We start from the raw sequence: 72,089 nt of genomic DNA on the forward strand, positions 1-72,089 counted from the left end.
CGATTTGGGCCCGATTTCACCTGATTCAGATGGAGCAGGCCGTGAAATCAGGCCAAATCACATGTGCTGACATCCCTTCCGACGGTTCCGTGTGCATAGGGCTGGAGTCGGGAGGTCGGACGGGCTGCACATAATGGGCCTTATTCTAGTTCACTCTTAGAGGCATATTCCTTCTTAGCTGGACAACACCATGTGAACTGCAGGGGGGGCAGATGTAACAGGTGCAGAGAGAATTAGCTTTGGGTGAGTTATTTTGTTTCTGTGCAGGGTAAATACTGACTGCTTTATGTTTACATTGCAATATAGTTCTCACTTTGAAGAAAAACCCCACCCAAATCTAATTCTATCTGCACATGTTACATCTGCCCCACCTGCAGTGCACATGGTTTTGTCCAGCTAAGAAGGAATTTATCTTAGAGTGAACTAGAATAAGGCCCAATGTTTGGTAAATCTTATGTGCAGCCTGGAGGCGGGCCGGGGCGGTGAACGCAGCGAGGGGGGACCAGAGAGCCTGGTATGTGAAGCTGGGCAGCGGGCGCACGTAGAAGGCGGCGGGAGCAGGGCAGCGTAGGGGTAGCGGGCGGGCAGCCGGCGCACATATTAAAAATAAAACATACAAATGAATGGGCAGCCAGTGATTGGCTAATGTATGGGGGCCTTAAGCGCTCACCTTCTATATGACTCTATCAACAGTAGTATATAATCGTGTATGTGGCACTTGTGATGTCTAAACAAACTATATATAAATGATGAATGGCAACCAATATGTATTACATAGAATTACTTTATTAAAATGACACTAATGCATCCTGAAGAATATTCACAGGAAGATCTAAGCAGTATTACTCTGAGGGGATTCGGTATGGAATCCCGGCGTTCAAAATCCCGACAAGGGGGGGACGTGGATCGACCTCCATTGTGGGCTCGCTGCGCTCGCCACGCAGCGGGCCCGGTGCCTCGCTACGCTCGGCACACTCATTTATTCTCCCTCTATGGGTGTTGTGGACACCCACGGATGGAGAAAGTTTCGGGATTTCGTCGGTCGGGATTCCAGCGTCAGGATTTTGAACGCCGGGATTCCGACCACCGGAAATTAACCGCATCCCCTCTGAGGGACCCTTAAGGGGTATTAGGGTGTCTTTTAGAGACATTAATAATGCCCCATACCAGCAAGAACGTGCGCCAGGTGAGCATGAATAATGGATGCCAGATCCATTCCGTCAAAACAATTTTGGAATGGATCCGACAATCATTGAATATACCCTATGGGCCTTATTCAGATCTGAGCTCAGTACACATTTGTTTGGAAAATGGGCAAAACCATGTGCACTGCAGGTGGGGCAGATGTAACCTGTGCAAAGAAAGTTAAATTTGGGTGGGGTGTGCTGAAATTGAAATCTAAATTGCAGTGTAAAAATAATGCAGCCAGTATTTACCCTGCACAGAAACAAAATAACTCACACAAATGTAACTCTCTTTGCACAGGTTACATCTGCCCCACCTGCAGTGCACATGGTTTTGCCCATTTTCCAAACAAATTTGTACTGAGCTCAGATCTGAATAAGGCCCTATGTGTAAAAGGGGGCGTCAGACTGAACCTGGCAAATGACTCAGCACTCAAAATGCTGGGTAATTGCTGGGTCGTATGTCTGAAAGGGGTATTATAAGGAACACTTTCTACTTAATATTTACAAACCTTGTTAGTAGTAATGGGATTCAGGCTCCTCACCAGTTTGAAAAACTACCTTCGATCATCAGTCAGAGTATTTACTGCAATCAGCAATTCAACCAGAAATGAAGAGACACCACGCTGGATATGGTCAACTCAACAGAAGTTTCGGATCTGAAGAGCGGGGTTGGTCCGCCTTTATTTATACCCAAAAAGCAGACTATAAAAAGATATGATTGGTTACAGATAGCAATAAAAAGACAATGATCAGAACAGTCCATTCATACAACTGTTCTACAAGAACTCAATAAGTCAATTATTCTCCTAAATAAAAAGGAATCTTCTTATTGTATTTCTTATCAAAGGACAGTCTTTAGGACAAGGCCAACATCGGCTGGTCCAGAGGTCTAGTCTGGTTCCTTCTCTCCTTCAGGCATAATAGGGTGTTCTGCCAAGGAATGCCCATTTCTTGGTGTTCCGCCGTGGAATGTTTTAGATGACTTCCTGGTGTCTTTGTCCTCATCTTCAGACTTCTGAATATGCTTCTTGTATTCAAACTGTATTTTAGCTTATAACCATCAGGGCCGTTTCTAGACAATTTAGCTCCCAGGGCGAAGAAATAAAAATGCGCCCCCCCCAATACATAGCATGGTATTATAGTAATTTCGCGCGCCGAAGGCGCGCGCCGAAATAGGGGGTGTGGCTTGATATTAAAAGGGGTGTGGCTTAATGTAAGGCGTGGTCTAGCAGGAAAACAATTACCTTATATCACACTTTTGCAACCTGCAAGACCAGACATTGGTTGCTGCAGGAATTGTTATTGTCCTCCCGCACTTAAGTTGGCTGGCTGAAGGCCACACAATGACCTAGTACGCCTCACAATGACAGGCTACTTAAATCATTATACACTATTTATCTGTGATGCCAATTACACATTACGCCGTACACTGTGATGACGATTACATATTACGCCGCACACCGTGATGACAATTACACATTACACCGCACACCAAGATGCCCATTAGACCACACACTGTGATGGCAATTACACAATACTCCCCACATCGTAATGCCCATTACACATTATGCCCCATGTGCCGCTGCCGCACAACCGATGCTGTTTACTAATATGCCCCCACAGTGCCAGATATGCCCCCACAGCGCCACAAATATATACCCCACAGTGCCACATATATGCCCCCACAGTGCCACACATATGCCCCCACAGTGACACAAATATATGCCCCCACAGTGACACAAATATATGCCCCCACAGTCCCACAAATATATGCCCCCACAGTGCCACACATATGCCCCCAGTGCCACAAATATATGCCCCCACAGTGCCACAGATATATGCCCCCAGTGCCACAGATATATGCCCCCAGTGCCACAGATATATGCCCCCAGTGCCACAGATATATGCCCCCCAGTGCCACAGATATATGCCCCCAGTGCCACAGATATATGCCCCCCAGTGCCACAGATATATGCCCCCCAGTGTCACAAACATATGCCCCCAGTGCCACAAATATATGCCCCCAGTGCCACAGATATATGCCCCCAGTGCCACAGATATATGCCCCCAGTGCCACAGATATATGCCCCCCAGTGCCACAGATATATGCCCCCCAGTGTCACAAACATATGCCCCCAGTGCCACAGATATATGCCCCCAGTGCCACAGATATATGCCCACAGTGCCACAGATATATGCCCCCCAGTGCCACAGATATATGCCCCCCAGTGTCACAAACATATGCCCCCAGTGCCACAGATATATGCCCCCAGTGCCACAGATATATGCCCCCAGTGCCACAGATATATGCCCCCCAGTGCCACAGATATATGCCCCCCAGTGTCACAAACATATGCCCCCAGTAACAAACTTACTTGGAGAGGGGAGGGGAGCGCATCGTGCTTCTCTCCTATCCCGCGCCCGAGCTCCTATTGGCTGACAGCGGCAGCCCAGTGACGTGGGCGAGGGGACGGAGAAACGCACGATGCGTTCCCCTCCCCTCTCCAGCGTGGAGTCGGGCGGCCGGGGAGACAGCGGCAGCGGCTGCGGCTGCGGCTGCGGGCGGGGGGGTTAGACTGCCGGGCGCCCTGGCTGTTTCAGAGGCGGACAAGCCGTGCGGCGCCCCGGGCTGCTGCACGGCTTGTCCGCCTCTAGAAACGGCCCTGATAACCATTTTAAGGATACAGTAACATTAATATATGGGTTCAAATTTAGAATTACTATGGGATTCTTCCCTATACCCTATCAGTAGCTTGAGCTTCTTGTATGTGTGGAACACTTTTCTCTGTAAATCCAACATCTAAGCAGAAGATTTCTTAAAGCAAAAGTAACATATACATGGTAATGGGTATCTAATCAATACTAATGTTTGCTAACTACCTGCTCAACGGGCAGGTCTGAATGAGGCTCACTCTGGCCCTTATTCTGTTTCACTCGCAAAGTCAAATTCCTTCTCAAATGGACAAAACCATGTGCACTGCAGGTGGGGCAGATGTAACTTGTGCAGAGAGAACTAGATGTGGGTGGGGTTTTTCTTCAAAGTGAGATCTATATTGCAGTGTAAAAACAAAGCAGTCAGTATTTACCCTGCACAGAAACAAAATAACTCACCCAAATCTTACTCTCTCTGCACATGTTACATCTGCCCCCCCCCCCTGCAGTGCACATGGTTTTGTCCATAAGAGAAGGAATTTGTATTTGCCAGTGAACCAGAATAAGGGCCTCTGTCCAGCAGACTTACTTATGTTCTTTCTTTTTTACCTAATTATTTATACTCATCAAACAAATATTAGACAGAATTATTATTAATTGATCGCAAGCTAAATGCATCTATTTAGTTCCTAATAAATAAAATTCTTCATGTATTTAATGCATATTTTATAATTTAACCATAAATTATATTTGGATAATTTAAATACTTAAAGACACAAATAGATGTTATAATGTAGTGTATTCCATGAGAAGTAAATTCTTTCTTGTCTGTTTATACCATGATTGCAGTGGGCGCTTCCAGCTGTGGCAAAGAACAACACAGTAACTATTGCTACAGAACAAAATGAAGACGGTGATAAGAAGACAGCGCTGTGTGCTGTGTGATCTAGCATTGCGCAGAACACTCATCTCCCCATGTGTAAGTGGCACCATATTTGCAGATGGCAGCACAGCCTTTCATCTACCGACACCGACAGAACACTCTGGGCCCCGCATCTAACGCCTGTAATATGGAGGAGGTGGGCAATGGGACAGACAGGGGAAGTAGAGAGGCCTGGTCGTTGACCTTGGGCACTGCATCTGCGGTTTGCCAGACAGTAAATCTAATCTGCTGAAAGGCGGCAGCTCCCATAGTACTGTCGATGTGTTACTCCTATAGATAGCGGGAGTAGTCATGACAACGCAGGCATGTCTGGTCCTTGTTTGGAGGCTGGACTTCTCTACGGCAATGGTCAGTGCAGTGCGACATCAGCGCCATGGCATCACAATGCAGGTACCATAGCGACCAGACCAACTGAGGGGGGCAACGGATTTAGTAGCAGCCAGCCAATTATGTTGTTTTTAAATTAATTAGCATATGGATGAAAATACCGACAAGGACAAAATCCCAACAAGGACAAAATCCCGACATTTAAAATACCGACATGGTCAAAATCTCAACATTTAAAATCCTGACAAGGTCAAAATCCCGACATATAGAATGTACAGGTGAAACAGTCTACATGACTTTCGGTCGACAGGTACGAGGTCGACATGGGTTTTTTCACTGTTTTTTTACCCGACATGTGCCGACAGGTGGCCTAGGGCCTAGGTCTATCCACTAGGGCGTGGTGGGAGAATAAAATAGTGTGCCCGAAGCATTGCGAGGCACTGTGCCCAAAGCATTGCGAGGCACTGTGCCCAAAGCATTGCGAGGCACTGTGCCCGAAGCATTGCAAACGAAGCGAGCTATGCGAGGGGCTGCGGTTCACCTCCAACTGTGTCCATGTCGGTCGACATTCGGGTCAAAAAACAGTGAAAAAACCCATGTCGACCTCGCAACCTGTAGACGGAAAGTCATGTAGACTGTTTCACCTGTACATTCTATATGTCGGGATTTTGACCCTGTCGGGATTTCAAATGTCGGGATTTTGTCCTTGTCGGTATTTTGACCGTCAGGATTTCATACCGAATCTAGATAGATAGACAGATAGATAGATAGATAGATAGATAGTAATTAGATAGAGATAGATAGAGAGAGAGAGAGAGAGAGAGAGAGAGAGATAGATAGATAGATAGATAGATAGATAGATAGATAGATAGATAGATAGATAGATAGATAGATAGATGGTAGATAGATAGATAGTAATTAGATATAGATAGATAGTAATTAGATAGAGACAGACAGACAGATAGATAGATAGATAGATAGATAGATAGATAGATAGATAGATAGATAGATAGATAGATAGATAGATCAGAGCAATCCCTCCACCTGCAGCATTGCTGTTTGGGTGCAGCCGCACAGATGTGATTGTCGCTATCATATGTTTTTCAGCAGAATTACTCCAGGCACCAGGGTGACGTTCACCTCTATTGTAGCAGTAAAGATTGTCTGTTTCCACTGTCCCTTGTCAAAGAGAGTGACAGAATAAAAAATGCAGATAGCTATTTATTGAAGATGGGATAACAACCAATCAAAAACTATCTCTTATCTTCTAGAACAGGGATTGGGAACCTTTGGCCCTCCAGCTGTTGTTGAACTACACATCCCAGCATGCCCTGCAACAGTTGAAGCATGGCCACCAGGGCTTAAAGTGGTCCTGGAGAGGTGGTGGAACTCATTTCCCATTCGCATACCCCCCCCCCCTCCCACGCACGCGCGCCCCCAACTGAGATCGGCCCAGTGCCAGGGTTTTCCACACCCCCCTACAAACAACAAATTTGTGCTTTACCTGCCATGCTTTATAAAGGGACAGTAGTCTCACAATAGTGTGCCAATTCCAATTATGCCACATGTAGTGTCCCAGATTCATATTACACCACATAGTAATCACATTATGACACACAGCAGTGTCCCTTATTCAAGTTACGCTACACAGTAGTACTCTTTATACATGTACTGTATGTCTCACATACATGTATAAGGAGAACATATTGTCTTCAGCATACACAAATCCTGCTTCTTTTAGTGGCTTTTCTTCACGTCAGTGACAGGATGACATCACATACGCCTTGACAGAAAAGGAAGTCATTGGGACAGGTTTTCTGTTGGAATTACTATGCAGGACTGTGGTGGAGGGGGAACTAAGTTCCCCCTACCATTAGAGGTGGTGGAACTCAGTTCCACCCAGTTCCCCCCCACTTTAACCCCTGATGGCCACATAGCAAAACTGTAACAATGCATGTTGGGATGTGTGGTTCCACAACAGCTGGAGGGCCGAAGGTTCCCCATCCCTGTTCTAGAAGGTGTTAAATAAATAAGATGTAGAATCTGATTGGTTGCTATGGGCAAAATCCCATCTTCAGCAGAATTCCCTTGTTAGTAAATTTACCCAAAAGTATAGGTTGAGTGAGGACCTTGGACTTGACAATAACTGGGCTGAAGGTGTGAGGAAAAGAGGGGATGGGGGGGCAGGGTGCAACGTTCGAATTGCGCGTACTCAAACTGCAATTGTTTCGCAATCCAGGAGTTTCTGGGTGGACACATGGCATTTTCCGGGAGCGGTTGGAAAACACAGGCGTTCTAAGGCATTTTTAGGGAGGGTCTCTGATGTCAGCGCAGTCCACTGTGTTTTCCCTATTCAGGGATCCAAGCTGAATTAGCCCCATGGATTGGATAAAATGGTTTCACTTGTGCATTTATAGTTAGTGAAGTCCTGAGTGGTGAGGGAGGAGGTGGCAAGTGGTGGAGGAAGGCAGAAAAGAGAGTTGAAGGTAGCGGAGATGATTTGGGGGTTGTTGAACAATGTGTAGATGAATGAACTGAAGCAGGTTACTCAATAAGATAATGCATTGAGTAGAGATAAGGAAGAGGCTGGAGCAGCAGATAGCATTGTGGTGGGGGAGCTGGAAGTGAGAGAAGTTGGTAGATATCACACGGCCCAAATGATGAATTCCATCTGCAAGGACCATAGAAAAGGTTTGCTGTGGACACCGGTTTGTTTGTTCTGGGTATGGGTCATTGGTGTTGGGACCAAAATCACTCACCCACCAAAAGGAAAAGAGCGAAGAAGAAAAAGTCATCGGCAATATGCGGAGGAAATAAAACTTTATTTCTGAAGGCAGGACAAATCATTCGCTGCTTAGCGAGCCAAACTGAATTAGGCTCACTGTTCCCTTTTAGATTACTGGGACGCCAGTTATCTAATGACATTTTTAACATTGTACTTTACATTGACATTGTGTATGTTTATATAAATTGTTTAAGTCTTCTTCTTATAAATACTTCACAATATAACACAAGTCTAGCGTCATATATTGAATAAGTGGACAATAATATAATATTCAGTACTGTGACCACCAATCACTTTACAAGCTGGCTAGCTTATTTCACTGGTTATATATACTTAGTATTTAACGCCAGGAGGTTTGTGTGACCCAGTCACACTCCTGCCCATGATGTGTGATCGGCATGAGAAACCAGGGTCCTGACAGGATGTAGGTCTAGAAGGGGTGGTCCAGTGGTGGAACCGCGTACTGGAGAGGGCATGGCAGATTTGTGGAGGTATGGCCACACCCCCTCAATAAAAAGTTGTATTTAAAATGCAATACCTGGGTAATTAGTATTCCCCTTCTCAGCGCCCTTAGGGAGGAGTCTGGTGGACTAGTAGGCTTTGATGAACAGGGAAGATTTTGCTATGGTCTTATTGGAAGTGGGAGTGAGGTACATAGGTGTGGGGTCTCATAGCAAATGTCTTAGAGGTGGGCATGTGAAGAAGTTACGTGTGGAGAAGGGGATTCATACAGATAACCAGCGTTGGCATCAGAGTATGGCTGGAGAAACATTACAATAAATTTGAAATCCTAATTTGGCTCCTTTCGGAGCTGGATCTGTACCTAAAAGAACAAGTGGGGTGTAGTTCATTAGGCCATCGATGACCTGGTTCCATTATTCTGGAGGCATGGTGTACACTATCTAGGCAGTAGAGAGCTTCTGGAGTCCCTGCCCAGTGAAATTGCTGTTGAAGTCCACTTGAAAGCAGAACATACTCGTTACTAGACCGGTACCGGCACCTGAGTGTTTATAGACTTTTACACCATAAAGTTTTTTTTTATTTTTAAACTGTAGAACTTTATTAACTGAAAACATTGTCTTTCTTACATTTCCAGCCGCCAGCAGCAGGGGGTGGGCATTCTGAAGGATTGTTCATCACAGCTACCTGGGGGGAGGGTATGTGGCTGCAATATACCCATAGTGGGAGTGCTGTTAGTATGGCCGATCTTAGTATGCGTACCCGCGGGTAAGTGTGGGGACCTGCAGCTACCCGGAGCCTCCTAAACTTGGACCGCAGGTGGCCAATCTTTTAAGGTCACCCTTGACTATGACCAATACAATGGTGGAGACTGGGAGCAGAACACTGGGAGACAAATACATCCCAGTAGGTAATACAGCTTATGACGAAGGTACCCCAGTTTGGGTGGAGAGAATTTTTGACTGTGAGCTCCAATGGTTAAGAGCTGCTGATTGATCCTTTATTATCTGAAAAGTGCTGCGCAACATGACGCAAGACAATAAATGCCAACACATTTCAGCTCCTCTGACTAAGCTACACGAAAGGTTTAAGAACTTCAAAGAGGCCATTAAGTGAGTGAGCGCCTCCATCTCCATCCAACTTTTTGGTGTTTACCAGCAAATGTCTAACCCACACCAACCAATCAGATATGGCGACGTGTAAAATGCCCATGATAATTTCTGATTGCTATAGATTACTGTCAATTTGCATTTTGTTAGTAGAGAAATGAGAAAATAAACATTTTTCTTTTTTTTTTTCAAAAACATTTTTATTTGGTTTTGTCAGAGCACAGGTAAATAACAAACTGTTAACAGTAGAGATCTCGCTTTGCATATGTACATCATATACTCGAAATATACTGTCTCTTCACATACGAGCACAATGGACATAAATAAAACGTGACATTTTGACAAGATATGTTGTTCGGTGTCTTCTGTATTCTTTTCACAAAACATATCATGACATACAAATATATATAGAACAACATACCCTAGATTAATTTCCCCAACTTAACCTCCCTTCCCTCCCACCCTGCCCCTTCCCTTCCTCCCCCCCCCCCCCCCCCACTTCAGGTCCTGAGTGCAATTTATTCTCTGCTAAGAGATCTAATTAAATACCATGTTGTGCCTTCATATAAAGAATAAATACGTTGTTGGGTTTCCCCATCCAGTGACTCTATGTATACCCCCCATTTACGTATAAATCCTTTGACTCCCTGCTCTATATGTGGGATTGTGGATCGCCTATCTAGGTGAAGGATGTCTAGTAAACTTTGCTTTACTGAATGTAAAAATGGTGGAGAGGGCACCGTCCAATTCCTTAGTATCGTTTTCCGGGCTACCGTTACCACCAGAGTGAGAAAGGGCCTAAGTTCGGCCTTCCTGCCCTGCAGGTTCCAGTTTGTAAAGTCTGTGCATAGCATTGCCAGAGGGTCTTTGGTCAATTGTAAATGACATATTCCATTTATGAATCCCATCACCTTGTCCCAAAATTTCCTAATGCGTCCACAATCCCACATACTATGAAAGAAGTCCGCCCCCATGCCCTTGCATTTCAGACACCTTCCCGATTCTTCTGGCACGAAATGTTTCCTCTGCGCCTGAGAAATATAGGCCCTATGCAGGGTCTTAATGTGAACTTCTTGCAATTGGGCAGATTTAAGTATTTTAAGGGTCTTTTCCATCGGTTTCATAAAGGTCTTAGCTTCTACAATACTCGGTATATCTTTCTGCCATGCTGTGACTGCCTCGGTCCAAATTTTTTCCGGCATTGCCGGCAAAAGGTCACTATATATATATTTTAGTCTGAACGGTCCTGTTGTGCTGAGTACAAATATCGAGTGTAGAATATCAGGAAGTTCGGGATTCAACATGGGGGGTGGTAGTGATTGCGCAAAGTGGCGCACTTGGAAATACATAAACATGTCACTGTTGGGTATCGTGTATTTATCTTTAAGGTCTTGAAAAGACATTACTTTTCCCCCAGGATCAAATACGTCTTTGATAGATATTATTCCTTTTTCTGCCCATCTGCGATAACCTGCCGAAGCAATTCCAGCAGGGAAGACTGGGTTGCCCATCAGTGGGGCGAATTTTGTGACAGTGTGTTTTCTTTTTAATTTCTTGTTAATATCAACCCAAACTCTAAAGGTATCAGCAAACATTATGTTATTCAGGGCCCCTGAAGGAAGTAAGTTCTTTGGCATATGTATCAGTGCTGCTAGAGCATGTGGGGCTACCAGCTCCCCCTCCAGAGCCTTGTGTGTATATAACTGACTGTTCAACAGCCAGTCCAGGATGTAGCGTAGAAATACTGACTGGGTGAATGCCGCAATATTTGGGATCCCCAACCCCCCCTCAGACTTTCTGATAAATGTCTTATGTCTTGCCATACGTGGCTTCTTTCCCTGCCACAGGAACTGAAAGAAACTTTTATTTAATCTGACCATGTCTTTCCCTGTTAGTTTTATAGGCAGCATCTGGATACAATAAGAAATTTTGGGGAATATTATGGACTGTAGGGCAGCCGCTCTACCCATCATAGATAAGGGTACATTGTTCCAATTGCCTAGTATTTTTATAATTTTGTCAACAATAGGGGTGAAGTTTAACTGATATAATTTGGACAAGTCTCCCGGTATCTGGATTCCTAGGTATTTAATAGATTCTGTAGTAACCCTAAATTGACTGAGGGCCGAGGGCATCCCCTGAGGTGGTCCCCGTTTCCCTATCCATAAGATCTCAGACTTACTCACATTTACTGTATATCCCGCAAATGATCCGAAGGATTTGATTACCTTTATTATCGCTGGCATGGATGTTTCTAGGTCAGAAGCAAACAAGAGCATATCATCAGCAAAAAGACAAATCTTTGCCTCTGTATCCCCTACTCTTATTCCTTTGTATCCTTGACATTTCCTTAATGCGATAGCCAATGGCTCTAGTGCCAGCGCAAACAAGAGGGGTGACAGGGGGCATCCCTGTCTGGTTCCCCTTTGTATTTCAAAAGGGGCAGAAAGGTATCCGTTGCAAGCTATCTGGGTGCGCGGGTGCCAGTACAAGTTTTTAAGAAGATCTACAAATGATGATGGAAACTTAAAACGGTGAAGTGTTTCAAATAAATGATCCCAGGTGACCAAATCAAACGCCTTTTCAGCATCCATAGATATAATCGCCTGGTCACCTGGGTTCTCCCCTCCCTTTACCCCCTGAATCACTGCTAATACCTTGCGGACATTTATTGCGGAGTGTCTGCCGCATATAAATCCCGTTTGGTCTGGGTCGATCACCGTTGGCAAGATGTATTTTAGCCTCTCCGCCATGATTTTGGTCAATAGTTTGTAGTCTACATTGAGTAGTGATATCGGTCTGTATGATCCTGGGTCTTCCATGTCTCTACCCGGTTTGGGCAGGACTTTAACCACTGCCGAATTAAAATATAATGGCACCCGCTCACCAGAAACGATAGCATTGAACACTTTAGTTAACGTTTCCCCCACCTTTGGGCCTAGTATCTTATAAAATTCCCCCAAAAACCCGTCTGGACCCGGCGCTTTTAAGGGTTTTAGCATGCCAATGGCTTGCTTGACCTCTTCTTCAGTGATGGGGGCGCTAATACGTTCTCTATGTAAGTCCGAGATCTCGGGTATGTCTACTGACCCCCAGAATCCCTCTTTTTTGGCCTGATCTATATTCTCTTGGCTGTACAGTTTTGTATAAAATTTGTTGAATATTTCCAAAATTTCATTGCCTTTGTGCGTCAATTTATTTTCGGGGGACCTGAGGGAAGTGACTACCGCTGATGGTCTGGATCCCCTAAGGAGGTTGGCCAGGTACCGCCCCGTTTTGTTGCCATTATTATAAAACTGGAAGTTGGAATTGGATATATTTTTAGTGGCTTCTGCCGCTAGTATCGAATCAAAGTGGGATCTAGCTTGTATATATTTCTGTTTGTCAACGTTTGAATGGGTTCTTTTAAATTGGGCAAAGGAGGTTGTCAGTTCTTCTTGGGCTTTTAGGACCAGGGCGGCCCTATCTCTGCGATGTTTACCTACAAACGACATAATTTCCCCCCTGAGTACTGCCTTCGCAGCCTGCCACAGCACCAATGGGTCCAAATCCTGACCATTATTATTATGGTAAAACTCCCCCCATTTTGCCTCTAACATATTGCGAAACCTGGTGGAGGAAGACAAATATGCCGGGAAGCGCCATTGGCGGTGAGTCCCAGTATCTACCGACGTGGCTATGTCACACCATATCAGCGAGTGGTCCGATATACAGACTGGCTCAATGCCGGCATCGAAAATGTGAGACAGAATGGAGGAAGCAGTAAGTACGTAATCGATACGGGACATGGTACCGTGTGCAGCTGATAAACAAGTGTAGTCTTTATCTGTCGGGTATAGTAATCTCCAACAGTCCACCAGATGTAATTGTTCTGTGATGTATTTAATATCTATTTTGGGTGGGGAGGGTATCCTTCTAGGGCATGCCGAGCGATCCAGTACCTGATTAGCCACCATGTTAAAGTCTCCTCCTATTATCAAAGGGGTCTCCGAATAGGGGTACAGCTTGGACAGAAGTTTACGGAAAAATTGTCTAGAGGAGGAATTGGGGGCATATATGTTACACACAGTATATTCCTTATTGTGTACCTGTATTTTAATAATGAGCACCCTACCTTCCGTGTCAGTGTAAATTGGGGTGATTTTAGCATTCAGGGAAGCCTTCACCAGGACCGCTACCCCTCTGGCCTTTGACCCAAAAGAGGCTGAAGCTGCCACAACATATCCCATTGACCCAAGTTTTGCATGTTCCGTGTCAGTGAGGTGAGTCTCCTGTAACAGGGCGATATCCGCCTTCTGTTTTTTAAGGTAGATAAGAATCTTTTTACGTTTTATAGGAGAGTTCACTCCACCCACGTTCCATGAGCACAACCTTAAGACTGACATCCTATAACATTTCTAACTTTTATCAGTATCATTGCCCCAGGACCTGCGAATCTACCCTCCTGAACCTCCCCCCTCCCCCTCCCCTTCCCACAAACAAAATTAACAGTAAACATTAAACAAACCAAGACCTCGATGAGATCCGGGTCATAACATGAACAACCAAACAGGAGAAAGTCCTTCTCCTCGGCAACATTTTGCCTAATACTTGACCTCCGGAGGTAAAGGCCCCTCTCAGGGCTCATCTCTCTCGCGCTGATCCTCCCGGAGTAGCAAGGCGGGCTGGCACCCCATTATTTAATCTGAAGTCTTTCAACTCTTAGATCTAGAGTGTATATTGACAGGTCTCATGCAATAAACCTTTTCCAAGTATTCCACCAGTTCAATTTTCCCTCTGGGAGCAAGAAAGGCTCTGCTTGGATCCTGCGACCCCCCCGTGATCCCAAAGTCTAATACTTTGACTTCCCCTCCAACTGGTGCGTCTTGCGGTTAGATGTAGCAGTCCTATCCCATATGGAGGTATATTATAAGTGGGGGGTATACCTATCAGTCAATTATGAGTCCTTTTATCTGGATCTTGTGTAGTTATGAGTTGTGGATTCCCACGGTTAAGTCCCCTTATTAGTATTCCCTTGAAGGGCTGCGGTTTGCTCCTGCATCTAAGTATGCCTGGGCATCCCCCGGTGTAGAGAAATCTTTAGTTGACCCATCCTCAAACAGGCGTAGTCTGGCCGGGTATATCAGTGCAAATTTCTTATTTTCTTTGATCAATTGGGAGCATATTACTGAGAATTCTCTCCTGGCCCTAGTGACCTCCGCTGAGTAATCTTGGAACAAATGCAGCTTATGGGTGTCCCACATTAGGCCTTTAATCTTGCGTGATGCCGCCCAGAGTAGCTCCTTGTGGAGGTAATTGAGTGTTCTAAATATGACCACTCTGGGCCTGGTATTTGTTCCCTCCTTTTCTGGGCCCAGACGGTGGGCTCTTTCCACTACCATGTCATTGCAATCGGCGGTTACATCTAATAGTTCGGGCAAGGTATTTCTTATAAAATGCTGCAGCGCCTGTCCTCTCACTGATTCAGGCAACCCCACCAGCCTTAAGTTATTCCTTCTAGACCTATTTTCCAGGTCGTCTATTTTGTTAGACATCATGTGGCAGGTTTTCTGGAGGGCTGCATTATGGGTTTTCAGCTCCTGCACCTCTTGGAACATAGCCCCGATCTGTGTTTCATTCTGGGAGACACGCTGAGTGACTTGTGTTAAATGTCCCTTAAGCTCCTCAATGGAGGCTTTAAATGTGTCTGCCTGCTGCTGAAACAGGGGTGTGATAGTGTCTTTGATCGCTCTTACCATGTCCTGGTATGTAGCTGGATCAGCAGCCCGGCTTGCTGTGTCTCCCCTCTCCTCCTGAGGCAATCCAGCGGTGGAGGGGCTATGGGTGCAGAGCTCAGGTATCTGCAGGTGCTGTGCTGGCGTCTGTGGGCTGGCTGGGTCCGTTCTCCCTGCTCTGGGAGGCTTTGCGCTTGCGGCCGCCATCTTGGATTTTTGCTGACTCGTGCAGCGTGTCTGCTGGCGTCCTGGCATTGGAGAGAGGAATCTCTCCATGCAGCGGGCGGTGGTCCGGCGGCTGTGGGGGAGCTTCCCCTAGGGTGAGACCGCTCGGCGGTGGTGCTGGGGTGCCGCCCGATTCACCACTCCACGGAGCTGTGTCTCCTTGCGGCTTCTCACATGCCCGCCGGAACCGGAAGTCCTAAACATTTTTCTTAAAAGAATTTGGTATGATGTTTATTTATTTTGATAAATATTTCATTTCTACAAAAAAAAAAAAAAGGAAGAAAATAAAAAAGCCACAAACAAAATGCGTGAATGTGCTGAAAGCGTTCCTCGCGTTCACCTTTAATAATGTCAGTGGGGTTCAGGAAGGACTCCTACTTATTTTGGTACTTGTGTATTTGCAGGGCGCCCAATTTACATACGTCGGAAAATCGCATTGCGTGCAATATTGCAGTGCAATGCAATGCGATGTGATTTTCCTTAGTTAATTTTTAGTGCACCCCTGCCCGCGGATCGCATCGCATGACATTTGCGGTGCGAAGCGATTTTTCATTGTATAAGCACCCATGCGATGAGATGTGATGGTACTTCATTTTAAAAGCACCCATGGACACCCCCACCATCCACGTCACCCCGAAGCGTGGTGAGCGCAGCGAGCCCCGCGAGGAGACGCGGTTACGCGTCCTCCCGACCTTTTCATACCCCCACTATCCACGTCAGCGTGGAGTTGATTTTATAAAGTGTGGCGAGTGCAGCGAGCCACCGAGCCCGAAGCGTGGCGAGCGCAGAGAGCCCCACGAGGGGAAGCGGAATACATGTAAACTAGTCCGCGTCCCCTCGCTGCGCTCGCCACACTTTATAAAATCAACTCCACGCCAACGTGGATAGTGGGGGTATGAAAAGGTCGGAAGGACGCGTAACCGCGTGCGCTCGCCACGCTTCGGGGTGATGTGGATAGTGGGGGTGTGCTAAATGTATACTGGGGTGTTGTGCTAAATCGCATGCGATTTTGCGTGCGATGCGATCTACGGCCAGGCTGCGATTTCACTATGCAGAATAGCCCACTAAGCAAATAGCTAAGTGGGCGCCCTGCAAATACACAAGTAGCCTTATTTTTGCTTTGGTCATAAAGACTGTATTACATAGGTTATCTGGAATTGGTTAATCAGGGCATCTTACGAGCAGAAGCTGTGTGTCATTTCTCCCCCTGGTAGGCCCGAGCCATGTAAAAAGCTGGGGCCTACCAGGGGGAGAAATGACATGACCCCATTCATTAAGAGCAGATGGACATTTTAAACAAGATGACATAAATGATATAAGATGCAATATCCTTGGTGTGGATCATTAGGTTGACCAGAATTTGGTTGAGTCGACTGTGTCAAAAGATCGACATGAAAATTTGTAGACACTGAAAAAGATCAATAGGTACAAAACGTCAACACAGTAAAAAGTTCGGCATGGAAATGGTTGTAAGTTTTTTTTTTTTAGTTTAATTTTTTATGTTTATCTTTTTGAAAGCCAAATGGACCTATTGTCTGTCCACCAAACTCGTAAAATCTCTATACATATGGACTGCGGCCAAACTATGATCAAACAGAACAAATATGCCAGACGGACCCAGGATTTTGGCCAGTCCCCCCGGGTGAGCATGCGGTGTGAAACGGTCATTTTCAAGCACTGTTTTACACGGGTCGGAACTGGGTTGCTGGGCAGTTTGAACAAAAACCTCAGGTCGAGCAACCCGGATCCCGTTCACTGCTATGGAGGAGGCAGAAGTCAGTGCTGCCTCCTCCTCCTCCATCGCACGACTGGCTGCTGCTCCGCCCCTCGCCTGACATCAGTGCCCAGTAATGTGCCTGGTGCTGACATGGTATGATTTATCGCAAATGCCGGGTTGCTCCCGGGCCAGAACCGGGTCTAAATCCCCAGAGCGACCCGGGTAAGGAAGCAATCCGAAGCTCTCTGCGGATTGGGAGGACAGAATCAGCATTGCAGATGCTCTAGTATGGTATCCTGCAGATCACCTAGACTAGACACAATACAGTTCTCTTCTGAGCCATTATTTATGTTCTTATAGGTGCGCAGAAAACTCGCCTTCTGTGAACGTTCGCTTTAGTTCTAAATGTATAAATAGCCAATGTAAATAAATGTAGCAAAGGATCATCAGGGGAAGAACATACATACCAGTCCGTGTTCCAAGAACATTTATCATACAAAAATTCATAAAAAAGAAAAATAAAGATTTTTTTTTTAAAAAGTTTACAGCTTCAAACATGTAGAACAGCAACCATTGACTTTAGCGGATGTCGAGTCGATTATTTCATCTAAAACAGGCTTCCAGTATTCTGTTTGAGAGCACCTAGTTAAAATATTTTAACCCCCCCTCCCCCCCTCCCATTTGGTCACACATAATCAGGTCGTCTTTTGGATCTGGGTCTTTTCCGAGACTCCACCCGCATCCCTTCTGGCCCATTGTATTCCTGAAAGATTTCACTGACTAAGAACTGGTCTCTTTTCTCTGGGACCTACAGACATGTAAGGAAAGCACAAGTTTAGGCACATCAGAAATATAGGGACCACCAATATACTGTAGGCTTAGTAAACGGAAACTATTTACCTGCAAGGGGTATTCCTGCAAAGAGAGTAGATGTTCTAACTTTGCTTCCAATTCTGGCAGGGTCACACTGCATAAGTAATCCATAGCATCTAGAATGTAAACAGAAAGTGATGTGCACCAGGGAAAAGTGATCTGCCTACTAACAGTACAAGCAAAGAAACCTGTACATGTGAGGGACATGCAAAGAAACCTGTACATGTGAGGGAGACTTATCATCTACACATAGAAACTGCATTCAGTCATTGCATGGGTTAAAGTCTATTAACAAGGACCATGTGTTCTGGGGTGATGCAGTCAGCATCCCGGAATGGAGACAGCCAGCATCCTGATTGGTGACAAGCATGTGGCCAGGGATGGGGGAGTTCCTTAGGTCGACACCTGAAATAGGTTGACATGGGTAAAGTTGACAGGGTCGGAAGGTTGACACAATAATTAGGTCAACAATGGAAAGATCGACATCGAGTTTTTCAGTTTTTGTTTTTCTTAGCCAACATGGCCGGATTTCATGCCCTACCACTACGGCATGGCGGGAGAATAAAACCGTGCCCTAAGCATGGCGAGTGCATCTTTTGATGTGGGAAGGAGGAAGGGGAAGGTTAGGATTTGCTGTAGGGAAATGGGATTAGGTTTAGGAAATAAGAAGGGGGGTTAGGGATAGCAAAATATATACAATAAGTGAATCATATATATTTTTTTTACATTTCAAGAAGTCGCGCAGTATCTAAACTGGATGCGCACCAAGCTCACATGAATATTGGTATTGATAAATACATAAAGGTATCTTTAAGGGGAAATACATGGCGTACCAGTACTCACGGTGGTTAGCAGGGTGTAACATCAAGGTATCTTTTCCGCCAAAGTAAATTATTTGTACATTAATACATAAAATGGAATTACAACTTGATAAAAAACAGTTGAAGACGCAAGGATGGGCAAGCGGTAAATGTGGTGCCCAAACTGGGGATCAAAGATCCGGATCTGATCCGTGCAGGGCATTCACTCACCCTGAGCCAGAGGCTACCGCTGTGATGACTCACTGAATCTAGATTGTAGAATTTCATCTCTTCGTCAGGATCCCATTAGATTAAATTCTCAAAACATGTTGATCTATGACCTATGCATCTATTAATACCAATATTCATGTCAGCTTGGTGCGCATCCAGTTTAATTACTGTGCGACGTCTTGAAATTTAAAAAAAGTATATGATTCACCCATTGTGTATATTTTGCCCACACGGTTGCTGTGGAAGTCTCAATTGAGGAGATATGTATGTCGCCTGAAAAAGTCAAGATATACGAGGAATCAACACCCATAGGGGAGTATCTATCCTTTTTTTTTTTAAAGGAGAGCGTCCAGGATCTGTATATGAATGAATGAGAGCGGATCCATCTGTGTACGCTGTCAAGTCTTGTGTTTGCAACAGGAAACTTACCAGAAAAACTTAAATTCTTAAAGTCAGGGACATGTAATTTTTTCAGCCGAGAAAACTTTCTCTGGGCGATTGAGGTCGGAATGTTTCTGAAAGAGAATAAACATGGTACATGGATGAAAGATAGACATTAGTCAATAGGTCTACAGGTTCACAAAGCATACAGAAAAGGTTGACATGGTTCTAATAGTTAGGCACATGGAGAAGAGGGAATGTAATGGTTACGCCAGTGGTTCTCAAACTATGTGCTGTGGTACCCTTAGGTGCCTTGGGGAACTTGCAGGGGTGCCCTGGATTGGTGATCCATGACCAATTCAAATGATTTATGGCCAATATAATAGGCAAGTCGTGGACAAACAGAAGTGAATCCTGCCCATTATCACATAACTAAGGATGAGATATACACACAATTTACTTAAGATTTTTTTTCTGATTTTCTCAAGGATAAACATTTGGCCTCAGGGAAAAATATTCTGATACTTCACAGTGCTGCGATTCAAAAAATGTTGGAACCACTAGGTTACGCACTTAGCAGAGTTAGGCTGCAGAAGGGGACAGTTAGGGTCAGCCACTTGAAGAAGGGGGGGGGGGGGGTAAGGGTTACGCACTTAGAGTTAGGCTGCGGAAGGGGACAGTTAGGGTTAGGCACTTGGAGAAGGGGGGAGTAAGGGTTACGCACTTAGCAGAGAGTTAGACTGCGGAAGGGGATTATTAGGGTCAGTCACTTGGAGAAGGGGGGAAGTAAGCGTTACGCACTTAGCAGAGAGTTAAGCTGCGGAAGGGGAACATTAGGGTTAGGTACTTGGAGAAGGGGGGGGTAAGGGTTACGCACTTAGCAGAGTTAGGCTGCGGAAGGGGATTATTAGGGTCAGGCACTTGGAGAAGGGGGGAGTAAGGGTTACGCACTTAGCAGAGAGTTATACTGCGGAAGGGGAACATTAGGGTTAGGTACTTGGAGAAGGGAGAAAGTTAGGGTTACGCAATTAGCAGAGAGGCTGCGGAAGGGGATAGTTAGAATCAGGCACCAAGAGGGAAGTTTAGTTTAGGGTTCCTTATGACCTGGCCGATCTATTCACTGTCTGTCTATATATTGTAGATCTTTTCTTCCACACCCAATAAAGGTTAAATATGTAGTTCATGTCAATGAAATTAATTCTAAAATTCAATTTGTTATAAACTGGAAAAAGAAGAGAGCAAACAGCATTTGTGCTGACTAACGGGGGTATTCAATTGGTGCTGAATTTCACTTTTCAGTTTTTTGGGGGGGTTTTTTTAGGATGAATTTCAATTCAGCCTATTCAATTAAAGTGCCAACACCAGTACATAAATTCAGTTGTCATCTATGGAAGGCATGGGATGCATTGGGGATGTCCCAACGCTGGGCCTAAGGGAGATGTGGTGCACTGCACCTTAAATCCACAAATTAGATAATTGGACTCAAACAATTAGCATCTGTAGAATATAGTAATTAACCCATTGATACAGGAGATTGAATGGATACACCAGACTATATACTGCATATTCTGATGGGGTCGGATGTGTTTGAAGTCTCTATGATTTATTCGAGTGAGGAGGGAGAACTGAAGATCTCAAAAGGTGCCTGGCAGTTGTTTATTTTGGAGAAGACTTGAAGCAAAGATGAACCAGATCCGGAAGTAAGTATTCCTCAGCGGTAATAAGAAGGGACCGCTAAATAGTTACTCCAGAGAGTCTAGTCGTGGAGGTTTGATTTCAGCACGCATGACTGATATTCATGTGATTTCTCCTGGCCAGGTCTTTTAGCAGGTGCACAGGTGTATTAATTACTCCCTGACACATTTTAAAAGATCTACAGGTGGCGCAAATTATTTCACTTCTGATTCTGGGAGGATAACGCCAATAATTTTAATTGAAAGTTTTGCATAACCAAAAACAAGAAATGAAAAGTCGGAGAATGTAAAGATAAGTATTTGTTGACTTTCTCCTTTGGGCATGGTGGAGATGAAATTGGTATCACATTGAGAGTACAGGGACTGGATTGGTTGAGCCCCATTCCCACATCACATTCACATTTCTGAGTCTTTGGAGCTGGGCCGCTGCTTAGTAGATACTGAAAGATCTCAGTAATTGCAGAAAGCAAAATGAACTCAGGCAGATCAGTATAATGAACTCAGGCAGATCAGTATAATGAACACGGGCAGATCAGTATAATGAACACGGGCAGGTCAGTATAATGAACTCAGGCAGATCAGTATAATGAACACAGGCAGATCAGTATAATGAACACGGGCAGATCAGTATAATGAACACGGGCAGATCAGCATAATGAACACAGGCAGATCAGCATAATGAACACGGGCAGATCAGCATAATGAACACGGGCAGATCAGCATAATGAACACGGGCAGATCAGCATAATGAACACGGGCAGATCAGCATAATGAACACGGGCAGATCAGTATAATGAACACAGGCAGATCAGCATAATGAACACAGGCAGATCAGTATAATGAACACAGGCAGATCAGTATAATGAACACAGGCAGATCAGTATAATGAACACAGGCTGATCAGTATAATGAACACAGGCTGATCAGTATAATGAACACAGGCAGATCAGTATAATGAACACAGGCAGATCAGTCTAATGAACACAGGCAGATCAGTCTAATGAACACAGGCAGATCAGTCTAATGAACACAGGCAGATCAGTATAATGAACACAGGCAGATCAGTATAATGGACACAGGCAGATCAGTATAATGAACACAGGCAGATCAGTATAACGAACACAGGCAGATCAGTATAACGAACTCAGGCAGATCAGTATAACGAACTCAGGCAGATCAGTATAACGAACACAGGCAGATCAGTATAACGAACACAGGCAGATCAGTCTAATGAACACAGGCAGATCAGTCTAATGAACACAGGCAGATCAGTATAATGAACACAGGCAGATCAGTATAATGGACACAGGCAGATCAGTATAATGAACACAGGCAGATCAGTATAATGAACACAGGCAGATCAGTATAATGAACTCAGGCAGATCAGTATAATGAACTCAGGCAGATCAGTATAATGAACACAGGCAGATCAGTATAATGGACACAGGCAGATCAGTATAATGGACACAGGCAGATCAGTATAATGAACACAGGCAGATCAGTATAATGGACACAGGCAGATCAGTATAATGAACACAGGCAGATCAGTATAATGAACACAGGCAGATCAGTATAATGAACTCAGGCAGATCAGTATAATGAACTCAGGCAGATCAGTATAATGAACACAGGCAGATCAGTATAATGGACACAGGCAGATCAGTATAATGGACACAGGCAGATCAGTATAATGAACACAGGCAGATCAGTATAACGAACTCAGGCAGATCAGTATAACGAACTCAGGCAGATCAGTATAACGAACACAGGCAGATCAGTATAATGAACACAGGCAGATCAGTATAATGAACACAGGCAGATCAGTATAATGAACACAGGCTGATCAGTATAATGAACACAGGCAGATCAGTATAATGAACACAGGCAGATCAGTCTAATGAACACAGGCAGATCAGTATAATGGACACAGGCAGATCAGTATAATGGACACAGGCAGATCAGTATAATGAACACAGGCAGATCAGTATAATGAACTCAGGCAGATCAGTATAATGAACACAGGCAGATCAGTATAATGAACTCAGGCAGATCAGTATAATGAACACAGGCAGATCAGTATAATGAACTCAGGCAGATCAGTATAATGAACTCAGGCAGATCAGTCGGGTTGGTTGAAAATAAGTAAACAGAGTTCACAGCACAAAAAGGGGCAGTTGGAAAAATAGGGACCTCTATACAATCATCTCCTAGCAACACACTTTGAAGGACAGCAGAGTGTTGCCTACCAACAATATACCGCCAGTGGGATTGTGTGGGAACAAGAAAAAGACTGAAAATCTGCAGAAGGCATCAAAGCAAATGCCTGTAATCCGAGTACTGGGACCTGGTTATATTTACCAGATTACATCAGACTGCAACTGGTACAACATGATTTCAGGACACAGAGAGTAAGGTCTTTACCCAATAGCATTACACAGATCATCCCATTTCACCTCTCCATTCTCCTTGGCACCCGATTCATGTATCCTGCAAACCAGTCATAAAGGTGTAGTTAAGTGATTGAAGACCTCTGATCATACATCACAATATAACTAAAAATATATATTTTCTTTGTTTTGGGTTGTTTTTTGTATAGGACGTTTGTATTTTCGGTACTTATATGTTAGTTGGGCGCCCACTATAGTTAGTACGCTCATACCCCCACTATCCACAGCGCACATCAGCCTGCAACCACCTGCATTCATTCTGCACAGCGCACATCAGCCTGCAACCACCCGCATTCATTCTGCACAGCGCACATCAGCCAGCAACCACCTGCATTCATTCTGCTCAGCGCACATCAGCCTGCAACCACCTGCATTCATTCTGCTCAGCGCACATCAGCCTGCAACCACCTGCATTCATTCTGCACAGCGCACATCAGCCAGCAACCACCCGCATTCATTCTGCACAGCGCACATCAGCCAGCAACCACCTGCATTCATTCTGCTCAGCGCACATCAGCCTGCAACCACCTGCATTCATTCTGCTCAGCGCACATCAGCCTGCAACCACCTGCATTCATTCTGCACAGCGCACATCAGCCTGCAACCACCTGCATTCATTGTGCTCAGCGCACATCAGCCTGCAATCACCTGCATTCATTCTGCACAGCGCACGTCAGCCTGCAACCACCTGCATTCATTCTGCACAGCGCACTTCAGCCAGCAACCACCTGCATTCATTCTGCTCAGCGCACATCAGCCTGCAACCACCTGCATTCATTCTGCACAGCGCACATCAGCCTGCAACCAACCACCTGCATTCAATCTGCACAGCGCACATCAGCCTGCAACCACCTGCATTCATTCTGCACAGCGCACATCAGCCAGCAACCACCCGCATTCATTCTGCACAGCGCACATCAGCCAGCAACCACCTGCATTCATTCTGCTCAGCGCACATCAGCCTGCAACCACCTGCATTCATTCTGCTCAGCGCACATCAGCCTGCAACCACCTGCATTCATTCTGCACAGCGCACATCAGCCTGCAACCACCTGCATTCATTCTGCTCAGCGCACATCAGCCTGCAATCACCTGCATTCATTCTGCACAGCGCACTTCAGCCAGCAACCACCTGCATTCATTCTGCTCAGCGCACATCAGCCTGCAACCACCTGCATTCATTCTGCACAGCGCACTTCAGCCAGCAACCACCTGCATTCATTCTGCTCAGCGCACATCAGCCTGCAACCACCTGCATTCATTCTGCACAGCGCACATCAGCCTGCAACCACCTGCATTCATTCTGCACAGCGCACATCAGCCTGCAACCACCTGCATTCATTCTGCACAGCGCACTTCAGCCTGCAACCACCTGCATTCATTCTGCACAGCGCACATCAGCCTGCATTCATTCTGCACAGCGCACTTCAGCCTGCAACCACCTGCATTCATTCTGCTCAGCGCACTTCAGCCTGCAACCACCTGCATTCATTATGCACAGCGGACATCAGCCTGCAACCACCTGCATTCATTATGCTCAGCGCACATCAGCCTGCAACCACCTGCATTCATTCTGCTCAGCGCACTTCAGCCAGCAACCACCTGCATTCATTCTGCTCAGCGCACATCAGCCTGCAACCACCTGCATTCATTATGCACAGCGGACATCAGCCTGCAACCACCTGCATTCATTCTGCTCAGCGCACATCAGCCTGCAACCACCTGCATTCATTCTGCTCAGCGCACTTCAGCCTGCAACCCCCTGCATTCATTCTGCTCAGCGCACTTCAGCCTGCAACCACCTGCATTCATTCTGCTCAGCGCACTTCAGCCTGCAACCACCTGCATTCATTATGCTCAGCGCACTTCAGCCTGCAACCACCTGCATTCATTCTGCACTGCACACATCAGCCTGCAACCACCTGCATTCATTCTGCTCAGCGCACTTCAGCCTGCAACCACCTGCATTCATTCTGCTCAGCGCACTTCAGCCTGCAACCACCTGCATTCATTCTGCTCAGCGCACTTCAGCCTGCAACCACCTGCATTCATTCTGCTCAGCGCACTTCAGCCTGCAACCACCCGCATTCATTCTGCTCAGCGCACTTCAGCCTGCAACCACCCGCATTCATTCTGCTCAGCGCACTTCAGCCTGCAACCACCTGCATTCATTATGCTCAGCGCACATCAGCCTGCAACCACCTGCATTCATTCTGCACAGCGCACATCAGCCTGCAACCACCTGCATTCATTATGCACAGCGCACATCAGCCTGCAACCACCTGCATTCAATCTGCTCAGCGCACTTCAGCCTGCAACCACCTGCATTCATTCTGCACAGTGCACTTCAGCCTGCAACCACCCGCATTCATTCTGCACAGTGCACTTCAGCCTGCAACCACCCGCATTCATTCTGCACAGCAGCCTGCAACCACCCGCATTCATTCTGCACAGCGCACATCAGCCTGCAACCACCCGCATTCATTCTGCACAGCGCACATCAGCCTGCAACCACCCGCATTCATTCTGCACAGCGCACATCAGCCTGCAACCACCTGCATTCATTCTGCACAGCGCACATCAGCCTGCAACCACCTGCATTCATTCTGCTCAGCGCACTTCAGCCTGCAACCACCCGCATTCATTCTGCACAGCGCACTTCAGCCTGCAACCACCTGCATTCATTCTGCTCAGCGCACTTCAGCCTGCAACCACCCGCATTCATTCTGCACAGCGCACTTCAGCCTGCAACCACCTGCATTCATTCTGCTCAGCGCACTTCAGCCTGCAACCACCCGCATTCATTCTGCACAGCAGCCTGCAACCACCCGCATTCATTCTGCACAGCGCACATCAGCCTGCAACCACCCGCATTCATTCTGCACAGCGCACATCAGCCTGCAACCACCCGCATTCATTCTGCACAGCGCACATCAGCCTGCAACCACCTGCATTCATTATGCTCAGCGCACATCAGCCTGCAACCACCTGCATTCATTCTGCACAGCGCACATCAGCCTGCAACCACCTGCATTCATTATGCACAGCGCACATCAGCCTGCAACCACCTGCATTCAATCTGCTCAGCGCACTTCAGCCTGCAACCACCTGCATTCATTCTGCACAGTGCACTTCAGCCTGCAACCACCCGCATTCATTCTGCACAGTGCACTTCAGCCTGCAACCACCCGCATTCATTCTGCACAGCAGCCTGCAACCACCCGCATTCATTCTGCACAGCGCACATCAGCCTGCAACCACCCGCATTCATTCTGCACAGCGCACATCAGCCTGCAACCACCCGCATTCATTCTGCACAGCGCACATCAGCCTGCAACCACCTGCATTCATTCTGCACAGCGCACATCAGCCTGCAACCACCTGCATTCATTCTGCTCAGCGCACTTCAGCCTGCAACCACCCGCATTCATTCTGCACAGCGCACTTCAGCCTGCAACCACCTGCATTCATTCTGCTCAGCGCACTTCAGCCTGCAACCACCCGCATTCATTCTGCACAGCGCACTTCAGCCTGCAACCACCTGCATTCATTCTGCTCAGCGCACTTCAGCCTGCAACCACCTGCATTCATTATGCTCAGCGCACTTCAGCCTGCAACCACCCGCATTCATTCTGCTCAGCGCACTTCAGCCTGCAACCACCCGCATTCATTCTGCTCAGCGCACTTCAGCCTGCAACCACCTGCATTCATTATGCACAGCGCACATCAGCCTGCAACCACCTGCATTCAATCTGCTCAGCGCACTTCAGCCTGCAACCACCTGCATTCATTCTGCACAGTGCACTTCAGCCTGCAACCACCTGCATTCATTCTGCACAGTGCACTTCAGCCTGCAACCACCCGCATTCATTCTGCACAGCAGCCTGCAACCACCCGCATTCATTCTGCACAGCGCACATCAGCCTGCAACCACCCGCATTCATTCTGCACAGCGCACATCAGCCTGCAACCACCCGCATTCATTCTGCACAGCGCACATCAGCCTGCAACCACCTGCATTCATTCTGCACAGCGCACATCAGCCTGCAACCACCTGCATTCATTCTGCTCAGCGCACTTCAGCCTGCAACCACCCGCATTCATTCTGCACAGCGCACTTCAGCCTGCAACCACCTGCATTCATTCTGCTCAGCGCACTTCAGCCTGCAACCACCCGCATTCATTCTGCTCAGCGCACTTCAGCCAGCAACTACCTGCATTCATTCTGCACAGCGCACATCAGCCTGCAACCACCTGCATTCATTCTGCACAGCGCACATCAGCCTGCAACCACCTGCATTCATTCTGCTCTGAACACTTCAGTCTGCAAATTATAAGAATCTTTCTACATGTGTATGCGAAATGCCACTTTGCAGGCTTCAGTATCAACTCCACACAGTGTACTTGCCTGCTATGCTTTCCTTGTGGTAAGCTTCAGTTTGTGACTACAAGTAACTATACATACAGTGTACTCCTCACATAGGGGGTTATTCTAGCTCACTCTTTCTGACAAAATCCTTCTTAGATGGACAAAACCATGTGCACTGCAGGTGGGGTAGATGTTACTTGTGCAGAGAGAGTTAGATTTGGGTGGGGTTTTACTTCAAAGTGAGATCTATATTGCAGTGTAAAAATAAAGCAGTCAGTATTTTCCCTGCACAGAAACAAAATAACTTACCCAAATCTAATTCTCTCTGCACATTTTACATCTGCCCCCCTGCAGTGCACATGGTTTTGTCCATCTAAGAAGGATTTTGTCAGAAAGAGTGAACTCGAATAAGGCCCATAGAGTGTAACAGCGAGTGGTGCGCTGCACCTGCAAGTGTCCACGCCACCTGTATAAAGCACTACCCTTTATACGCTGTTCTCTCCACACGAGGAGCCGCCTTATCAGGCATCAAGCTTCTTACAATCTCAATCCACAAAATCCCAGAGACCTGACACTGTATATACGAGTGACGGGGGCACTGTACATCCCCCGTAAGTCACGTGATATCATGTAGAACTGAATCGCCCCCATTGTCCATGTTCTGGTGCCGCACACTGCATGCACGTGTTATACCTCATACGTACAATGTTGCCGGTGGCAACATCCTTTCTTCCCATGTGAATACATACAGATTACACTGCCCTAAGAATGGAGTGTAAAATACTGCATTGCATTTAGAACATCCAGTCATACTTACCAATGAATCATATTAATAGAGGTCTCTATGCCCAGAAGTCCTGCAAATGGGTTGACCCCATTGTTCATTCGGATTATGGCAAGGTCAAACCTAAAACCATGGGAAAAAAATCAGTGTGGTTTGGTGACTCCATGTAATGACATAAATAATACAGACGGATGAGACGCATCAATACAGGTTGTGGACTGACCAGGCTGCACTCTGATTGCAGGCTGCAGGCTGATTGGATGCCTGTGTTATATAATGCTGCACTCTGATTGGATGCCTGTGTCCTATGACTCATAGAACGACCCTGACCCGTAAGGTAAGGGGAGGTGCTGGTGAGGCCGGCAGTCTATGAATACTACAGAGGGATGGATCAAGTCTCCTAAAGCGGAGTGCCCACTGCAACCAATCAAGTTATAAAATGGACTTGATAAATGCTAGCGAGAAGCAGAATGATTATTATGGGCAACCGCTTCCTTCATTATCAGGCTTTGCAACATCTCCCCCTATGTCTGCAAGTCTCCGGTCTGATGGGATGTTGCTATGGGTAACCAATCAGAATCTACTTCTAGAAGATTATAGATAGCAACATCCCATGTGAGATAGATCTCCCATCTTAGTAAATTTCTCCAGAAGAGCTCAAAATAACAGATCTAGGCCCTTATTGCAGAACAAAGTTGTTGGAAAATGGTCAAAACCATGTGCACTGCAGGTGGGGCAGATGCTACATTTGCAGGGAGAGTTAGATTTGGGTGTGGTGTGTTGAAACTGAAATCTAAATGGCAGTGTAAAAATAATGCAGCCAGTATTTACCCTGCACAGAAACAAAATAACGCACCCAAATCTAAAGGTGCGTACACACATACAGATTTTCTGTCCGATGTTATCTGGTGGGAACAAAAACCTGGAACTGTCTGGGAGCAAATGACAATCAAAAATTTCCACCCAAATGCAGGAAAACAGAAAAACAATATCTGCTTTGACAAATTTGTTATATCAGAATGATTGAAACAATTTGTCTGACTGATCACTGTCTGTTTCCAAGTGTTTGGGAACAATTTTTTGATCATATGTCATATGCTCCCGTACATTTCCAGGTTATTGTTCCCACCAGATAGATCAGACAGAAAATCTGTACCTGTGTACGCACCTTTACGCTCTCTGCACATGTTACATCTGCCCCACCTGCAGTGCACATGGTTTTGCCTATTTTGAGAACCAATTTGTACTGTGGTCAGATCTGAATAAGGGCCATAGTTGGAAGATACACCTAGAACCATGGACCGCTGAAGAAAACAGACTGAACATTTTGGAAGCCTTTTGGCTTTTTCTGGTGCAAGAATGAAATATCTATTTATAGAATTACTCGTGCGATAGAACAAGTGCAGTTTATGAAGTCCACTTCCACGTCCACATCCACTTGTCCAGTCGCAGTGAACTAGCTCAGATGAGCATATACAATAACGTATAATGGCCATCTAGCTTTAAGCAGAGAAAACCAGGCAGTGGCACTGAAGAAATCCTTGAAGACAATATAGGGGGGCTTCAGAATTTGGGGGTAATTCACATTGCCTCGGTCAGCAGTGTACATTTGCCGCTTACCGAGCGGTTAGACAATGACCACCTGAACACACGCCACCCCCTTCCCAGAGCGAATGAGCACATTTGCATGCCAATGGATATGTATGCTCACACAGCTATCGGCATGTGGCATGCAAGTGTATGGGGGGGAAATCGTTCCATGGTCGGTGATAATGGAATCATTGTTCCACCTGTTCGCAAATAAAAGTCAGTCTAGGCCGACTTACTTACGAGCGTCTGCATCGGTCTGCCTGCGGGGAATGGCCAGCGTTTTCATGGGGTGCCCCTGCCCACCCCCCTCCCCTACCCGTGCGAACACCTCGAGTGTGATACTCGCCAAAAGCATTCGCACTGCAGATCTGCGCATCCTAATTTTCACTGATACGCATGCGTAGACCCCCAACATAGGCCAAATGCGAGCCAACCTGAATCACCCCCTTTGTGTATGCAGGGCTTTCTCACTGCCAGTGGTGACGCTACAGTCTGCAAAAACACAACAACAAAAAACCCATTGAACATCCGCTAAGAGCAGAATTACCATTTTCCTTTACAATGCACCCAGTTTCTTGTTTTCATCTTTTCCCCTATATTGACCCATGGGATCCCCTTGTATATCTTCTGTTTAGCAATAGAAATGGGCTCCTGAGCTTCGCCCTCTTCCGTCCTCTGACCGGAGTTCAAGACAAAATCTTTCACAGAGGAGATTAAGAGGTTTGTTTCCTCATTGCTCCACGATCCGCGATTGTTCTCTACAAAGGGAGGAGAAATCGTTTCACCAAACGTCAGGATTGGCCACATTCGTATACAGTATATTCAGTAATCGGTTATTTAACAGATATACGAGCAAAGAATCCAATATTAGGAGAATGTACATGCTGAAATACAGCCCCATCAGTGCTAAGGACAAGTCCTACTAGTCCACAAAATCTAAGGGAATCAACAGATCCCTTTCTGCGGTGAGATTTGGGTTTTCTTGAGTAACCCTTGTCCTCGATATCGGTGTTGGCGGGGATCGGCTAGTGTGTAGGGGATTTAAGGCATCTGCCCCATCACTACGATCAGGTGTACACACCAGCATTGCAATCTGGAGGTCAGTCTGATCTGTTCGCACCCCCACTCGTTCGCACGGGGAGCGATGTTTTGGGTCTGCACATTTACATAAACATATAGGCGTATGTGCAGGCTCTATTTGTGAACTTGCATAGTCGCAGTGGGAGCGGGGGGGGGGGCGCGGTCACTGGTCGGAGACCATCAAATGATTTCGGCCCCACCTGCAAGGCTTTGAGAAGGGAGCAAGCAGTGTTTAGTTGGCTCGTAAAGCTGCTTTGCGAGTCAACCAGAATGACATTTGTGTGTGTCCCCACCGTTAGCAAGAAGAATTGGGGCCAGATGTGGGGCTATCATGGGGCAGGACCCCTGCAGTCCTACTAGTTGTGGGCTGGGAGGCTTGGTTCTAAAATAAGTAGTAAACTTGTAGTTCTCTGTGAAGTGAACATATGCCGGCCTATTAATTCTTATGGTGTATGCGTACATACAGTAGTTGTGGGCACACTAGTCTCGCCATCCATGCCGCAATGTTGGATGTACGTAGCTATATCTCTCTATATCCCTGCACACAGAACCCGAAAACAGCATCCCAGCAATTAATATTCCAACAGATTTTGGAAACTACTTTAACCTTAAACCTAATTCTAATCCATCCCTCCCGAAGCCTCACCATAACCCCCTTCCCCCTAACACTAATCCTCCCACTAGTGCATAACCTGAATCCTTGTTTTACCAATGGAATTCTGTGAGCAAGGAAATTAACTGCAACCCACATATACTTCTTGTATGTTTGCGGTGGTCTCTATGAGCCTAATTCAGACCTGATTACAGGACAAATATGTTCTCAAAATGGGCAAAATCATGTGCACTGCAGGTGGGGCAGATGGATCGTGTGCAGAGAGAGTTAGATTTGTGTGAGTTATCTTGTTTCTGTGCAGGGTACATACTGGCTGCTTTAAATTTACACTGCAATTTAGATATGTTTTAACGAACCCCACCCAAATGTAACTCTCTCTGCACATGGTACATCTGCCCCACCTGCAGTGCAGCATGGTTTTGCCCATTTTGAGAACATATTTGCCCCGCGATCAGGTCTGAATTAGGCCCTTATTCAGATCTGATCGCATTACAAATTTGTTCTCAAAAATGGCCAAAACCATGTGCACTGCAGGTGGGGCAGATGTAACATGTGCAGAGAGAGTTAGTTTTGCACAAGTTATTTTGTTTCTGTGCAGGGTAAATACCGGCTGCATTATCTGTACATTGCAATTTAGATTTCAGTTTCAACACACCCCACCCAAATGTAATTCTCTCTGCACCTGTTACATCTGCCCCACCTGCAGTGCACATGGTTTTGTCCATTTTGAGAACAAATTTGTACTGCAATCAGATCTGAATAAGGCCCTTAGTCCCTATAGTTTCTGCCAACTTCAGCGAGGACTGCCTCAAAGATGCTGGAAAAGTATTAAGGAGGAGGGGGGGGGGGGGGGGTGTAATTACAGTCACACATCACAACCAGCACTTACTGTGCCGGAGCTGAGAAGCCTTTAGCTGAGTTGAAGTACGATTTCGCCCAATATGACATCCAATGTTGGTCCAATTGTTTCCATGAATCTTGCAGCTTTCCTTTAACTTTTTCAACTCTTCATCTGTGAAACTAAAACACACTACAGTAAGTAAACGTATACAAAGCTAATCAGAAAGTATCATGTAAACAAATACACATATACTAATAAATCGTAAGATTAATACACCAGCCCTAATAACCTGGGTTTTTGTACGGCAGCGCGTAAAAACCCGGATTTGCAGTTCTCAACCTTGGTCCTCAAGTACCCCCAACAGTGCACATTTGACATCTCCCCACAGAATCACAAATTAAATAATTAGCTCCACCTGTGGCCCTTTAAATGTGTCAGTGAATAATGAGTGCACCTGCCAGGTGAACTGGAAAATGTGCACCGGATCGCGGTGCAATATAAGCCGAAAAGCAGGTGCTGGGAGATGCTCTCATCTCCCAGCGCCGGCTCAGGCCCCTCCTACAGTGCCGTGGACGTTGGGTGTAAAAGGGATCAAAAGCTGGGTTGCCCCCGAGTCCTACGTGGAACACTGGCCCTGTTTGGTGATATTACTAGATTTATCCAGCATGCTGGATATTAATCACCAGGCGATAGTGACGTGTGGGGCTGCCCAAAGAAGTAACAGTGCAGAAGACCCTGCACTGGCCGTGCTTCCATGAGACTCCGTTGGACCCTCTGGTGCCAATGAATCAAGCATCAAAGAGGATAGTTTGGCACGGAGGGTGGTGAGCTGCGACGGCTCCATTGTAGCCTGAGCCATAAGGTTGGCCGACACTGGCTCCACCGTGTAAAGATGCGGAGAAGGAGCCGCTGACAGCCGATGCCCACCGTGTCTACCCTGCCAGGCTCATCGGAGAGAATGATCACAAGGCTGATGAGCTCTCTACAGCACAGCACCAACCATAACATGGGCTGGATGAACATTCCCATCACTAGGAACCAGTAAAATCAGTGTCAACAGCAAATTACTGACCTTCCTTTAGTACCAGAGGAATCATATATCTTTGGTCCTCGGTGGGCTATTTCTTGCATGGTATGATACACGCCTTTAGCTGTAAGCAAATAATCATATAGATTACAGACAAATTCATTGTTATGTATCAATCTTACAGTGTCTGAGAACTTAAAATAAAAATGATGCTGTTGGCTTGGCGATAGACCTAGACCCCCCCCACCCCCACCCCCCACATCATTATCGTTATTCGTTCTCTCTTTGTATTGATATACCTCATTGAGCTAAATTCTCTGATTTATTGTTGTAATGTTGCAGCATACCATTTTATGTTGAAATAGAATTAGTTTATTTATTTATTAAGTTATTTATATAGCACACATATTCCGCAGCGCTGTACAGAGAACATTCACATCAGTCCCTGCCCCAGAGGAGCTTACAATCTATATTCCCTACCACATGTACACACACACACAGACATTCTAGGGTTAAGTATGTTGGGACCCAATTAGCCTACCAGTATATTTTTGGATATCTAGGAACTTTATATTCATGGACACGGAATTTCTGGTTTTCAATTTTTTGTTTAGGCTTCATTAAAAGAAAGTATACAGTATATAAAAAAAAATATGATTCGATGTCCATACAGCGCTAGCACTGCTGAGTCCAAGGAATTACCAATGACAGCAAATCCAACCGCACTAGAATGACAGAACCGCTTCTTTAAAACACCAACCTAACGTCAGTTGGAGGCTGAGCAATGATGTCAGTACCCCAAGTAAATGTTCTGATTATTTTTTATAAATTTACATTTAGAATAGGGCAAAAATAAATAAATTAGGTTTAAGACATAAACCAACTGGCTTCCTGTGCGTTGATCTCTGATCTGACCACTAAGCTCCTGAATTTGTGATCTTCTCATCTGCCGCAAAACTAACCACAGATCTTATGTAAATGCACATCGAGACGCCATTTTTTCTACTACTTTTTTGGTTTTGTTGGGTTTTAAAATTGACCTTTTTTTTTAAAAAAAAAAATGATCAAATTAAAACAAAATAAAATTACCGATTCTTTGTCGAAAAAGGAATTTCCGTTTGACTTTTTCTATAGTCGGCTTCAGTTCTGGGAATCTGTAGCTGTGAAAGAGCATTTCTCCGGACTCCAAGCCTGTTAAGCACAGAAACTCCTCGACGTTTTTCTTTATCTGTTCGTCTTCCGCGGGTTTGAATCGTCCAGTTGCAAATTTAATTCCTGGAATGTAAAACACAAAACCAGTTTCATAGGGAAGTGATGTCATCACGGTTATCTTTCAATATATACATTTTACATTCAGATTTTAGACAATATGTGCTGTCTGAACGGATTGTCCCGTCATCATGTGTCCCCTACTTTTACCGATAAGTTTTATTAAAAAATTGGATAGGAATTTGCTCAAAAAAACCCCCAGCCCAAACCACAACTTCAAAATAAAATCATGTACTTAATTGTGCCTAACACCAGATAATGTATACATTTTTTATGTTATCACTGGTGCAAGGATTGATACAGTTTATGAGAAAGTGCCAAGGGGTGGTCTGCCTCTTCAGACCTGTGCAAACCCCAATGACAGCGTAACGTGCCCCCTCAATTAACTCACACAAAAAAAAAGACTTTGCTCCTAATATTTAGGACTGACATAACTGCTGGAAGCAGGTTATGGGGAAGAGAAGTCAAACAGATTAAAGCATTTATTTGTATGTACTTTAGCAATGCCCAACTAGAAAATAACTGGAAACTTTTGAGGACTTAATTGTAAATAAGACAATCATGTACTTCCCAAAAGGACTAGGAGATCAACATATGAGCGTGTGTTCATATCTACAGTGGAATTTGTACTTATATTAAGTATTGGTCACAGAGTCCAATGGGGGACACTGAAGCATTGGGGCGCAGACAGGGGCTGATTTAGGCACAACATTATTTTGAAATGTTTTCTGTGGTACAAGGTTTAAACGCCTTGACTCTGTATCAGGAGAAAGTGACAGAGCTATTCTGAATATGTATGTGGTTGTGCCTGGGTATACATGGAGATTGTCGTATTTCCCAACTTGTCACCCTTCTTGTTTCTGTACCCAAATAAAGTTTGGAACATCTAAAAATAAAATTAAAAAAAAAAAAAAAACCCTTAAACTGGATACACACTATAAGATTATATTCCCAATCGCACTGGTTGGAACGAAAATCCGGTAATGTTTGAGAACAATTACATTCAACAATTTGTAAATTGGGAATTTGGGAAAATGTAATCTGCATAAATTGGTTAAAGCAAAAGGCTATAAACAATTTGGGCGGGATGCTCTAAAACAGAAATGCGGTAAAAACCAGGGTTTATCGCATTTCCATATGTTCTATAATGCCCCTCCGCTGGGTCAGCGCTGCAGAGGGAACCGCCAGCTTCTGCTGGCGATTCCCTAAAAAAGCCTATGGGCTTCTTACCACAGCGCTGTGTGAGGGATCCATCACGGATCCCTCCCACCATGCTACTCGCCCTGCCCCAGTGCTCTGCGCATGCAGAGGGACTCCCGGGTCTCAGGAGCCGCATTGCAAAGGACATCTCTTACTGAAAGAGCTGTCCCTTGCGTTACTAATCGCATATGTTAGTGCATATGCGGTTATTAAGAATGCGGTACCCGGCGGAGGGGGGGGCGTGTGATGTAGGGTGCGGATGTTAGAACATCCCGCCCTTTGTCTGAACAAGCATTTTGTCGCTTTTCCAAGTTTGGGAGTAAAACGGTCAGTTGTCATTTGCTCCCAGAAATGACCAGATTTTCATTTCAACTAGTCAGATTAGAAAGATAATCTTACAGTGTGTACCCAGCATCAGACCTACCTTTTAGTTTAGCTTCTTTGATTCTTTCCAGCTCATTCTGAATTAAGTATTGCAAAGTTTGGGAACTCAGAGACCTCACATTGGGAACGACCTCTTCTAACAGTGCAATGTCCCGATCACGTATCCACGGAAAAGCAGAAGCCCTTTTACGTTGCTTTGGTGGGGTCAAGACGCTGCCGTTTGTATCTTCTGCAGACAGACCCGTCCTGTGAGGACACAATTATCCATTATATAAGATATATGGGTATTAGGCACTAAATGTATTCTTCTTTTCTATGGCAATTATTACCCGTAAACCACAGTATCCAATTGTCCCAAAAGTACTTTATATTTGTTCTAATACTAAACAACATTCTATGCACAACAGCTACGAGTTACATGCAGAAAGTAATCCTGTAACGCCTCCAACATCCCACCTATAACAAACATCGGACCACATGGAAAGTCAGCACACCCAAAGCGGAAGGAGAAACCAAATCTGGTTACTATAAATCCCAAGTTATTAGTCTCTGGCACTCAGGCTGCACTATGTCCTTGTTCTTTACCTGTCAGCCACTGAGAAACTCACCTGTACTGTACCTGACTCTCAAGTCACCAAAATGTAAAAGGCAGACTACAAATTGCCAATGTCTACACACCTTGATGAAGGCCACGACCATAACCGCGTCTTTGATTCAGTGACGTGAACATTTTCTAGGTAGCTAACTTACTGTAGCACACACGAGAACATGGCAGCATCCTGTGAGTGCTGAGGGCATGCAGCTATACATTTGTGCTGTTGTGCATATGGCAAAGGGACGCCTGTTCAGATGGGTCTCCTGCATCCCTCATGGCATTGCTGTAATGATGATAGCTGTAGCTATGAATGGGAAAGCAATGGGACAGATGTATAAATATAACGGGTCCTGCTTCTCCTGCATAGCGTGGTTACCCGTAGCGACCGAATGCATTAACCCCCCAGCATTGATAAGCAGAGACGTTATGCCCAGCGTTAACGTCCCTGCGCATTCGTGATCGTACTTTCACCCTGGCTGGCTGTAATGGGCATGCGCAAGATCTCGCTATTACTGCGAGATCTCCAGCGCAGCCCGGAGCCAGCAGCAGGGCTAGCATTGTAACCCCCCCAGAGGAGGAAGATCACCTCCAGCTCCATCTCCCCATTGACGGGAGAGCCCGGCACACGCACAGGCAGGAAGGACCCAGCACTCGGTAAGGAGGGCTCAGCACACTCTTCCACACCCCCCCCCCCGCCATCACCCGACACGCTGGCTCCCCCTACTGGAAGATGGCGCTGCAAATGGCTGCCTAGGAACTGTGCACTCAGCCATATGTAACCCCGTGTCCCCAGTGTGATAACTGTACTTTCCGCTATACTGTCTTTGCCTATACTGTTACCTACCTGGCTGCTGCAACGTCCATTGGCGCCGCTGATGGCTGCCTAGGCGCTGTGCAGCTCAGCGGGTAAGTGTCCCCCGCATGCAATGTCTTAATGTAATGTATGTAACTTCTCCCCCCCCCCCTTCATCCCTGCTGATGCTGCACTGTAATCCACAAAAAATTCCAAGTGTGTGCAAGCATCCATGGCCAATAAAGTTGATTCTACTCTAGGATAGAATAATAAACATAATGAAACAGAGGCTCGTCCTTTAACGTGAGAATTGTGCGGAAGGTCACACTGTTCAAGATCGCCATGTAATGGGCTCCGAGTCCAGGGGCCTTGCAGGCTGCCGGACGAACTCAGAGGTTTTTTAAAGGGGCGATGAATTGCATGGGAAAACCATGCCTTGTAACTGATCACCCCTTTAAAAAGCCTCTAAGTTCCGCCAGCATCACGCACGGGCCCCAAACTCAGAGGTTTTTACATTTGGCCACAGATGTCTAAATAGCCATATTTTATCTATCTACCATTTTTTTCTTGTATCCAATTCTCCAATATGAAAGCCAATTATTTTCCGTTAATTCCCTAGATGCCCAGTAATTGATCCGATCTTGCAGAGGTTCTGTCTCTTTAAGCCCATGAGCTAGCACACAGCATCAACCTATGATAAGAGGTCCGACTTTGTATAGCATGTAGTGCCAGACGAGTTCTCTTTGTGAGTCCGTGCCGGCTTAATGTTAATTTCAATATTCTGGAAGGATTGTTCCCAGATATTAAATGGAATACAATTAAGTGAATGCCTTAGGGCCGACTCCTCCTTACATGACTTACCCACTATCATCTGCATTATGATATTCATCAAGTTCACTACAAGGTGCTGGTTCAGCAGGAGCCCGGTCCGTTACAGGGGAAGAATCCCAGTGGGCTTCTGTGGCATCGTCCGGTCCTTCCAGCAAGCTTCTAGAAGTTTCCTTTAGATGTAAAAACCTTTTCTTCCTTTTAGATTTTCCAGCCTGGTGTTCACATTCGCTGGTCGTGTCAGTAGTCTGCAGACTGTCATCCTCTACACTTACTGTACTGGGGTCATCAGAAGCCAAAGGATCTTCTAATAATTGATCTTCTGTATCACCCCTCTCATCATCTCTCATATGTTTCTTCTTCTTCTTATGTTTCTGAGTGCCCTCTACGTGCGTATTATGTTCGGTAAATGACATGTCGTCAGTGTCTGATTTTCTGCTTTTATGAGACTTTCTCCTTTCATGAGTCTCCTCTCTAACTCCATCTGAGGCCGACGCGTCATCTTCCAGGATGTGGACAACATGCTGGGGAGGCTTCTGCTTTTTCTTACTTGAAGTTTGATGATCTTCTGAGTCAGTGTATTTGTCAAACAACATGTTCCCTGTATAGATAAGAAAAGTCTTATTAAAAAAAAAACTCTGGTATGTTTCAGATCACTTCTATAATCTCTTTTCTATGTCCTGCTCTATCCCTACTGTGGTCTTACTGGGAGGCATTGCATTACACAGATCTTAGCAATAGGAAGTGTCATGTCCCATGACAGAGGTGTTTCATATGCTGTTATGTTACTGTCATGTTACTATTGCAAAGCTTTGCACCTTGTGAAAACTGTCCCTCTGATTTCCTGTAGCTAGGCTCTAATGTCATTAGCCCCGCCTTTCTTCCTCTCTCTGGCACATTGTGTGTCTGCCATTTTAACCTTCAGTTGGTTCCTGTTGAGCTCTGGCAAATTATCTTTTCGCCTACTGTTTTGTGCATCATTAGAAGAATATCAGCTTGAAATAAACCCTCATCTGGATTTTTCACACATACTGTATCTCTTGGTCTCTTGGTGTAAGTACTGATTTAAATACAGACATACACAGATGAATGGTCTTAGAAGCCTTACAGAATAGGACACACAGTATTAAAGGGGGGATTTGGTACCTGGATAGCCAGACTGGTGGAAAAAAGAATGATCTCTTGGACTGGAAAAAAAATAGATCTATTACTAGGATAGACAGTCCAGCAACTGTTGTGCTTCAGACGTTCTATGATCTGGAAAACGTGGTTTGAATATCAAGAAATTTACAGCAGCTATATTATTATAAATATATATATATATTTTTATTATGTTCCTCTTAAATCCACCTTATTTGTTTTAAACAGATTTATAGACCCAACTGACAGGTGTCACGCAGTCTGCAAGGGTTGTCTACTGGTGCAAGACTCTGCGGCAATCCTGCTGCAAGCACTTTGCCACAGTTGGCTATTAGCTGGTCAGTTCTGGTCAGAGGTGACAGATGCCCTGATATTAGGATGGACAAGTTTGTTTGAATGAACCAGAGAGACTCTATGGATTAACATCACTGATAAACAGACTTTCTGGAGCCAGGCACAGCAGGATCTCGGCTGTGAGAAGGACAAGGTGACAGCCTTGGAAATAAGCAGGTCCCTATCCAATGGGTCTGCACCATCTGTGGCAGTTACACTATAAGTGGGCGCCAGTCTGTGGCAGTGTGGGTTTTGCCCTGATGCCACTCAACCGGACCTGTCAACAAGAGACTTCTACTAGTACAAAACAACTAGGGGCCATGGCTTCTGTTGGGTGACTTCAGCGCTACACGGATATTGCTGCTTGGCGTGTGTTCTGACAGCAACGCAGACCTGTGATTTTACAGCAAACATATCTGACAGGGAACGATTTGCAGCAGAAGCTTGTAAGCCTAGGTCAGATCCTCTGAGGACATAGGGGGTTATTCAGACCAGCACGAAAAGCTGTTTTTTTTCCAAAATGGACAAAACCATGCTGCACTGCAGGTGGGGCAGATGTAACATGCAGAAAGAGGTAGATTTAGGTGTAGTGTGTTCAAACTGAAATCTAAATTGCAGTGTAAAAATAAATCAGCCAGTATTTACCCTGCACAGAAATAAAATAACTCACCCAAATCTAAATTTATCTGCACTTTAGATCTGTTGCAAGGTAATTCAAGAAAATTCCAAGGTATGACTAACTGAAGATTTGCAAATTAAAGCCGACCATACACTAGAAGGATCTGTATACGACCTGATTGTATGTATGTCATAAATGCGAGCAATCTGCTTACGACCGCAAGCAAAGCTGACAGATCATACAAGCAGCACGTATGATCTGAGGATCAACCTCTCGACCCACGGGACCATGCATGGTACATATATACCTCCCGATGTGCACACAATCGATCGCACGACCCGTCGAAATTGTGCGTTCAGGCCTGATATTGTTCTAATGTATGGCCAGCTTTAAAAGTTATTACAACTGGGAATAATAATTACCACTTATTCTATTACAAACTGGTGAAAATTATTCTGCGCCCCAGTTTGCATTATACGTACCCTTCTCCCTTTCTGGCGTCTCTTGTACATCTGCATCGAGTTTTCTCTTCTTTTTTGCGTCGTCACCATTAAAACTGTGACCGTGGTGGTCAGAGGACTCATCCACATCGGAGGTTTGTCCTGAGCGTTTTCTGCGCTTCTTAATGAAAACTGCTGCAGCTGGATTAACGCTGAACAATAAAACAAACACAAAACGGTCATACACACAATGTCTGATAGATGTATAATCTACTCTAATGTCATATAACATAAGCTCTACAGGGCCTCCCTCAGTAGATTTGACACCTGTGGAGTGTGTGTGAAGGGAGAGAGCACAACATCATGAGGTTTCCCCCATAGAACACAATTTCTCCCATGGGACGATGGTGGTTGCAGGGCTTCAGGTAAGTATAGTGCTGTGTCTGAACTGTGGGCACTGGGACACTATTATTATGGACATTGTGTGTTTAAGCTGCCTTATTACTGTGGGAGTTATGTGTTTAAGGGGCAATGTGTAAGAAGCACAACTACTGTGGGCATTGTGTGTGTAAGCAGCACAATACTGTGGGCATTATGTGTATAAGCAGCATTAATGCAGGTACAACTACTATGGGCATTATACTGTATGTGAAAGCGGCACAACTACTGTGGGCATTATGTGTGTAAGCAGCATTAATGCGGGCGCGACTACTACATGCGCAGATAATAAACACAGAATAACCCCCTATGACCACACTAGCGACCCACTTGCAGTGAGATATTGTAGTCTTGTGGACAGAGAAAATACCTTATGTACATACTGAGAGGCAGGATGTACAGGGATTTTCTCTGCCAATTGCTCACCCCACCTACATAGCACATAGACCCCATAGAATCAGACACTTTCTATTGATGAAGTTATACCAATAAACATTTAATAATTAAATGGGAAAAAAAATGGGAAGCTTGGGAAACAGCTGCCTCCACCATATACAGACATTGTTATTACAGATGTAAAGATTTCACCCCCATATGACTGGCTTCTCATCATATAACTTACTCGTTATGTTCTGTATTCTCAAACTCGCCATCTCTGCAAGCTGAAGGTTCAGGGGAAGTATTGCGATGGGGCCTTGACGGTTTCTTTTTTGTTTTGGGATTTGTTCCAAAAGCAGAGGTATCAGATCTCTCCAACCCGGGTGTCTCCTCATGATCCCGTATCAGGTCTCTGCTATTCTCAGTTTTCTTTCTCTTTAGAGATTTCTTTACTGGCGTTTTGGTGCCGCCATCAGTTTCAGACAAGCTTGTAGACGTTTCATCCATGGACGTATGTAAGGACTTCTTCCTTTTCTTCTTCCTTGTAGATTTTGCCGCTTGGTCTTCGTGCTCACTGGCTGTGTCATTAGTCTGCAGACATGCAACCTCTACACTTACTGTACTGTGGTCATCAGAAGCCAAAGGATGTCCTGACAAATGATCTTCTGTATGACATCTATCATCATCTCTTACACGTTTCTTCTTTTTCTTATGTCTCCGAGTGCCTTCTACATGCATATTATGTTCGGTAAAGGACACATCCTCAGAGTCACCAATGCTGGAAGGCTTCTGCTTTTTCTTCTTCTTACTTGAAGTCTGATGATCTTCTAAGTCTAAAAACATGGTCCCTGGAAAGAAGAGGAAAGTTTTGATGCAAAACTCTGGTATTTTCCCGATCATCTCTTCCATAGTGTTATCTAAGTCTCTCACTCCAAGAGGTTGATAATGTTCTGCTCTATACCCTCAGTGATTTGTCATCTTTCACTGTTGCTAAACAGAATGCCGTAGACTTACCAACTTCTTTTATTGAAATAAAGTTATTGGTTAGCACAGGGGTTCCCACTCTTTTTCGAATAACGGCACTCTAGAGTATTAGAATTTATTCACGGCACCCCTAGGCCCAACAAAATATTTATAAAATTAAGTAGATTGTATTAATATGTAACTCTTAGGGTCAGTTATGTGGTAAAGGGCAGGATTTGCTTCTGTTTGTATATAGTTTATTATTGGCAGCCACCAGCATTGGTTTTGTCCATAAATAATTGATTATAAATAATTTGAATTGCCCTGAACAACCAACTGGTGGCACCCCTGCAAGTGTCTGGAGGCACCCCAGGGAGCCTAGGCGCACAGTTTGGGAACCACTGGGCTAGCAGATTACAGGCAAAATAGATGTCTTAAATTACAAACAACATCAGAGGATCTTGTATTCTGCTTATTTCCAACATCTTCAACTGTGAATAATTGTATCAAATAATGAACTTGGTTCTAAGACGCTTTTATCCTGGGACTACCAGATAGGCACTGAATGCGGTCTCTGCCTTATCACTGGCCACTTTAACACTTCACCGAAATTATTAAATCCGTACTAGAGCCTCCAAATACCCCCTCTCTTTATTACCACAATAGACTAATCCACAATGACCACTATAATGGGGCATACACACGGTATGATATGCACTACCTATATGGACTATATAGTCCATATAGGTAGAAAATATAGGTGCAGATTCAGCCTAGCGAATAGGCAAGTTCCACCCGCAGCAAATCGCTTCTAGTTCATAAACGTATACTGCTTTAGCACATCGCATGCGTTTTAAACTAGAATACTGAGGACCGAGTTTGAGAACCACTGTAGCATACAATATACGGGTGGATGTGATGCGGATAGTTATCTATATTGCCAAAGTCAACACCTAATATGTGCCCTAGTACGGCTCTAATTGCACTTATTAGCACAGCATACTATGGATGTGACTCATGGTTGCCTACCTGACCCTCTCCTTCAGGGAGAAGTTGCTCTGCTCCTGGGCTTCCCTGGTAATGTAGGATTGCCAGCACCTGTGGTGAAATAGTTAATCAATAAGGAAGGTGTCACCCCACAGGTGCTGGCAATCATCCATTACCAGGGAAGTCCAGGAACAGAGCATTGTGTCCCTGAAGGAGAGGGTCAGGTAGGCAACCATGATGTGACTTCCCTACAATGTACACAGAGCTATGTACACGATTACCCCAGGGAACGGCAGAGCCCACGGGCAGGCAGGCATACCCTCCCCCACCTCCCCGGGACACCCCACCACTAGAGGGAATGTGTGCAGGGGACAGAGGTGTCACATTATGAGGTATAACATAAACATGATCATCACATAGAGCTGAGCCCGCACCGGATACTGACCTCCTTTCCCAGCGCACCCTGCGGTGTATTCCAGTATGAGAGCGGAAGTCATCATCAGCGAGGTGAAAGGTCGCCGGTTCCTATGGAAACCCCTAGACGCCGCAGGGACTTTTTTTTTTATAAACTTTATTTGCAGCATTTGTAAAGGGCTGTTACAGTCTACGTTACCGATATTGCAGAAATATACTAGAGAATGGTCATGAATAAACCAATTGTACAATCACTTTTACTTTATAGCTTACACTATAACCTAGACAAATAATGGAGGGGATGATTGGGGTTTCTTTTTCTTTGGAGAGTTACATTTGCTGCATTTGGCTTTGGAATGTAATATCATCTCCCTATCTCTCTCTCTGTCTCTCTATCTCTCTCTATCTGTGTGTCTCTCTCTATCTCTCTCTATCTGTGTGTGTGTGTGTGTGTCTCTCTGTCTCTCTATCTCTGTCTCTCTGTCTGTGTGTGTGTGTGTCTCTCTCTATCTCTCTCTATCTGTGTGTGTGTGTCTCTCTGTCTCTCTATCTCTGTCTCTCTGTCTGTGTGTGTGTGTGTGTCTCTCTCTCTCGCTGTCTCTCTCTCTGTCATTCAGACATGAGCGCTAGACTGGCGTTACAATCGCCATGGGAAGAAGGAGGTTGCTGCTGACGTTTTACTGTGCACTTTCAGAAATGCCGGCGTGCCACATCTGACTCGGGTCATTCAAGTTGGAAACTGCCAGCGATGGTTAGCGGCGATCTGGCTGTGATCAAACAGAAGTCTCACGCATGCACACTGCGGACCGTGCACATGTGTAGTTGTTCGATAATCGATCGGGCTGCGAATTTGCAGCCGATTGATCAGGTCTGAATGACCCACTCTCTCTCTCTAAATATGTATTATGTATGTGGAGTGACGGGGACAAGGGGCCAGATGTATCAAGCTTCAAAAAGTGATAAAATGGAGATTGATAAACAGCCAGCCAATCAGCTCCTACCTGTCATGTCATAGGCTGGGTTTGAAATATGACAGGTAGGAGCTGATTGGCTGGTTATTTATCACTCTCCACTTTATCACTTTTTGAAGCTTAGTGCATCTGGCCCTTAGTAAAAACGAAACATGGACAAGACTCCGGAACACCGTCCTGTCCGGGGTGGAGGCCTTGTCCAGGGGGATGCCTGTAATAGTGATCACCAGGGACATGGGGAAGGAGAGATTACAGCCTCCCCGTGTGGTCCGGACCGTTCCGGTTTTTGCTACATGACAGGACCATACATGGAGGGTTTATTCTCCCCCTCCTCCTCTCCCTGGTGACAGCTGTCACATGAAGCCCCCCGGACAGGACACCCCTGGAACGGACACTACAAGCTCCGGAATTCAGAGTTTGATGTCCGGTATTATTCCGGGGTATTGTTCCGGTCCAGTTTTTACCCATACCCAGAGTGACGCTATTCTCTTGACTGTAGTGAAAGTGGTGGCATCGTCCCCTCTCAGCAGGCACCCAAGCAAGTTATTTTGTATACACATTAGTGGAATGCCAGACTGTGTGTATATATATATATATATATATATATATATATATATAGGGCGTGGCCTAGGACGTGTCCTTCCAGCTGATCGTTCTCCGGCATCCCTGGGTTCGTGGCGTGTGACGTCCTCTGTCAGCCGTCCAGCAAGCCAGCTTGGCGGCGTCATCTGTGGATTGATCCGGATGTTCGTCCCCAGGATATCGTGAGCAGTTTTGCTTTGGCTATTTGCTTGTGCCGTGTGGTAACCAGTCCACAGTGCTATTTTAAATGGTACTAGTCTCTTGACTTGTTTTTACCTGGGAGACTTGTGTCCAATAAATCAAATATCGTTTAATGCACCATGAGGCGCACCTTCTCTATTTTCTTCTAGATCCTTTTTCCTCTGTGGATTCCAGAGGCTTTCCTTGAGAGAAAGGTTGCTGCACCCAGGGCCGGCGCTACCCACTCAGCAGCTCCTGCAAAGCAGGGAGGCGCCATGCTGAAAAGGCGCTCTCTCCCTGCTCTGCTAAAGCTGCCTCACTGACACTGACGCAGCTGATACTGCGCAAAGCTGCAAACATTTCACTGTGTAGCAAACAACTATACAACTATACAACATGGGATAAGCTACCATAAACATATGTTGAACTAGATGGACGAAAGTCTTTATTCAGCCTCACCTACTAAGTAACAATGTAACAAATTAGTCGCATCTCAGTAATGTGTACGCAAAATGTTGTAGGCACATCACGGGGTGCATACGCTCCCACAAACGGGCTGCAATTTGTTGCAATGCCATTGTGGAAGGGCGCAAAATGTATGGTTTGCAGGAGGGCGCCGGAGACCCTAGCACCGTCCCTGGCTGCACCCCCATCATTGGCGGATGGTGTTTGTACTTTTGATATAATATCATTAGCGGACTTTTTACTGGTCTAAGTTGGATGGTCATAGCGCATGATTTTAAACTCTTTTTATATATATATATATATATATATATATATATATATATATACACGCATATGCTTACATACACACACACAGAATTTATGTTTAGAGAATTTATATAGAAATTTTAATATATATATATATATATATATATATATATATATATATATGCTGGAGGAAAAGATGAGAGCGCTCCATAGTGCAGTAACGTAAAAATCTTTTATTTAGGAACAGGTTGTATCTTCAATAAAAACAGATATATTTTGACGTACCAGAAGAGGCGGTATACCACCGCAGAAATTTTCGCATAGACAGTGCTTAACCAGGCACATATGTTGGAGAGGTTACACTCCGAGCTTACAGCGTCTCGACACGGCTGGATGGAAGAATGGACTGCAACGCCAGGCCACGCCCCAACGCGTTTCGTAACCATGTACTTCGTCTGACGAAGTACATGGTTACGAAACGCGTTGGGGCGTGGCCTGGCGTTGCAGTCCATTCTTCCATCCAGCCGTGTCGAGACGCTGTAAGCTCGGAGTGTAACCTCTCCAACGTATGTGCCTGGTTAAGCACTGTCTATGCGAAAATTTCTGCGGTGGTATACCGCCTCTTCTGGTACGTCAAAATATATCTGTTTTTATTGAAGATACAACCTGTTCCTAAATAAAAGATTTTTACGTTACTGCACTATGGAGCGCTCTCATCTTTTCCTCCAGCATTCCCTACACCTGTGAAATTCAGGTGATCGGGAGCAGCCAGGACAATAGAAAATCCTTTGGTGCAGAAATCAATTGGAATTGGGACTATATTCAAACTGTCCTTCAAGTTCGGATAATTTTTATCCACAGCTCACAGGTTTCTAATCATTTGCGCACTTATTTCTTTTTGTTATATATATATATATATATATATATATATATATATACATATATATATATATATATATATATATATATATATACACACACATATATAATAAAGAGAACGAGCAACGAATGCCGCACTCCCCGTGTGCCTAACAACGCTGTATGCACAGGAATTACTGCTGTTTGGTTCCCAGAAAAGTAAATAGTCTACACGTGATTCCCCTGTCAGGAACTTCCTGTTAGCGTCCTATCGCCATGACAACGGGAGGGTCCATGTGCTGGAACAGGGGGGGAATAATCTCTCTCACGCTGAATGGAGGCTGTATCTCGCACAACTTGCCACAGAGTTATCATGTGTGTATGGCTGCGCAGATACCCCAACACTGGGGCCGGGGTGTCCGGTGACGGGGGCAGCAGCATGCACTTCCAATGACGCTCCCCCCCAGGAGGCCGCTGTGGGCTGGTCCGCTGGTGAGTTGGAGAAAGCCGGTTGCCTGGAGGCAGAGAGGTGGCACGTACCTGGCGGAGGCAGATCTTCCCCGGGGGTCAGGGCAGCACAGGGTGCACCTACCTGGCAGAAGCAGATAGTGCTGGGGGAACCATGGCCATGGAGAATGAGAGGTTCGGGGTGGTGAGAGACACAATGCATAATAACCAGCTCCTACAGAAGGTAAGACATCCTTGGCCAAAGTAATGTCAGCATCTTGTGAATATGGGTTTATTCTCCTCATACCATAGATATGTCTTTGTGCGCGTCGGACAATGGGCCTGATTCACTGCCGCTCACTAAGCAGCGGTCGTTTGCTCCTTAGCGAGTGGTTTAACGCAACCCCGCCAAATGACCGCCTGCATCCCGTTGGTAACATGCGAGGGGATGTGTCCGAGAACACATCCCCGATCTAATGATTTCTCTCCCCTTCGGAAATAAAATTCAGTCTACACTGTCCGCCAAAGAGGAACGTCTTGTGATGTTAGCTGCGTGTCCTTGGCAGGCATCGACCCGCAACTATGATAGTCGCCGAAGACGTTTGCCCGCGTATAATCGCCCATACGCATGTGCAGAAACAACGCTTGATGAGTCCGTCGGGCGAACCCATTGGAGAAGAAAGCTGGTGGTTGTCGTCGACACTAGGACCGAACGGCAGCTTTCACCTCGTCGTCGGAGTTCAAGTGTGTTGACCCTGAAGGGGCTCTTTCATCTTTGGGAAGAGGGTTGCAGCGCCTGCAGTTCAAGGAGGCTCTGCCACACCCAGCCTACAGACCTGACCCCAAAGTCTCTCACTTTCTGCTTCTCATACCCTGTTACATTTGGCGCACAGTGCGATTTATTTACTAAACCTAAAAATGAAAATTTGTGGTATTACTTATAGCAACTAATCCAATTTTATTGGTTGCTATGGACAACATTAATAGAAGCTTTCGTAAGCGTACTTCTTGCTTCGTTAGGGAGTATAATATGTGTTATAAGTTGTTCTGCTATCCGTATGGTTATAAATCAGTGAAAGGCCTTGGGGTTTCCTTTTACAATGTAATTACTGTCAAATCATGTGATAATAGGATGTGTTCTAACAGAATAACTAATGCCGCTTTCAGACGTGTGGCCCAGGAATAAGCCGGGTCCCTGGTCGGGAACATGGTCGTGGATCCGGAGCGCAGCCCCAGGTGCTGTCCTTTCACACATGCAGAGATCGTGGGTTGATGCATGTTCATGTAACCCGGGATATAGCTGCATATGTGAAAGGTGTATAACTAGTGCCGCCACCCCTCTGCCACAGCTGCTCCTCCTGTTCCCCGCTGCAGCGTTCCTGGCGCCTGTATGCTGATGACAGATGTCGGGACTGGTGCATGCGCAGTACCGACCTCAGTACTGCGCATGTAGCCAGCTTCTATGGGCTGCTCCTGCAACAGCCCATAGAAGTGAAATCACAATACAGATGACCGGCACTGGGACCAGCGCATGAGCAGGACCGACCCCGGATTATATGGACTGCTGCACAGCAGCGCATAGAGGCATCCCGGAGGGAGGGAACACCTCCCAATGGGACTGCCTTGGTGACTGGCAGGTCAGACTTCCAATAGGAAGTCCCTGCCAGTCATAGTGGAGCCAGTGCAGACTGCATCTGGCTTCACTACAGTGGCGGATTTTACTTGGGGGCTGCAGCCAATAGGTAAAACCCACCATTGGCAGGGCCGCCAACAACAGGGGGGTGCCCTGGGTACAGCTGTCCCAGGCCCCGGCCTCTGGAGGGGCCCAGGCAGCTGCCCACAGCAGTGCCAACCCCTCTCCCCCAGGGCACCTGCACACCTCCTTGACCTCCCAGCGCCAGCGGCCCCCCAGCCAGGCATGCAGAGTGCCGAGCCTAGGACACAGAGGGGCTCGGCGCTCTGCAGGCTGCAGTGTGCGCTCCGGACCTGACCGAGAGTGGAGGCTGAAGGAGCCAGGTGATGGTATGTAATGGTAATGGTGAGGCGGAGGCAGGCACATGGGGGGGGGGGGGGGGGGCGCCACAGTTCTTGTGGCGGCCCTGATCATTGGATATAACAAATTTAATAATATTGTAGAAATGTTTAGGAGTTTTCAGAGCAGCGTCTCTGCTTTCCCAACACTCAGTGCAGCCGCAAAAATCCTGCTCTTTACTAAATAAATATTGTTAATAAATGGAATGTGTTTTAGGGCACAGAGGGTGTTATTTTTAGCATTACTGCATCACAGACACAGCTGGCAACAGAAATCTTGGGACCCAGTATACTGATATATCTCCTCCCCATCCCCACCTCTTATCCCAAACCCACATAATCATTGTGTGTGGGTTTGACAATAATGACAGAGCTCCTAAAGTTTGCACCTCACCTAACAACATCCTTTCAAGTGGACTTCTCCATTCTCCTGCTGTTGAGGCTGCCACCTGCGTGTTGCTCAAAAGGACACCAAGCAGGCAGTGCACGGAACAGATGACCCTTGCCAGGACGCCACATGATATGTGTGCGCTGCGGAATATGTGTGCGCTATATAATAACTGGTAATAATATTCTCTGTACAGCGCTGCGGAATATGTGTGCGCTATATAAATAACTGGTAATAATATTCTCTGTACAGCGCTGCGGAATATGTGTGCGCTATATAATAACTGGTAATAATAATCTCTGTACAGTGCTGTGGAATATGTGTGCGCTATATAATAACTGGTAGTAATATTCTCTGTACAGCGCTGCGGAATATGTGTGCGCTATATAATAACTGGTAATAATAGTCTCTGTACAGTGCTGCGGAATATGTGTGCTCTATATAATAACTGGTAATAATATCCTCTGTACAGCGCTGTGGAACATGTGTGCGCTATATAATAACTGGTAATAATATCCTCTGTACAGCACTGCGGAATATGTGTGCGCTATATAAATAACTGGTAATAATAGTCTCTGTACAGCGCTGCGGAATATGTGTGCGCTATATAATAACTGGTAATAATAATCTCTGTACAGCGCTGCGGAATATGTGTGCGCTATATAATAACTGGTAATAATATTCTCTTTACAGCGCTGCGGAATATGTGTGTGCTATATAATAACTGGTAATAATATTCTCTGTACAGCGCTGCGGAATATGTGTGCGCTATATAAATAACTGGTAATAATAGTCTCTGTACAGCGCTGCGGAATATGTGTGCGCTATATAAATAACTGGTAATAATATATATGTACAGCACTGTGGAATATGTGTGCGCTATATAATAACTGGTAAATACATTTTGAACTTAGAGTCTATGGGTGAAATGTCACAGGATGAGAGATTCAGAAAGTGAGAGATTTGGTAAGAAATCTCCAGTGTTTTTAATGCGGCAATCATTTACACTGCGAGAGCCAGTTTGATTTTGCAGTGTAAATGATTGCTGCTTTAAAAAAACCTGTAGATTTCTTCCCAAATCTCTCACTTTCTGAATCTCTCACCCTTTTACATCCCCCCCCCCCCCTTCTCTCTGATACGTAACACCATTATAAATCCACTAGAGGGCAGTAGAATATTGTATTAGAGCCGTTATTCTCAATCATTTTCCTGGCAGCTCATTTGTTTTATTTGTTCCCTTCATATTTACAAGAGAACTAATGTTTAACTTGGATGAGATGTTTAGGTGGTGTTGTATATAAAAGCCAAAAATGTGTTTAGTAATTCAATTACCCAAAAAAAAGGAGCAATGGACAGCAGCAGTGGTGCTGGATTTGTGAGTGTGGGACTGAGACGGTGCCGCTGGAGGTACAATGGGACTGCGCCGGGGTGAGTGTTTGTACTGCAGCAACAGTGCTCAACAGGGGAGCGTGGAACTGCTGTTCACTGGCCGCGGCTGCTCACTGCTCAGGCGGGTCTCCCTCTATACAGCGCTGCGGGAGGAGCATTGGATGGTGGCATTTGTGGGATAGAGGGGCAGGGCCGGTGCTAGGGTGTCCGGCGCCCTCCTGCAAACCATAAATTTTGCGCCCTTTCACATTACCATTGCAACAAGCTGCAGCCCGATTGTGGGAGTGTATGCAACATGCGATCCTATGGAGGATCTCTGGTGCATGTACATGTATGCATACACCATCTTAGTGCTGTGTCCGCAAAATGTTGCAGTCACTAAAGGTGCCCATACATGCTGCGAGAATCGCATACATTATGGGCTAGATTGCATCGCACGGCATGCATGCAATGTGTGTGCGATGCAATCCGAAAGCAGTACAAAAAGTATGTGCAGCACATACTTTTTGTACTGTGCGATGCGATGCCCGCGGGAGCGCGCATCGCACGCTGCTATTGCAGCGTGTATGGCCACCTTTAGGCACATAACCCAGACCATTATTTAAAAAGTGTCACTGCCTCCTGCATGGGCGGCGTGCAGGAGGCAGTGACAGTGAGGGCTAAGGCAGCTTTAGCAGAGCAGGGAGGGAGACAGCGCCTTTTCAGCATGGCGCCTCCCTGCTTTGCAGGAGCTGCTGAGTGGGTAGCGCCGGCCCTGGAGAGGGGATCGCGGAACAATGTTCACTGGCTACTGCGGTGCTGCTCAGCATCTCCCTCTCGCCAGAGGATGCGCGGGACTACAGCTGCCTGCAGCAATATATAAAAAAAAAAATGAGCAAAACTTCTTCAAAGGGTGCAGGGGATTCCCTGCTGGGCCCTTGGGCCCCCCGAACAGCCGGGCCCCATAGCAGCTGCATCCCCTGCACCCTCCATAGTTACGCCACTGGACAGCAACCCAGTCGGCACATTGGGGCATGGTGGCTGCAGTGGTGGGTTGTCACTGTGGCTCCGCCCACTACTATACAGTGCCATGAAAACAAGCATTTTATAAAGGGGCCAAGACTGCAAGTGAATCATATCATAATGCGTATTACAATTGATGTATGAATGATATACTTGTATTTAATTGTTTCCTTTTATCTGTTTGTCATTGTCTTTGTATAAAGGAAACTGAGGAATCCTTTCTTCCTTCTGGCTTTTTGTCTTTGGAATACCCGTAACGTTAGGCGGAACGATTGGCAACAGAATAAAACAACTTGGACAAATGAACTTTGTGTTATATAAAGGACCATTTTCACACATCAAATACTTATTTAAAAATATAATACAGTGCGTACATTCATGTGACCAATGTTGTTTAAGGACAGCATGCCATGGCATCACTGTTTCCACAAGCACTCGCTGATCGTTTGACTGGCATGACATTAGAGAGAACTACAGCACAACCTATCCCCAAATAGTACAAACCAGACCCATCTGTAAGAAGTAGCGGATGGTTACAATAAGTCAGGGGGGTGCACTATTTAGGGGCAATGAGGGGTGTTGGTGCTGGCATTCCAGCTGCACATTGACGCTAATTGGCAGGTCCTGACGTGTTACTTTACACCTGAATCATGGCTGTAATCCTGCTACCTACCTCTAGTATACAATTATAGTATTATCCTAATCCCAGGACATTGTTATTCTCTTCTTAGTGGAACTGTAAATCTCTGAAAGCAAAATGATCTGCCTGTACCCCCAGTGTGTGCATAGGGTCTGAGGTGGTCATAGTGTATTTATAATGGGATACGGTCGTATTGTCGACAGTCATTAGATCGACACTGTTGGGTCGACAGGGTTCTTGGTCGACATGGGTGAAGGTCGACATGGGTTTAGGTCGACACATGCGTTAGGTCGACATGTTTTTTTTTCACTGTTTTTTGAGCCGACATGTGCCGACAGGCGGTATTTCATGCCCTACCATCCACAAGGGCATGGTGGGAGAATAAAACAGTGTGCCGAGCGCAGCGAGACACCGTGCCCGAAGCATAGCGAGCGGTGCTAGGGGCTGCGGTTGACTTCCAACTGTGTCCATGTCGACATTCGGGTAAAAAAAACAGTGAAAAAACCCGTTGTTGACCTGCCGACCTTGTCCCATGTTGACCTAGACACCTGTCGACCTTGTCCCATGTTGACCTAGACACCTGTCGACCCAACGATCCACACCCATTTATACTATGCACACTGAAATGTGTCAGTTACACAAAAACATCAGCGCTTGTCGTGCGACTAATTTGCAGCTTGTACGGACGGGGTGGACTCAGTTGTACTGGGCTAACACTATGCAAGTTATTGGGGCTGTATGGAATATTGGGGCAGATTTATTAGTCTCGGTGAAGTTATAGAGTGTCTGGTTTTTATCACCGGCCAATTAGCTCCTAACTGTGAAGTTACAGGCTTGGTTTGAAAAATGACAGGTAGGAGCTGATTGGCCAGTGATAAAACCAGACACTTTATCAGTTTGCCGAGCTTAATAAATCTGCCCCATTGGGGTAGCCTGGTGAAGTGATAAAGTGGAAGGTGATAATGCTTCTAACTAATTTTTTTCAAACACAGCTGATTGGCTGATGCATTATCTCCTTCCACTTTATCACTTCCCCAGGCTTAATACATCTGCCCCCTTTTGCCTTATGTCTTTTGTGTATGTGTTTTCATGTATTATTTAGTGTGTGTCGCTTTGTATCCTAAGCTTTGGCATTGGCCCTGATTTAGCTGGTTATATTTGTTGCCCCGGGATACATCATGGCTTCTGTGTATTGTAGCTAGCTGCATCCCAGGACAACCAGCATAAACCAGCTTAGCTGACGAACTAAAAGCCTCAGACATACCGGCCTATGGAAACTAGTGTATTCTGTGAAACTTGTAGGAGGGTGAATACTAATTACTGTTGTAAAGTCCTGAGTCCTGTGCGTATCCCCATTAAATGTTCAATGATACCCAGCACGTCCACAAAGACGGGCGTCCACGTAGTCCGATGACCCTTTCTTGTCCCCTATTGTGACTTTTTCATATTTCAGGAGGATTTCAGTGTTACAGTTTTTTTGTGACATCTGTTCTAAGGGGTAAATTTTCTAAGATGGGACCAATCAGAATGTATCTATTATCTTTTAGAAGGTGCTAAATAAATAATAATCAGAATCTGATTGGTCTTTATCAATACATAAATCTAAGTGTGTGTTTTATTTACCCATAGATAATCCGAGCGATACTTTGAGTGAATTGTACGGAATACGGATTTGTCAATGCACAGCTAATATAGAAGCTGGCGTTCCAGATCCAATAATACATATAACTAGTAACAAAAATAGCTTATAAATATGTATAGTAACAAACAAAAGATTCAAAATGTAAATAAATATTTCTTTCTCAAATGGTTTAATTCATATAATAAATCATTGTTCTGTCCAGTAATGTCCTTCTGCTATCATCTGTCCTCATCTTAATATGGGGATAGCAGAACAATTATGCCCCTTTCAGACCGCACTTTTTACCCGTTATTTTGCCGTTTTAAAACGGTAATTTGTGCCGTCTGAAAGTGAATTTACCGTTTCTATTGAACTGGTATTTCTAAACGGTAATAAAGCAGGGTCCTACACGTTTCAGACTGTTTTCCACTATTTTCTATGGGTTAGAACGTGCTCAGTGTTGTGAAGGAACAAAAACTGCACTGAAATCCCGTTTAAAGACATGCGGTGTGAAAGGGGTTTTAGCTGGCAGACCCGTTTTTAGAAACCTTTAAAATACCTAGTCAAAGCCAGTTTTGCGGTCTGAAAGCAGCATTACTGTCATGCATGAGATCAAAGCTTTCCCTAGGTATAAGATGGGTGCCCTATCCTAAACTATGCCTATTGATGCCCATAGACACTACTTAATGGGTGAGGTTGGACACAAAGCAAAGTCTCGTGCATTTTACTGATCTTCGCAGAATGACTGTGGAAATATGTGGCCAGGACGACATTCTAGGCGTAATACTGAGGTTTGCTCTTTATTAATAGAATGTTCTATAAAGAGACCTGTGTGAGCACTTTCTGATGAGAAGAAACCAAAAATAATTTAAATATTAACAACATCAGAGCTGAAACTGTATATATGTTTATGGATCTCCCCTGTGACATTACTATCCTTATCGCTTACAGTAGGAGGTCCATGAATAATGTAGTTAGATCACAAACTGCATTTACATGCTGGCTCCACTTGATGGCGCCAGTAGATCACAGTATGTAGGATATTTGCTGTCTCTGTCTTGGCAGTGTTGGGTCACATGTTATCTCTCAGGGTACGCGGTCCCTGGGTTGACAATGTCTTAGTCGACCACTTATGGTCAACAGTGACTAGATCAGCACCTAAGAATGGTCGACATACCCTAGGTCGACACTGAACGAATGTCAACACAAGCTTATGTTCTTCATGAATAAAGTCTACATGAGTTTTTCATGTTTTTTTTTTTTTATAAAGGTGTTTTTTTCATACTTTATTATATTCTCACTCTTTGCCCACTTGGATAGTAAAGTATGAAAAACCAGCGTTTAAAAAAAAAAACATGTCGACCTTATTCATGTAGACCATGCTCGACGCACTGAGGATCATTAGTGGTGGATCTAGTGACTGTCTACCTAGACATTGTCTGTCCCCTATACCGTAACCTCTCTCAGTACAGCATAGAAGTGTCTCAGTAGTAGGTGCCCAGAGTGTAACGTGGGAGAATGTAGCAATGATAATAAGGAATAATCTCTCTGATACTAGAAGCACCCGTTAGTCTCCGCTGGTGTGTATGTATGTTATTTAGATTTGTATTCCCTCTTTACCGCAGGCTAATATGATGTCGGCAATTTTTTTACATAGTTTGTTTTTTTAACTATGTTGATACATAATTAAATTCATTTTTTTTTTATGTGATTGTCCCATATTAAAAATCATGACAATTGCTGACCAAAAATTACAGATGACCCTGTCAGCTGAATTGTTAGAAACATTCAGAATGGAACAAGATCATTTTCATAAGAATACTGGCGATCCATTCATTGGACACATAATGCATGTGGTGCGCGATGTGATGCCGTTAGCCCTAAATGGGGTGGTAGGCTGGGGCCAGCATACAACATAGCTGCCCCCACTCTGTACATGTGCACTATAGGATGCAGACACTGGATGTATGTGCACGTGTTCTTTCCTACAATGTCATACCCTCCAACATCTCAAGCGCAAAAACGGGTACAAATTTGGAAAGGGGGCGTGGTATAATGGGCAGTTGGAGACTCAAAAAAAAGGTACAGGCCATAAAAAAAAGATGGTACAGTACCTGCCAAAAAGGTACAGTTGGAGGGTATGGAATGTCCAGGAGACTCCCAAATTTTTACCATTTACCCTCTCGAACCTAGGAGGTAAAACCAGCCTACTGGGTGAAAAGAACATGGGTCACTACCCATAATCCCCAGTAAAGTGTATGGTCTGGGGGCTTGATCATGGCCTCCGCCTGAACAGGCAAATCACAGCAGTGTTTGAGATTATGATGAGAATGTCATTGGGTTTGAAACTTGTTTTGCTCTTTTGCCTCTACTGTCCTAAACTAAGGCTTCTGGCGCCATATTTGCAGTGCACACTACCACAGGCCGGGAATGTACTTTGTCGCCGCTAATCACGGCACCCTAGAGTATCAAAATTTTTCCAAGGCACCCCTAGGCCCCAAAGAATATATATCAAATTAATTAGATTGTGTTTATATGTGCTTCTTAGGGTCAGTTATGTGGTAAAGGGCAGGATTTGGTTCTGATTGTACACATATTATGATTGGCAGCCACCAGCACTGGTTTTGTCCAGAAATAATTGATCATAAATAATTTGAATTAGTCCTGGACGACCAACCCGAGGCACCCCTGCAAGTGTCCCGAGGCACCCCAGGGAGCCTAGACGCACAGTTTGGGAACCACTGCCATAACTCCCTAGTGCAGTGGACAGGAAGTTGATTGCGCATTTTTTTGTTGAATCCCATCATTATGACCCCGGTTTGATGATACATATTTGTACCATAGGTTTTAACCTAACATGTAAACAGGGTTCATTTCACTTTAAACAACACAAGAATGTGCGTATGTGACTAGAAAACGATCATATTGCTCATTTGTGCAGCCTGTGAAATTCTGATTGAAGACATCTTGCCGCTCAATATTTAATTTGATTAATGAACAAGTTTTTGTGCCATTCTGTGTGATAATTATGGGAACGGGATCTCGCTTTGTTGCGCCATCCCTCTAAATTTTAAGTGCTTCTCCCTCACAGTGGGAACTAATTTAAGATCTTTAATTCATAAATAATTTCCTGCCGTCAGAGCCAGACTTTTAGTAATGTCTCGGCTCAGAGTTCCCAGGCACTGGAGCTGCCAAAGGGAAATCCTACAGTGTACGTCGGCTAGAATGGCGACATGCCGACATAGTATCTGTATATGGGGCAAATGAACAGGGCATTTAATTATCAGGAAGAGAGTGGATGATTCTTTTCAACACATCCTTCATATAGCGCATCAATTATAAGGACCTGGTTAATCTGTTGCAGAGTCATCAGAACCTAAACATTGAATACCTGCTTCTACTGCTCATTAGATAACATGGTGACATCACCAGCCATCATTGCGCTGTGATGTCACCTGTCACCTCCTTTGGATTTGTAGATGCCAGTGGAGGCAAGCAGTGTGATGGAGTGGAATTAATTAGAACTGTATGGTATTGAGGAAGGTGTGCAGCAGCTGGACAATGAAAGTGTTACTGTACTTGATGTGGATGGAGTTGCTATTACTGCAGCTTATGCCCCTTTCCCACTGCAGGCTTTACACGGTAAAATGCCGTTTTTTTAGCCTTTTTAAATGGCTAGAGCTGCAGTGGGAAAGCTCCAGGTTGCTTTACACGGGTAACAAATACCGGTATTTGTTAACCGGGTAAAAAGCAGTGTTTTTACCGTGTAAGAGCCGTTTTTTTGGCGATGGGAAAGGGTTTTAAACGGTATTTAGAAATAATAATAAAGGTTAAGAACTTGATTGGTGCATGTGATGTTTTTAATGACAGGCAAGGTTTACTAGAGAGTTTAAACGTGTTGCTTTGTGGTTTACACGGGTAAGTGTGAATGGGACATTTACTGCTTTTAAACGGTAATTTACTGTTTAAAAGCTGCAGTGGGAAAGGGTCTTTGTGGCTCTTACCCGGGTAAAGACCCGTTTAAAAAAAACGGGTCTTTACCCGGGTAGGCAGTGGGAAAGCAGCATTACATAGAAGCAGCAGCACTAATATATCAATGCAGCCAGGGCAGAGGTGGCTTTTCCACAAGGCAACCTAGGTGCCTTCCTCGGGCCCAGAAGGTCCCAGTGGGCCCACAAAGATATCCTGGCCATCCAAAACATTCCCAAAGGAGCATTGTGTGACTGCATACCTCCCAACTGTCCCGCTTTTCGCAGGAAAGTCCTGGTTTTTGGGGCCGTTCCCGTGGCCCGCCCAGGGCCGCCAGTGTCTAGCGGCAGGGGGGGGCACAGTTGGGAGTTCCCTCAGCCTGAAGGGGGGGCAGTTGGGAATCCCTTCAGAATCACTCGAGGCCATGTCCCTTTCCATAGGTCACTCCCCTTTTTGGGCGCACGAGCGGTCCCACCAATTAGGGATACCCAGATGTTGGGGGGTATGCTACTGGTGACATTACATGCGCAGGCCTACACTCCCAGAGTCCATCTGATGATGAGATACAATATGTCTGTACAGTAAGGCGGTGATTTGTACGCAGTACTGATGTCCGCGCAGCCGAGCATCTATCAGCAGACTGCACACGCACCAACTCTATCGATGCCGCCTGGAATCAGCAGTAACAATATAGTTATGGCTATGGCTTGTTGGAGGGAAGGAAGGTTCCAAACCGGTATCTCTCTCTTTCTCTCTCTCGTCGATGCGCCCCTGCCTAGAGGGGGATACATTTGGGATGCCGACGTTCAGAATACAGATACCGGAATCCCAACATGGGGTCTGTACAGTTAGGAGCTGGTACTTGATCTCTCTCCAAGCTTTGATAAATCTCGGCCTTGGTCTGTTACCTACAGTAATGGCTAGAGATGTTTCTGTGGCGTTTTAGGCTAAACTACTAAAAAGAACGTTCTTGATAGAAACGTTGTCATTGCAATTGTCTGCATAACTCAAGACTACAGGTTCCCAAACTCGGTCCTCAGGACCCCACACAGTGCACGTTTTGCCGGTCTGCTCACAGAATCACAAGTGAAATAATCAGCTCCACCTGTGGGTCTTTTAAATTGTGTCAATGAGTAATATAAGCACCTGTGCACCTGCCGGGTCACCTGAAAAACGTGAACTGTGTGTGGTCCGGGGACTGATGTTTCGGGTTTGCGCGTGCGTATAGGTGAAAATCCGCATGTACAGATCCGATTTGCGAACGCCTTCAGCTAGTATCACACTTGTCAAGGAGTTTGCAGAGAGAGAGAGGGGGCAGGCAGGTCGCTGTCACATGGGAACGCCTAGGGTCCCCATGCGCAACGTCGCCATGGAAATGGGGACCATCAAATGATTTTTTGCCTGTACGGCTGCATGCGACTGGTTGTTTAAGCATACACATCCATTGGCGTGCAGGTATGGACATTTGCGTGGCGGGGTGCAGGCGTTTGCTTGCCCGGCGGGTGCCATTTACCCACTCGCTAATCAGTGAAAGAACGCTGCTTAGCAAGCTGGTCTGAATCAGGCCCCTGGTCCACTAGACCGTTCTCTAGTCTTACACCCAAAATTTCATCTACAACCAACCGACTCCTCTCTAACTTTTTAAATCCTTGCGCATGGCGACAAAATCGTCCCCAGCTTAGCACTAGACATAAAAAATCCCACAGTCCCCGATCAGACTCACAGTTAGTTAGCATTTAGATAGGTTGGGATGGGGGGGTTCTGGCACCACTCACTAAAGCCGATCTCACAGTGCAACAAGAGGGATTAATTTCCTTAAATAACACGGCTGATCCAGTCTATCTCATTACCCTCCCATGTCAGCGCTGATGTTAGATGTGATTGAAGATTACACCATTTAGGCTTTCTCCATTACTTTGTAGAGAAATCTCCAGCAATGCATGACTCCTTCTCCTGCTCCCATCCCCACCAGCCAGCACTCAGCACCCTGAGCTTCTAATTCTGCTTCATTTAAACTTCATCAACTTTTGCAGTGATGTGGAAGGATCTGAAATAGACTTTGCAAGCTGCCAGCCTGATTCCTCCCTTTGTTGGTTAATGTATTCCATCTCCATTCCTTTATTTCACACGCAATCTTTATTTATTTTTATATTTTTTTGCCTTTTTACATTCTCTTTCCCCTCATGCTGAAAATGAGATTACAGTATTTAAATATCTATGATAATCAATCAAGGGACCTTGTGCAGAGATTGAGGTTAATTTTTTTTCCAAGCAGAACAAAAGAGTCCTAAAGTCTACTGGGGTTTGGAAGTTCAATTTGTCTTTTACGCTTGTTTCGCTGCGTTCTCTCCATTTCTTTCCTTCTTAAAATTGCTGTTTCTCCAAGACCTTTTCTAGCTGCTCATTCGGTGTTTGGCGATTTTTTTTTTTTTTTTTTTTTTTTTTTCTATACCCATCCTGGGTCTCTTGAACCCTCTTGGACATCCAAAATGTAATTCTGAAATACTGCACGGAAAAAATGTCCTTTAATCATCGTTTGTAATAAAGAGATCTAGGTCTTGCGCCCTGATTTTGTATTACGGAATTGGCTCTCTATCAGTTTACATAATTTATTTCCTGACAGCGGTGTTAATTACCTGTGGCCCTTTTCCTGTTGCTGGCAATTAGACGGTATTAGCTGCCACTAATGACGACTTGTTATTTAGTCCTATAACTGCAAAGGGCTGTCAGTGCGAGAATTAAAGGTGAACCGTCAAGGGCCAATCGCTTTCAGCCGGGAGTCCTGTCGTCAGTTAAGTGCCGGAAAGATTCTCTCTGTTCTGAAAGAGATAAAAAGACTTTATATTTGTACTGAAAATGTATATTTTTGAAGATATCGAGCCAAAATGTGTAAGTCACCAATTTGCCAAAAGTGCAGATGTTTTGGCCATTTTACAGTGGCATTTAAAGTAGCAATTTAATATCATCTATATATAATATAATGTCTAGTGTCTGTGAGTCTCCAAAACACTACCATCTGGTGTGAAACTACATCTCTTTCTCACACATGTACAAACGCAGAAGGTAGCAGACTAGCTTTCGAAGCTTTTGCTTTGATTGGCCTTACTAGTCACTATATATAAAAGGCTAAATCCTCCTCACATTTTTGAGCCACCAGTGACCACTAGAGGCCACTCAACCGACCAAATTACTCCTTAACAGAAAGTGAAACCAAAATTATATGTTTCTAACTTCCTGGCTGTGGACAGAGGGAGCTGTGAAGACCGAGATTGGAGGTGGGAGCAGATAGGGACTAAGCCGCCATTTTTTACATGCTTTTAACTAGTTATATATAAAGACAAGACTAGCCTGGTTTTGTCTTTAAAGAAATGGGCGCTTTTAATGGCACATTCAGCATTTAGGGCCTATTACATTTGGTCTATCTCGTTACCATAAATATTAAGTACTCCCAGGTCTACTACTCATTATTAAACTAGTGGAGCGGCAATATGAGGAGATGACCCCGGGAATGGTGGTGCAGTATTTAGGGGTAGAGCTAAGTGACAGCATTTTGGCTCTGTCTATCCTCGCAATGCTGCAAATGGTGGCATTTTTTTTTTATATTCTGGGTGTGGGCCTAATGACTTCCGATTCAAGCCCCGTTCCCCCAGTGATCAGCAGCATCTCATCTCATGGCTTCTACAAAGAGGAGACGTAAAAAATTTGACCAGTAATGCCTGTAACTGTATTTCCATCTGCCCCATTGTTAATCAGGCCCTGCCGAAGGATTGATAAATAGGCCCCAGTGTTGTGTTTGCTGTGGTAACATTAGCGGTATGCACAAAATTGCAAGTTACCCGGGAAAACCTTTTTTGAAGTGCAGACATTTACATCAGACGTCATTGATGACTAAATTTCACTTTATCCTTACAAATGACGAGGATTAGAAGATGCTTTCGCTAAACGGTGATACTGCCCCAGAATATATATTACTGAATGTACTTCTTTCATAATAGCCAACAATCTTACGTTCTCAATAAAGAGCCGGTACGGTAGCATTTTATTTTTTAAAAGGTTTTTATTATGTGCGTTTAGATTTAGGGACACAATATTTGCATCTATGTAACCAAAAAATCCCCACAAACGGGCTACACTTCACAGGATATAGTCCCGGCAGAGTTGGCCTAGATGTGACTGTCCCCCAATTTACAGGGACTATTGCATCTAGGCTGGAAAGCTCTAGGTCAGTGGTCCCCAACCCTGGTCCTCAAGTACCCCCAACAGTGCACGTTTTGCAGGTCTCCACACAGAATCACAGGTGAGATAATTAGCTCCACCTGTGATCTTTTCAAATGTGCCTGAATAATGAGTGCACCTGCCGGGTGACCTGGAAAACTTGCACTGTTGGGGGTACTTGAGGACCAGGGTTGGGAACCACTGCTCTAGGTTACAAGCACTAAAAGAGCTTGATCAGTAGACAGGACCATAACACTTTTCTTGTGCGACAAATATGCATTATTAAAGCAGAACGGATATTGGAATTGGGAGGCTGGCTCATACCCCTTTCCCACCAATATCCTGGGTCTGACCCAGATTTCGGAACACCATTCCATGCTGGGTCGGACTTGGGACATACCTCATTTCCACTTAGGTCCTTGCAAAGGGTGGATCTCTCTTGAACGTTGATCAGAGCAGACCGGCGATCTGTAGGTCAGATGACCCAGGTTACCCAATAACACTGCCCTTTAACTCAAGCTAAGCGGGTTGGATCCTCAAGTAACTGGACCAATTTTTTTTGTTTTCTTTTTGTTAAAGGAGCCATTTCCTCTTGGCAAAAATCCATCTCCTGTCATGTTTCGAACACGGCTGATTGGCTGATGCGTTATCACCTTCCCCTTTTTATCACCACTTTATCACTTCACCAGGCTTAGTACATCTGCCCCAATGTTCCTTAGCTGTATTACTGATCGCTAGTGATTTTATTGGCTGCATTTTTTGGAAACATTGGCTCATCTCGCGAATAGTTGCCTCCAGTGTGCAGAGTTTAATATGCTGGTCCATACTGGTAATACAACATTCATCAAACTAGTTTACATGCTGTTTTGTGAACATGTTTAAAGAAGTTCCGGCATTGGCTGTAACAACTGCTGCAAAGGAAAACAAAGAAATGCAATGGATTTACTTATTTATAGCTGTTGGTTGCAGCAAGAGCCGCCTGATCGAGTTTTCCTGTTTTCCTAAAGAAAATGAGTACAAAAGCCGGTACATTTATTTCAGAGGTTTTTTTTGTCAGTCGCAGCTTTCTCATCTGCTCTGTTTAACATGCTAGCCCTGGAAATTATCTCTGGTGTTGTCAGGAGAATGGAGGGAGATGATATGGGGAGCCGGTGTTCATTTGTCGAGGACAATCTCTCATAAAGCATCGGAGCGGGGAGATGAAACCATTTATCAGTACAACGAGGAGTCATCATTTGTAGGGACAGGCTTGTTTTGCATTAGGATAACGGCAAAAAAAAAAAAAACTATTTATAAAAATATATTATTTTCATGTGGGAACCCAAGAAAATTGTAGACATAATCAAACCGCAAACGCAGCCCTTGATTTGTTTGTCAAGGAAGTCATTTTCTACTTTGTATCTGGGATGTCAAATTACACCAACGTGTTGAGGGATCATCGGGAATCTGTTTTTTGTTTTGTTTGTTTTTTTAACAAGATGTGCTTTGTGCCTGCGCTCCGAGAGCTTATTACTTACCTGTCATCTGCACAGCCATGTTGTATTCATAACTGAAAAGGAAGAGTCAAGGCAAGGTGGCTTTCCGGTGATAGGCGTACTAATTCCCTCGGACCTCATAACATCACTGAGGCACGAGGTATTTTGTGCCTCAGAGAAGCCAGTAGATCCGAATGAACCGATAAACGGCATTCTCGTGAATATCTGTTTTGTGACACAAAAATGTACAGGTACATTGTTGTAGTAGCATAACGTGGGGGGGTATATCTCTTATATGTTTGTCCCCCCTGCGCGACCCCCCCCCCCTCCCGCGATTTGCAGACACACCCCCCCCCGCGACCCCCCCCCCTCCCGCGATTCACGGCACCCTCTCCCACGATTCACGGCACCCCCCCCTCCCCCCCTCCTGTGATTCGCAAACCCCCACCCCCCTCCCGCGATTTGCAGACACACACACACACCCCCCGCGCCCCCCCCCTCCCGCGATTCACGGCACCCCCTCCCACGATTCACGGCACCCCCTCCCCCCCTCCTGTGATTCGCGACCCCCCCCTCGCGCGATTCATGCCAAACACACACCCCCCCTCCCCGAGCTCCCCTCCCGCTCTTTGCGGACCCCCTCCCGCGATTCGTGGACACCTGCGCCCCCTCCCGCGATTCTGCCTGCCCTGCGCATCCCCTCCCTTGATCCACACTATCAATGTACATCTTACTCTGTAACCGTTTTTAATTAAACAAAACAATACACACCCCCTTCCACATCATATGCTCTCTATGTAACACATTTCACCTATAACTCAAGTTGCAATACAGGCATCTTACATACAATTCTAACCATATTTCTTCTGGAACGGTGAAATACCCCATGGATTATTTAACATTTTGTGTGTATGTGTATAGATACTGTATATAGTAAAAACAATTGTTGTCATTCAACATAGTTTGTCATGTTGTGACATTAATATACTGTGTATAAAAGAGTTTTTGTGTCATTTTTCATGTTTTTATTCCCCGAATGTCGACATGGACACCATCACAGTGTACCGGGTCCCCTCGCGTGGCTCACTGCGCTCGGCACACTATTCTATTCTCCATCCACACCCCAGTGGATGGTAGGGCCAGAGGCGTAGATACCGTAAGGCAGCCACCACGGCTGCTTGGGGGAGCAAGCGCCAGCGGGGCGCCCCCGGTGCCCGGGCACTCTGGTCAGACCCCCCCTTACCCCTCCGCATGCCGCCGCCACCGCATTCAGTCCAGCACCGCAGATAGCCTCCGGGCTCCATCTCCTGCAGTAATGAAAAATGACACGACAAAATGGCTGCCCCCTAATAGCAGACAGTTTTTAAGGATGCTAGAGGAGGCCGCCGCCTCCTCTAACATCCCTAAAAAAACTGTCTGCTGTACGGGGGCAGCCATTTTGTCGTGTCATTTTTCATTACTGCAGGAGATGGAGCCCGGAGGCTATCTGCGGTGCCGGACTGAATGCGGGGCCTGCGGCGGCGGCATGCGGAGGGGTAATGTAATTTTTTGGCAGGGGGGGGCGCCACAATATTAGTTACGCCTCTGGGTAGGGCATAAAATACAGGCTGTTGGCACGTCCGCTCTTATGACAACTAGAAAACTCCTGTCAATCTGACTGGCGACTGCCATTGAAGACCTATTGTTTGCGTCACTCTTCCAGCCCTGTGAACCTTCGCCAATGCATGCCAACCTAATATTGGTCAACCTGATGACTATATACCTTATGAAATGGTTTAATAAAGCTTAATAAAATCTATGAACTGACTGAAGAAGTAAATAAGTACAAGCTGTAACTTATAGTTCTAGACAGTGGTGGCTCTTACCTCTGTGGAGGAGGGGGGCTGCCATGACGCTACCCCCCCCATGCTGGTCCCCGCTGCCTGCTTGCCCCCCACTGCCGGACTCACCCCCTGGCGCATGCGCAGTAGCTTCTTCAGTGGGCTGCTTCGGGAGCAGACCATAGACTCATATTCACAGGTCCGGCAAATGCGCAGTATTGTCCTCGGTATTGCACATGCGCAGATACCCGTTTTTAAGGGCTGCTGCCACTAGCAGCCTGTGGAGGCATATCAGAGGGAGGGAACACCTCCCAATGGGACTGCGTTGGGTGAATGGCAGGTTGGACTTCCAATAGGAAGTCACTGCCAGTCACAGTAAATACAGTGGCGTATTTTACCTGGGGGGGCTGCAGCCCATAGGTAAAAACCGCCACTGGTTCTAGAGCAGGCTGCCATGTTTAGAGGAACAGAGTAACCAATAGCAGTGCCATAACTGCGTATGGGCGAGCAGTGCGCCACACTGAGCACAGAGCCTCTGTGGGTGCAACGTTCCCCGCCCCTGTTCCTGGCTTGCAGGGTGCATGGAACACCACCCTGCAGTCAATAGTGCGGCAGTAGTGCCCCTACTATCTCTACTACAGCGGAGTAGGGATGGCCATAGACCTTCGATGATTCAAAATCATCGATGGTTTATGGTCTATGTAGAGTAGTTGCCAACGATGGGGGAGAACAAGATGGTTTCCCTCCATTGATGTCTAGCATAAATGACACCCGTGAAGCCCCGCCCCATGTTTTGATTGGCCCGCAGGCCAATCAGTCAAAGAAAATGGATGACCATCGATGATCATCCATTGCAGAGTATGCCACTTGCTTTTTTGCCATTGATGACAATGATGACTCCATATAGTGGAGACTGCTGTAGTTTATACGTGCCAGTGGCCCATCCCATGTGCATGATGTCACACACAAAGAAGGCGGGGCCAGCACAGGGAGCCTTTACTAGAGCACTGACCAATAGGGACTATTACAGCTTGGTACAGTATCTTTTCAGAAATGCACAATTGTCTTCATACCTCGCTACTGACCTGGTGCATACTACTGGCCTGGTGCATACTACTGACCTGGTGCATACTACTGGCCTGGTGCATACTACTGGCCTGGTGCATACTAGTGACCTGGTGCATACTAGTGACCTGGTGCATACTAGTGACCTGGTGCATACTAGTGACCTGGTGCATACTACTGACCTGGTGCATACTACTGGCCTGGTGCATGCTACTGACCTGGTGCATGCTACTGACCTGGTGCATGCTACTGACCTGGTGCATGCTACTGACCTGGTGCATGCTACTGGCCTGGTGCATACTGCTGGCCTGGTGCATACTACTGACCTGGTGCATGCTACTGACCTGGTGCATGCTACTGGCCTGGTGCATGCTACTGACCTGGTGCATGCTACTGACCTGGTGCATGCTACTGACCTGGTGCATGCTACTGACCTGGTGCATGCTACTGACCTGGTGCATGCCACTGGCCTGGTGCATGCCACTGGCCTGGTGCATGCTACTGACCTGGTGCATGCTACTGACCTGGTGCATGCTACTGACCTGGTGCATGCTACTGGCCTGGTGCATGCTACTGGCCTGGTGCATGCTACTGGCCTGGTGCATGCTACTGACCTGGTGCATGCTACTGACCTGGTGCATGCTACTGACCTGGTGCATGCTACTGACCTGGTGCATACTACTGACCTGGTGCATACTACTGACCTGGTGCATACTACTTGCCACCTTCTTTGAACTCTTCTCCAAGAGAAACCTGAAGAGGAGATGCTGCAGGGTGCAGACAACTTCTTAAGGGGCGGGGCTAATATGTAATTAGGCTCCACCTTGTAGAGTTAAAATGCCACAAGTCGTGAGTCAGCGAGGAAGGGGTGAGGCTAAATGATACTGATATATCACAATTCGTTGCGGCGGCACACCATTTTTTGGGGGGGGGGGGGTGCCGCCGCAACGAATTGCTGTGTGAAGTGTCCCTTTGGGGATAACATTGGCTGGCACCCTCTCATTGCTGATTATTGTACGTGAGTGGTGCTTTCATACCTGGTCTATATTATACCAAACACAAAACAAAAGGAAGCCGTGGTTCTATCAAAACACTAAAACATCAAAATACTGATATGGCCCAATAAGTCAAAACACTATAGTACTGTAAAGAATATATATACAATTACTGGAATATCTATATATTAAGTTAATAAGAATACCATTTAGGACTAGTGGACTTTATACAATAAAGAATATCTATCCATATGTATCAATGCCTATTTCCCTATAGATTGTAAGCTTACGAGCAGGGCCCTCCTACCTTTTGACTGTCTGTAAATACCCAGTTTGTTTTATCACAGTCTCCTATTGTAAAGCGCAACGGAATATTCTGCGCTATATAAGATACTGTTAATAAATAGTACCTAAAAATAATACCACATTGATTAGTTTATAACCCTTATCAGCAAAACATAAATAAGTCAAATGCCTATAGAAGAAGTCTGATACGAGTCCATAACAAATATAAGATTATCAATGGGGAAATCCTCCCTGTAGAACTGCAAGTCCCAGAGTACGCGTTAACTTCAGAAGTCTCATTTGAGGGTTGCAGAGATGATCTATGAGCTGGGCAATGCGATGAAATGCTTCCTGCTTATGGCCGGGGGGGGGTACAGATTTTCATAACAACTGTTGACCTGGACCCCCAATGAGTGTGAAGCGTACCCTCGCATGGCTCATGTGCCCTCCGAATAATTCCCTATATCCGTGATTTTCAAACTTTGTTTGAATCACGACAACCCTGGAGTATCAGAAATTTTTTCACGGCACCCATAGGCCAAAAGTTTCTCATTGAGAAAATCAGAAAAAAATGATTAAGTAAATTGTGTTTGTCTGATCCTAAAGGCCCCCATACATTGCTATGACTTCTCCGATGGGAGCTTCCCGGGGCGCAGGATCGCATGCGGTCACCAGGGAATGTTACACGTTTATGTGGAGCTGGCGTTCTGACATTGTGCTATACATCAGTTTTCCATTTCGCGCAGCATTTTAGCATTTGTTTCTCCTTTTGGATTCTGTAGAACCCAGGATCATTCTGCACCCTGTTTCTCCACCGTGCTAGATGCATCCACAGCAGATACAGTAGTGCGCTAGATATCTGTGCACAGCAGATACAGTAGTGCGCTAGATATCTGTGCACAGCAGATACAGTAGTGCGCTAGATCTATGTGCACAGCAGATACAGTAGTGCGCTAGGGGTGTGGTATAATTACCCGACAGTCGGGATTCCGACAGTCATTACTCAGATGTCGGAATCCCAACTGCACAGCAGGGGGGGGGGGGAGCGCAATGAAGCCCCTTGCGGGCTCGCCACCTATTTTATTCTCCCTCTATGGGGGTCGTGGACCCCCACGAGGAAGCAGTCGGGATTCAGACGTCGGAGTAATGACTGTCGGAATCCCGACTGTCGGGGACTCATCCGACACCCGTGCGCTAGATATGCATCCACAGCAGATACAGTAGTGCGCTAGATATGTGTGCAAAGCAGATACAGCAATGCGCTAGATATGCGTGCACAGCAGATACAGTACTGCGCTAGATATGTGTGCACAGCAGATACATTAGTGCGCTAGATATGCGTGCACAGCAGATACATTAGTGCGCTAGATATGTGTGCACAGCAGATACAGTAGTGCGCTAGATATGCGTGCACAGCAGATACAGTAGTGCGCTATATATGCATGCACAGCAGATACAGTAGTGCGCTAGATATGCGCGCACAGCAAATACAGAAATGCGTTCAATATGCATGCACAGGAAATACAGACGTGTGTTAGATATGCACGCACAGGAAATACAGGCGTGTGTTAGATATGCACGCACAGGAAATACAGGCATGTGTTAGATATGCACGCACAGGAAATACAGGCATGTGTTAGATATGCACGCACAGGAAATACAGGCGTGTGTTAGATATGCACTCTTGATTGTATATTTACTATGATCACTTCCTAATGCATTTAACCACGGAGATACACAGAAAGGGAACACGTACGTAGCCTTCTGGAAAGCACAGCGATGACTAAATGCAACATCCACAAAATATAGACACAAGAAACCATGTACAGTATTCTAGCATGGGAGCCACTAACTAGCGCACGTCATACACCATTAATAAACATCAGAGGCTAAACGCAAACACTACCAATAAAGTGTGACGTGACATAGTCTTGTCCTGCTTGTAGCAATAAAAAAGCCACACTCGCAAACAAAAGAGCAAAGAATAGCCTTTTTATTGGAGGACCTAAATATTCTTTTCACGCCTGGAAGGTTTTAAATCCAGATCTTTTCCAGTACGTTGATTTCCTTCTGCTCAGCCAGATCTCTTTCACTTTCCCTCTTGTCTGTCTCTAAAGTACCATGAACCCAATGTTTAAAACCTTAAAGAGGCAAAGTAGAAGAGGGGACAGTGGCGTGTCATGTACATCGCATTGTTCGGCTTGAAATTAGCTCTTGATACAATGACCCCCCCAAAAAAAGATCTGGAAAATGTGGGTTTACATCCATGGGACCTGCTCTTGTTTCCAGGGTGGCATTGTATTTATAAGCCAATGCAGTAATCTGGGCCGCAGCAGGAGGGACAATTGTCAATTATAAAGCCTTACATCTCTGCTAATTAAAGCAATCCTTTCGTGCCCCTGTGACTGCTAATGAGAGAGGAGGGTTAATTAAATTGTTGCTGTTGAGTTTATCCTATTGTGTGCTCTCGCCTTGTCCTTTTTAATGTCGTCTTTTGATTCCTTTCTTTGACATTCTACAGGATGTTATATAGGACTTGTCCGTCTTCACTTTCTAGATAGAGTATCTGTGTGTCTTGTGGTCTGTAGATAAGTCAGATAGCAGGAGCAAGGAACGAAGCCTTAAAAAGAAAAAAAAAATTAAAGTGTGTGTGTATAAATATATAAAAAGGTACATGTTTATTTTGGGGGGTTTTATAAAAATTTTTTTTTAAATCGGTACTTGTTTCCATCATAGGGCATCTGATCGCATCGCATGCCATATAGCCGAATGCGATGTGTTTTTTAATTGTACAAGCACCCTGATGGGTGCTTACA

At 45.5% G+C, this 72,089-nt stretch overlaps 2 protein-coding genes across 5 annotated transcripts in view; one reads left to right on the forward strand and one right to left on the reverse strand.

Annotated features, from left to right (window-relative positions):
• Positions 1–16,269: 16,269 nt before the first annotated feature.
• On the reverse strand, positions 16,270–44,717 carry TTF1 (transcription termination factor 1). Of its 4 annotated transcripts, none has more exons than XM_083160922.1 (14): positions 44,497–44,636; positions 42,510–43,113; positions 41,492–41,661; positions 38,951–39,518; positions 36,742–36,947; positions 34,938–35,123; positions 33,894–33,972; positions 32,870–33,000; positions 30,835–31,045; positions 28,731–28,820; positions 23,519–23,584; positions 19,452–19,537; positions 18,019–18,107; positions 16,270–17,926 (listed from the first exon to the last, which is right to left on the reverse strand). In XM_083160922.1, exons 2-14 carry the CDS (start codon positions 43,106–43,108, stop codon positions 17,804–17,806), a joined length of 2,604 nt encoding a protein of 867 aa, XP_083017048.1. In that variant the 5' UTR covers positions 43,109–43,113; positions 44,497–44,636; the 3' UTR covers positions 16,270–17,803. The 4 variants fall into 4 exon arrangements, 3 of the variants coding, with proteins under 3 accessions (XP_083017048.1, XP_083017046.1, XP_083017047.1); XM_083160920.1 differs by lacking the exon at positions 44,497–44,636 and adding an exon at positions 44,661–44,717 and having other exon boundaries at positions 16,273–17,926; XM_083160921.1 differs by lacking the exon at positions 44,497–44,636 and adding an exon at positions 44,258–44,278 and having other exon boundaries at positions 16,273–17,926.
• A 3,596-nt stretch (positions 44,718–48,313) lies between these two features.
• The window catches only part of CFAP77 (cilia and flagella associated protein 77), a 164,012-nt gene continuing 140,236 nt past the window's right edge, over positions 48,314–72,089 (forward strand). Inside the window, exon 1 of the mRNA XM_083160923.1 lies at positions 48,314–48,622. Within this exon, the coding sequence (XP_083017049.1) occupies positions 48,554–48,622 (69 nt within the window). The 5' untranslated portion in view covers positions 48,314–48,553. The remainder of the gene's footprint in view (positions 48,623–72,089) is intronic.

The sequence above is a fragment of the Crinia signifera genome, chromosome 9 (assembly GCF_055691185.1).
Source record: "Crinia signifera chromosome 9, ASM5569118v1, whole genome shotgun sequence".
Taxonomy (NCBI): domain Eukaryota; kingdom Metazoa; phylum Chordata; class Amphibia; order Anura; family Myobatrachidae; genus Crinia; species Crinia signifera.

Excerpts from the sequence above, each read along its gene's own strand:
- TTF1 (XM_083160920.1), bottom strand. The coding sequence starts at position 44,715 with ATGATGACTTCCGCTCTCATACTGGAATACACCGCAGGGTGCGCTGGG. Across the intron at positions 23,585-28,730 it reads TCTATTAATATGATTCATTG|GATACATGAATCGGGTGCCA; the intron begins GTAAGTATGACT and ends ACTGGTTTGCAG. Across the intron at positions 17,927-18,018 it reads TGCAGGAATACCCCTTGCAG|GTCCCAGAGAAAAGAGACCA; the intron begins GTAAATAGTTTC and ends ACATGTCTGTAG.